The sequence below is a fragment of the Crassostrea angulata genome, chromosome 3 (genome assembly GCF_025612915.1).
Source record: "Crassostrea angulata isolate pt1a10 chromosome 3, ASM2561291v2, whole genome shotgun sequence".
Classification (NCBI taxonomy): domain Eukaryota; kingdom Metazoa; phylum Mollusca; class Bivalvia; order Ostreida; family Ostreidae; genus Magallana; species Magallana angulata.
Window position 1 is genome coordinate 38,842,850 of NC_069113.1, and position 72,089 is coordinate 38,914,938.

General features: G+C 33.5%; 3 protein-coding genes and 1 long non-coding RNA gene across 4 annotated transcripts; 1 reads left to right on the forward strand and 3 right to left on the reverse strand.

Annotated features, from left to right (window-relative positions):
* Positions 1-9,361: 9,361 nt before the first annotated feature.
* LOC128177974 (mannose-binding protein C-like) lies at positions 9,362-39,430 on the reverse strand. The gene is made up of 5 exons (XM_052844912.1): positions 39,124-39,430; positions 35,829-35,912; positions 35,331-35,407; positions 16,173-16,254; positions 9,362-9,932 (listed from the first exon to the last, which is right to left on the reverse strand). The coding sequence occupies exons 1-5, from the start codon at positions 39,428-39,430 to the stop codon at positions 9,685-9,687; spliced, it is 798 nt and encodes a 265-aa protein (XP_052700872.1). The 3' UTR covers positions 9,362-9,684.
* An 8,513-nt stretch (positions 39,431-47,943) lies between these two features.
* Positions 47,944-52,323, reverse strand: LOC128177036 (neudesin-like). Its single transcript, XM_052843548.1, has 4 exons — positions 52,127-52,323; positions 50,971-51,031; positions 50,085-50,188; positions 47,944-49,205 (listed from the first exon to the last, which is right to left on the reverse strand). The coding sequence occupies exons 1-4, from the start codon at positions 52,301-52,303 to the stop codon at positions 49,059-49,061; spliced, it is 489 nt and encodes a 162-aa protein (XP_052699508.1). The 5' UTR covers positions 52,304-52,323; the 3' UTR covers positions 47,944-49,058.
* Positions 52,324-52,372: 49 nt separating this feature from the next.
* On the forward strand, positions 52,373-58,349 carry LOC128177035 (actin-related protein 2). The gene is made up of 8 exons (XM_052843547.1): positions 52,373-52,520; positions 53,110-53,220; positions 53,404-53,619; positions 53,788-53,860; positions 54,690-54,826; positions 55,156-55,305; positions 55,623-55,901; positions 56,831-58,349. Exons 1-8 carry the CDS (start codon positions 52,473-52,475, stop codon positions 56,999-57,001), a joined length of 1,185 nt encoding a protein of 394 aa, XP_052699507.1. The 5' UTR covers positions 52,373-52,472; the 3' UTR covers positions 57,002-58,349.
* A 6,072-nt stretch (positions 58,350-64,421) lies between these two features.
* LOC128177009 (uncharacterized) lies at positions 64,422-70,252 on the reverse strand. Its single transcript, XR_008242807.1, has 2 exons — positions 70,133-70,252; positions 64,422-65,001 (listed from the first exon to the last, which is right to left on the reverse strand). It is a non-coding gene; the product is annotated as an uncharacterized LOC128177009 (long non-coding RNA).
* Positions 70,253-72,089: the final 1,837 nt, after the last annotated feature.

The window sequence follows — 72,089 nt, forward strand, 5'->3', positions numbered from 1 at the left end:
ATGGGTCGGATATTTAAGCTAAAATACCCTAATACCACATCAATAATTGACTGCATAGAAGTGTTCATTCAAAAACCCAAAAACTGTTCAGCTCAGGCAAATACTTGAAGTAATTACAAGTCACATAACCCTCTTAAGGCTCTGGTGGCTAAAGGATAAAGGCATGTGTCTCAAAATCTTTTCTTTGGATGGCTACTTGATAACAGGGTTTAAAATTTGAGCTAAAAAATTAATCCATCTAATTTCGAACAAGGTCGAGACATATATGTATCCAACGCACACATTGAATAAAACAGAAATAGTTGCATTGTCTAAACCGAGTCTTAAGTTTAGCATAAGCAATACGAACTCTTCCTTCATGGTTAGTTTTCTCTGTTTGCCAGGTTTTTGTTGATTCTTCTCTTGCCACTTCTTGGATCCTGACCTCCCAGCTCCTTTCCAAAATGAAACTTGATTGTAATATGGTGCCAAAAATTGAAGGAAGAATGTGAGAAAGCTGAGGGATGGCAGTCTAAGAAAGTGTTTGGTGTTGTTATCATCCTAGATAATTTTTCCTATAAGATCATTCTGGAAGTCATTTTTCTGCAATTTCAGGGCTTGCAATGTCTGATTTTCCTCTCTCAGTTCCCCGTTTTCTTTTTCTAGCCCCGAACACCTAGCCTATTTGTTAAAAAAGTGAGGGAAAAAATGTTTATTGAACCCTATGTTCATAATTATAATTTTGAAGAAAAAAAACCATGTATAATATTTTGTCAGTATCAACTCACCTCTTATGTTATTCTTTCCAAAAGTTCTTGTTCCCCACAATTATTATACTTCTTCTCTGAGTAACAGCAGATATAATGATGGTCATGCTGTATATTTTGACACTGAATATCACATCCAACCTCTTAAATAATTTTAAACAATCCAATAAAGAACTGGTATACATGTACAAAATAGTAACAATATTGTATTATGTATATACATGTATAATATATGCATATTTTATTAGTTAATTTTTATTGTTTAATATATATAAAATATAATCTATTTACAAGCAATTGTTTAACGAACCTGTTTTATTCCGTTGTTATTGTTGACATCTGTTTGTGGAATGTCTAATTCTCCTACTACATACGGATAACATATATGTGTTTTGTCGGTGGCTGACTCACATTTGACTAGGTGAACAGTTTTGATGGATGGCTGATCATGCTGTTTGACGTTTTTTGAGGTGACCTGCTTGAATTAGAATTATTCGTTTTCCGTGGAGTTGATTTTTTATAATTATTATATGTAAACAAAGTTGGGTAAGGATTTTGCTGTGTTGGAAAGGTGTAAACAAAGTGTTTGGAGCAAACAACATAGTGTCTGTTATCGCACAATCTGTCTATTTTTAATACCTCTCGCCTCATCAAACTAAGCCACTTTTTCAATTCGCTCTCTACCTTGGGTATTATTGGTAGAAGAGTAAATTTGAGCTGCTTCGACTATCGGCAGTACAACCGACAGCAATACAATGTCGCGCAGGCATACGTACACTGCAGTAGCGTCATTCGCAACAAGGAATGTTTGTCCCGAAAATCTCTCGAGATCTGTACGTTTTTTCACTCCGCTGATTGAAGAGCGCCATAGAGGACTTAACTCTCTGTGGAAATCAAAAGTATTAGTATGAGAAACGTCAGTCAGCGTGCGACCCAGTAGGAGATTGTATTTGTTGACAAGGTCGTTGTATCGACCATAGAACTTACGAAAAGATTACTGCAAACGAGACTGTTGATAATCCTGTTTTATCAACTTGTTTGTCAGTAGCTTGCCTCGCCTTAGAAACTGTTCATACGAAGAGCATGCCCTTGCGTATCGAATTAACTGAGAGACAAAACACCATATGCAGATGATGTAGGTATATTGGTCCATAAGTAAGGAAAGTTGAATAAAGAAAAGTTGAAGTCATCGCGTCTATCATTTTAAAGTTTTGTCGTTAGGTTACCATCGATGTCCATTTCAAGTAAAATATCCAAATATGAAACAGATGACGCAGACTCTGTGGTATCTTATATTTCAAGTTCACTGGGATATATCGAGTCGACATAAGTATGGAAATAACAATCGTTGATTGATAATACTGAATGTTGAGTTGAAGGCCACAGCGAGTGATTTATTTATTTAGCTATGACATATCCACTGTAAATCTTATTTAACCTTTGCCTGCAGTGTCCAAGGTTTTATCAGTAGCAGGTTTTGTCAGAGGTTCTTGGGGAGTTAACTGAAGATGAGTACATAAAGTCTGGAAGAAGCTTCTTTCAAGGTAAAAAAGAAACTGATGTCCATAATCGCAAAGCAGGTCCCTTCACATCCTGGTTTTATGAGTTCAATAGGTTCATAGTGCCATTTTCAAATTCTTCTGAGTTCATGTACTTATTGAATTTGATCAAAAATTCATTTCTGTGCTTCTGTGAAAACATGTTCTCTACTTCAGGAAAACATACCAGTCCGATGTCATCTATATGTGAAGACTGCTTTGTAAACCAGTCATGAAATCACTTGTAATTACTGATGATGCTTTGCTTAAAGTCAGTTTTTTGTTTTTCAAATTGGGTATCCATAAATTCCAAAGAAACATTTTCCAAAGCAGTAATAAGTGATTGCAACTGAAACACTCTGCAGCCTGAATTGTCAACAATGTTTTCCAAATATTCAAGTTTATCAATTTCAGAATCTGAAAAATCAGAATCCTCATCAAGAAATTTAACATCATGTGCAGAATTATCTGTATTTTCAATTTCAAACCCTGTGTCAGTATCTGAATTTTCTTGAATTCTGTTGTCAATTTCATTTTTATTTCTGCAGCATGATAAATTCACAATTTTTAATCCAGCAACAGAAACAGCTCGCCCAAATGCAACACCTAGTTGCCCTGGTTGAAAGCAAGACTGACAGTTAACACTGACGTTTTTCAATGTCATGCCCTGTGACTTGTGTATTGTTAAAGCATAAGCCACCTTTATTGGAATCTGTATTCGTGTAGCAAGCACAATCTTATCAACAGGGTCATAAGTGGTGAATGTTGCAGATACAATATAGACAGTATGGATCTTGTCTTTTATTTCAATTTTACATCGACATTTTTTACATTCAAGTTAGTTATAGTTCCACGGGTCCCATTAACTAAATGTTCATTTAAATTCTTAGTTATCATTACTGGAAAGCCAATCTTGAGTCCCAAATTTTTGGAGACAGGAAACCGGTTCAAATAGGATTCAGAGCCTTTATCTTTTGATTTATAAATGTTTAATTCACCTGGAATTTGTTGCAATTTTGTATAAATAATCATGTCCACATCAATTTTTTTGGCAAATAAATGCACACAGTCATCTTCATTTTCCAAAGGTCTGTCTAAAGAGTTCTAAAAAGCCACTGTTTCATCTGATGGAGTACCAATTTCTAATTCATTTACACATTTTATAAAATTTGGTTCGTCTAGGCGATGGATTATATTTAAATTAATTTTATGAGGAAAAAATTCATTGAACCATGGCAACATATAATTAGTGTTTCTACTGACTGTATGTTTTTCTTAGCTGTTTGAAATCTTTCATCATGATTGATTAAATGCAATTTTCAGCATTGGAATGTCTACCATCTTCTATGCCAGCGCAATTATGAACTGTCTGGGCTTTCAAATCCTGGTAGTGTGTAGCTGGAATGCCTGTAGAGCAGACTATTATTACTTTTTTGTGTACATCTAATATGTTTTGCGATTTCTTTCGTTATGTACGTTTTGCCTGTCCCAGCTTGCCCAGTGATGACCAAGTTACGACCATCCATTTTCGTCAATATGTATTTGTGTATTGCGCCAACACTTTTCCTGAATTTATTTCCGGGCCATTCGTGCGTTACCGTTAAGTCAATGACATTCGGAACACGGGAAGAGTTATCGTTCTTAGCATAGATGTCGCTGTGCAGCTAACTTCCGTAGCGTCTATTTGGAACGTTTTAAAATATCGTGGTCGCGAGTTATATCGATTTTTGATGTAGTAATCGTTTGAATTACCCAGCCCAGGTGGAACCTCAATGTAAACAAACGGGAGTTGCTTACCATCTCCCTTTATATATATAGGGAAAACGAGTGTGGAAATAAAATGCTATCGAGTCGTGATATTTCTTTTATTTTTCGACTGGAGACATATATAAGGGGTTGTTAACGATAAATAATAAAAGAAATTAAACAAAAATTGAAAAAAAAATAGAAAGGGGGGGGGGGGGTAGTGCACGGTCCAGTCCACAAGCACCTGTGATGTTTAGCGGAGACTTCAAATAGGCCAAAGTCAAACATTAACTATGCAACAGCAGCAAAAAACAGTATCTTTGATGCTTTTGGTGTATCCAGTCCCGCAAGGTCTGACAATGTTAAGCATATGGTTCGCGCATTTACAAAAGCACTAGGAAAAAAATTCAAAACTCATCTGGCCAGAAAATTTCAAAACGTAAACCCAAAATATATAGTTGTCTATAAGAAATTCTAAGAATTGTACATGATGCAGGAGTACTTCATGTGAGTAAATTATAGCGAAAACAACGCAGCAATACATATAAAAATCTTCTTTAATTGTAACTTTAATTAAGGTCTTCCGTTTCCAACGGAAGACCTTATTGTTTTTCTTCGGTTTCTTCTTCCCTATTATTATTAAGGTCTTCCGTTTCCAACGGAAGACCTTATTGTTTTCGTTCTGTTTCTTTTTCTTCGCTATTTTTCTTTTTTTTCCAACAAATTTTGTGCACGCGATTTCTCAAAAATGACTCAACCGATTTTCATCAAACTTTCAGATATGATAGATACGGATCTAAACTTTATACGTAATTTTTTATTTTGATGACGTCATTTCCGTTATTGATATATTGACGTTTTAGCGATTTTCAGAGGGTCGGCTTGTCCTGGGATCTTCTCCTTAACGATTGAAGATATTGAGTTCAAACTTTCAGGGATTGTAGTCGAAAGATTGTAGATGTGTCTTTAGGTATTCATTTTTGTCTGACTCAAAAGGCGCTGAAGCTCGCCTGGACCCGAAAATTGAGATTAAAAAAAGGTCGTTATTTCTTCTGGTTTTCTTTGTTTATCTCTTTTCTGAAAAATATTTTGTTAACATATGTAATGTAAAAAACGTTTGTATTTACATGACCTTTTCTTTGAAATCAAGAAAAAGGGGCTGGCTCCTCAAATAAGGGGTCAAAAGGGCTCTAAAGTCTTTAATCTGTAGCTCTTTACTGAGAGATATTTTGTTAAATGTTATAGAAGCAGATATGTTTATCTCACAGTTATGTATCCACGCAATGTAATGATTTTGTCATGTATTACATAACTAGGGGTTTTTAGGGGCCAAAAGTATAAAATTTTGATCACCCATATCTCAGAAAGGAAAAATATTTTGTAATGCAATACAGAAGAAAAGTTGTTCAAAATGATGTTCTTAACGATATGCAACCTTCAAAATTTCGTCGAACGGCCCCTATAAGGGAATAAGGGATCGGCCCCTAAAACCTTCTTTCTCATATATCTCCAGAATGCTAACAAATTTCTAAACACTTGTTGAACAAAATATGTATAGAATTAGATGACCTTTCATATGATATCAAGAAAAAGGGGCTGGCCCCTTAAATAAGGGAACCAAAGGGCTCTAAAGTCTTTTACATATATCCTTTTACTCAGGGATATTTTGTGAAATGTTATAGAAGCAAATATGTTTATCTTACATTTATGTATCCACGCAATGTAATGATTTTGTCATGAATTACATAACTAGGGGTTTTTAGGGGCCAAAAGTGTAAAATTTTGATCACCCATATCTCAGAAAGGAAAAATATTTTGTAATGCAATACAGAAGAAAAGTTGTTCAAAATGATGTTCTTAACGATATGCAACCTTCAAAATTTCGTCGAACGGCCCCTATAAGGGAATAAGGGATCGGCCCCTAAAACCTTCTTTCTCATATATCTCCAGAATGCTAACGAATTTCTAAACACTTGTTGAACAAAATATGTATAGAATTAGATGACCTTTCATATGATATCAAGAAAAAGGGGCTGGCCCCTTAAATAAGGGAACCAAAGGGCTCTAAAGTCTTTTACATATATCCTTTTACTCAGGGATATTTTGTGAAATGTTATAGAAGCAAATATGTTTATCTTACATTTATGTATCTAAGTAATGTAAGGATTTTATCATGTTTTATGTAATTAAGGGTTTTTAGGGGCCAAAAGTCCGAAAATTTGATCACCCATATCTCAGAAAGGAAAAATATTTTGAAATGCAGTATAGAAGAAAAGTTGTTCAAAATAATGTTCTTAACGAAATGCAACCTTCAAAATTTCGTCAAACGGCCCCTATAAGGGGATAAGGGATCGGCCCTTAAAACCTTCTTTCTCATATATCTCCAGAACATTAACGAATTTCTAAACACTTGTTGAATAAAATTGTTTAGAATAAAATGACCTTTCAAATGATATCAAGAAAAAGGAGCTGGCCCCTTAAATAAGGGGTCAAAAGGGCTCTAAAGTCTTTTATCTGTAGCCATTTACTGAGAGATTATTTGTGAAATGTTTTAGAAGCAAATGTGATTACCTTACAGTTATGTATCCAAGAAATGTAAGGATTTTATCATGTGTTATGAAATTAGGGGTTTTTAGGGGCCAAAGGTCCCAAAATTTGATCAACCAGACCTCAGAAAGGAATTTTTTTTTTAAATGCAGTATAGAAGAAAAGTTGTTCAAAATAATGTTCTTAACGAAATGCAACCTTCAAAATTTCGTCAAACGGCCCCTATAAGGGGATAAGGGATCGGCCCCATAAACCTTCTTTCTCATATATCTCTAGAACGATACCGAATTTCTAAACACTTGTTGAACAAAATGTGTTTAGAATTAGATGACCTTTCAAATGATATCAAGAAAAAGGGGCTGGCCTCTTAAATTAGGGAACCAAAGGGCTCTAAAGTATTTTACCTATATCCTTTTACTCAGAGCCAGTTTGTTAAAGGTTATTAAAGCTAGATTAGGTATAATACGTTAATATATCCTAACAACATAATGATTTTCTCATCTTTTCTATCTTAATTGGAAGAGTGCAAGTATTTAAAAAAGCAATGTCAGAGAACTTATAAAAAGAGATACCAAAAAAAAAAAAATTAGTACTCCATTCCTTTTTTCATATCATGTTTTCTTGTCGAAAATCAAAGTCAATGACGTCACATATCCTTATAATAATCGTACGGAAGACCTCCTCGTTGCTCGCAACGAGATCGTGTCTAGTTATTTTTGTTTTTTTTTCTTACAAATTTTGTGCACGCGAGTTCTCGGAAATGGCTCGGCCGATTTTCATGAAACTTTCAGATCTAATAGATATTGATCTGAACCTTATTGGAAATTTTTTATTTCGATGACGTCACTTCCGTTTTAGAGATATTGACGTTTTAGCGATTTTTAGAGGGTCAGCTTGTCCGTCGAACTCCTCCTAAACGATAAAAGATATCAAATTCAAATTTTCAGGAATTGTAGACGAATGATTGTAGTTTTGTCTAAAGTGAGCCATTTATGTTTGGCACTAAAGGCGCCAAAGCTCGCCTGGACCCGAAAATTGAGAAATAAAAAATGTAGTGATTTTTCTTGGTTTTCTTTAATTATCTCTTTTCTCGAAAATATTTTGTTAAATGTAGAGCAATTAAAATTTATTTTTACAAGAGCTTTAATTTGAGATCAAGAAAAAGGGGCTGGCCCTTCAAATTAGGGGCCAATAAGGCTCTAAAGTCTTTTTATGATAACTTTTTAATGTGAAATATTTTGTAATACGTTATAGAAGCAATTATGTTTATTCTAACGTTATTCACCTATACATGGCAATCATTTACTCCTATATTACGTAATTAGGAATTTTAAGGGGCCAGAAGTCCAAAACTTTGATGCTTAATATCTCTAAATGGAGAAACATTTTGATAAGCAATATTGAACAAAAGATGCTCAAAATATTGAGCTTATCAATCTGCAACAATAATTTCTTTGTTATGCGGTCCCTGAAGGGAGTTACAGGGTCGGCCCCTAAAACGACCCTCTCTAGATATCTCCAGAACGGTACATAATTTCTAAACACTTGTTGAACAAAATGTGTTTGAATTGACACGAGCTTTCATTTAAGATCAAGAAAAAGGGGCCGGCCCTTCAAATTAGGGGCCGATAACGCTCTAAAGTCTTTTGATGATAACTTTTTACTGTAAAATATTTTGTGATACGTCATAGAAGCAATTATGCTTATTCTAACGTTATTCACATATACATGGCAATCATTTACTCCTATATTACGTAATTAGGGATTTTAAGGGGCCAGAAGTCCAAAACTTTGATGCTCAATATCTCTAAATGGAGAAACATTTTGATAAGCAATATTGAACAAAAGATGCTCAAAATATTGAGCTTATCAATCTGCAACAATAATTTCTTTGTTATGCGGTCCCTGAAAGGAGTTACAGGGTCGGCCCCTAAAACGACCCTCTCTAGATATCTCCAGAACGGTACATAATTTCTAAACACTTGTTGAACAAAATGTGTTTGAATTGACACGAGCTTTTATATAAGATCAAGAAAAAGGGGCTGGCCCTTCAAATTAGGGGCCGATAAGGCTCTTAAGTCTTTTGATGATAACTTTTTACTGTAAAATATTTTGTGATACCTTATAAAAACAATTATGTTTATTCTAACGTTATTCATCTATACATGGCAATCATTTAATCCTATATCACGTAATAAGGGATTATAAGGGGCCAGAAGTCCAACACTTTGATGCTCAATATCTCTAAATGGAAAAACATTTTGATAAGCAATATTGAGCAAAAGATGCTAAAAAATTAAGCTTAACAATATGCAACCATATTTTATGTGTGATACGGTCCTTAAAAGGAGTACAGGGTCGGCCCCTAAATCGACCCTCTCCAGATATCTACAGAACGGTACAGAATTTCCAACACTTGTTGAACAAAATGTGTTTGAATTGACAAACACATTCTTATGAAATCATAAAAAAGGGGCTGGCCCTTCAAATAAGGGGCTGAGGGGGCTCTAAAGACTTTTTATGATAAATATTTACTGTGAAATATTTTTATTTACCTATACAGGGCAATGATCATTTACTCCTACGTTACGTAATTAGGGATTTTAAGGGACCAGAAGTCCAAACCTCTGATCCTCAATATCTCAAAATGGAGGACATTCCGAAAAGCAGTATTTAACAAAAGATACTCATAATAATGTACAACCATATATTGTTTGTTATCTTGACCCTAAAAGGAGTTTTGGACCAGATATCGAAACGATTTTCCACATATATCTCAAAAACGATAACCAATTTCTAAACACTTATTAGCAGTACACAAAAATACCTTTTAACTAAAATGAATGAAAAGGAGCTGATCCCTTAAAAAAGGGACACAAAAGGGGTAGATAGTCTTTCACCTATTACTCTTAGACTCCGCTTCCATTTCCAGATACGTTTCGTTGACGAAGATCAAGAGCAAGGTAATTCCGTATTCTAAAAATCGGACGGAAGACCTCCTCGTTGCTCGCAACGAGATCGTGTCTAGTTGAATAAACTAATCTGTTCTTTCTACATGTTCAACAATGGTTTGGGTTCTCCGTGATTGGTCACTTCATATATCTCTTCTAAAAATTTCTTTCACAAACAACCGGTCTTGTCATTGAGCATGGAATATCAACCCACACTCCTCCATATCCAGTAGATGATGCAATACAATTCTCAGTACCAATGCCTATAGAATCATTCGGTTCACCAGTGTACCAGTTTGTGTAAGTTGACGGAGTTTGACTGTCAATCCACGTAAACGTCCCAGAGTTATCTGTATCGTAGCCGTTCAGCCAGTATTCGTGAGGTACTCCACATCGGTTAGATGCTATGTATTAACAAAAATGATTGGATTTATGATTACACAATTAAATTGTTTACTGTATGTTCAAAGCTCACTCTCCCTACCTCTGTCTTTTTTGTTATTAAAACATTTTACCGGGAAAAATCAGCTTGAAGGAACTAAGGAATTTCAACTGTATTCAATGAATTATTCTTTTTTTCGAATATGACTCTCCGACACACCAGAATAATATGCGTTTAACAGGTCGTATAGTAATTATAATGTTTTTTATTCAGAATACACCTCGTACAACAGTGTTAAAGACAACGAGTTAATTACATGTATATGATGCAAATTAACAAATAAACAATAATTAACCAATTTCAGCAAAATTAACGACTTCGATCCTCAGTCATGTTCGACAACTCTAAATTATCCGGATTTTTTAAATTCGTACCATCTTTTACATATACACATTTGAATTCATCTTCTATTGTTCATTTTGTTTAACAAAATGTTTGGCTTAGTGGGTCCACGGAGATCTACAGTATATAGGTAGAGGTCGACTGTGAAAACGCACTTTGAAAAAATTACGCACTTTGAATTTTTTTCAACGTCAAGTTAACTAACTTTGAAAGAAAAATTTCAAAGCACGTTATGAAGGGTCATCAACATTTTTTTATCAAGACACTTGACGCACTTTGAGAAAATATGTAAAAATTATAAATTGTGGAACTGAATTTCGAATTTTTTGATAGTCAGATAATTTGTTTACACTAGTGAATTTTATTTATCGTCTTTGAGAACGGGGTTTGGGGTACGTGTGGGTTAACAATGATACAGGTCAATTACCGGTACATTATTTAATTGATTACAGGAAGAAGGACTCCTACCCCTCATCTTTCCTTCGAAAACATGATATTCAACAACTTGAAGTAAACGTATTAGAACGGAAAAATAATTTTTTTAACGTTTTGTTATAAATTTACTACCGTGATATTGAAAAAACAAACTGGCCAACAATAATTTCTCCAATGGTATGATAAAAATCTGGGAGTGTTTAAACATAAACACTCTTTTCTATACTGATAACCAGGCTAAGGTTGTCGTTGAGTTTTTTAAGTCACCTGAGTCACTCAGGTGACCTAATGCAATTGGTCTTCGTCCGTCGTCATGCGTTAACATTTTTACAATTTTAACTTCTTGAAAACTACAGGGTCAATTGTTACCATTTTTGGTTCGAAGCATCTCTATGGTAAGAAAAATCTAAATTGTGAAATTCATGGCTCTACCACCCCAGGGCGCCTAGGGCGGGGCCAAATACTGTGATGTCCATGAAGTCTTCTACCTAAATTAAGAAATGCAATACCCCTGGGACAGGGGGCCCATGGTTAGGGTCAATGTAGTTATAAGACGAAAATGTATTAAATCTTAGAAAATCTTCTTCTTTACTTCCATACATGTGGGAAAAAACTAAAATCATGGTTATGAAGTCCACGAACTCCTCTACCAAAATTGTGAAATCCATGGCCCCTTGGACAGGGGCACAGGCTGTAGCGGGTGGCAATATGGCCATGTAGTGTTAATGCATATAATGTTTAAAAATCTTCTTCTCTGCTTTCACACATCTGCTTTGTTTACAAAACAAAGAATTATGAACTCTGTATCTTGCTTATAACTTGAAATTTGACTTTCTAATTTTGAATTAGCATTTAAACTTCTATATTTATCAGTATAAACATTAAAATGGAAAAATAAAATTTGAAAATTTAAAGTTAAATCGTGTCCAAGTCCCTTTAATGGAGTTATCTTCTCTTTCTTCATAATGGAGTTATCTTCCCTTGCTTTATCATAATGAAATTATTAATCATAAAATATAATGTTTGAAGAAGTCCTATGATAAAAACAAATATGCAAATACTTTTATTTATTGTAACAAAAACAGTTTTTGAAGTTTTTAAATACTCATTAATAGTAAAGTATAAATTGTCTTACCAAAATCAATAATAAACAGGACATGTAAAATGATTTTGGTATAGATATTAGTTGGTGTTGTAATTAAACGGGTTAAAAATGCAGAAGTTTGAATAGATGTAGGAATTCTCTTTTTGTTTAAAAGTCCACAGGGAGAGTTTCTGTCTGCCCCTAGGAATGGGAGATGTTTTTCTAAAACATGTCTATTAGCCATCTTGTTTTAGACAACTTTTAGTTTAACTATAAAACCTATCTTGAAAGTTACCAAATATGAGCAAATTATTTTTCTTACAGCGCTGTCACGGCGAGCTCACCCCGTTTCTACTGCGTGTTTACCAGAACGCAGAGCCACGGCATGTCCAAAGTGCGCGCCGTCGCATGGCGTTCTATAATGTTCTTGGCGATCCCACTGGGACATATGCAGATGTCGTTGCGTTTTTACGGCGCTGTAGGAGACTCAATTGCGTGCAACTTTGAGTTTTACATTATTTAAGGACCCAGAGGGATCGCCATGAGGACACAGCCCCATGTGACAGGAGTTTTGAACATTTTTTTTTTAAGTGCACCGGTACAATTTTTTCCCCATTTGACCTCAACTTTTATATATCTATTTCATATTATATCTTTGAGATTTTAACTTTTTATGAAATTACATTTAATAAATACATATATGCTAGTATTCTATTTATCCGTGAAACATTTTCCCTGCTATGTGCCCATGGTGAATAGTCATCGAAATTACACCGTTGGAATTCTATTACCATCGTTTTTAAACTCGGAACACCTTTGGTGGAATCTGAGTTACTGCGTTAACTCTTATATCATAATTTAATAATTAATCAGTTTCATTCATTGTAATAATAAGTCTTTATATAAGTCACATCGACGCATGACATAGTTTTTGTATTTTAATAAAACTTAAAACCAGATATTTTATTGTAAAAGAAAATGGTACCAAACACTTTTGCATTGCATTTCGTATAAAAGCGAAAACGACTGCAACACACTGGAGGGGGTGGTTTACCTCATTCGGGGTTAATTACATGTACCTTGTATGATTATTATACTATAGGGTAATTTTTTTTTCTCAGAAACAAGTGCCTGTGCAGCGTACGTATACCTAATAGACTTGGCGAAGTTACACAAGATAAAATAAAGAATATTATTTTACCCACTTTGTAATTGATTTTGATATCAATTGTATAGATTGATATTTCCCTGTTCAATAAGTTGGTATAATATTTTTGACCCATCTGTCAGTCAGTCTGTCAGCCAATCCTTTTTTGGGGGGGGGGGGGCTCAACTCTTAAATTGTTGCCCTTTTTAGCTTAGAAGTTTTGCTATATATTGAACATTGTAATAAACAATTTGTCAGTGAATCTCCTCATAAACTGCTGCATAGAATATCAAAATATTTTTTAAAAGTACTCAAGACATTGTGTAAAATTGTATATACCAGGAATTACGAAAATTGATTTTTATTAGGTTAGAATTGTGACCATATAAACAACTCCTCTTAAAAAGATATCGATGCATAACATTTTATGAATCTTTGTAGGTATTATGAAAATGGGTAGTTGTACATATATAAAGAAAAAAATCTTTCTTTCTGGTTATCAGAATTTTGGCTCTTTATAAATTAATGTTGTATTGATGAAAAAAGTAAAGATGTGCAGGAGATTTTAATGTCATTAATTGGAAGTTAAGCCCCCATTTAAAATCAAATTGCTGGGTGTATTTAATGCACAATCTGCCATTTATCATGTGTAGCATTGTTTTAGTTTTCTCAAATTATATTCGACTTGTCCGAAAAATCCTTTAAATTCATAAAATTCAACCAAAAGTATTGGTCTATAATGTAAGACCTGAGATATGGCATGAAATAAACTGATTTTAAGATAAAATTGAAGTTCATTTTTTTCTTGACTTTTATGATTTATCAGTTTATTATGCCAATATAAGTCGATGGAAATATTGAAAAAGAGGCCAATATGCCTTTACGGTCACCTGAGTACCATATATAGCCCATATACAAAATGTGAAAGAGGCACATAAATGCATTAAATTGAGTTTCCTTCCTTCCTATATTCTTTTGGAAAGGACTCTTAATCCTATAGTTTAGCACAAGACCTATCGATCTTATCAGATTGTATGACCTACTACAGGAAAGGTGCACTTCTTCCATACAAAGTATTTTTCCCAGGTATGTTAACTTTCAAAATAGGTTTTATGTTTAATACATGTATATGTTTTCATTGACAAACTAAAACAAGGTGGCTAGTAAACTACTTATTACTTTACTTTTCTATTAACAAGTGTACTTGTTTATTTTAAGAAATTTAAGAGCTGTTTTTTGTTTCAAATGATAAAAATACATAACTTTTTTTATCATACACCAACAATAATTACATTATATTTAATGATGAATTACTAAATATGAACAAGCAAAGGAAGATAAGTCCATATTGAAGAAGCAAGGGAAGATAACTCCATTAACTGTTATAAACCTCTTCTCTGAACTCCTTTCAAATGCTTTCACAATATGATATCGATAAATTTGATGGACAGCTTCATTATTTTTCTTTTCTAAACATGTGAATTAACTCATTTCTTTCATTGAAATTCCTGAGCAGAATAAAACAAGACAAATAAATGCCCCCCCCCCTTCTCAGTCATAACCCTTGCCTTACATCCAGGTAACAAGAAATATAATTAAAGATGACATGATAAATTTTTTTTCTAAATATGCAGTTTTTTTTATTACGTGCTCTGTGTAGAAAAGAAGATTTTTAAACATTATGCGCATTAACACTATATGGCCATATTGCCCCCCCCCCCCCCAACCCCTACGACCTGAACCTCTGACACAGGGGCCATGAATCTCACAATTTAGGTAGAGTAGTTTGTGGACATCATAACGATGCATTCAATTTTTCCCCACATGTGTGGGAGTAAAGAAAATGATTTTCTAAGATTTAATCTATCCTTCACTATATGGCTGAATTGGCCAAGAATTTCACAATTAAGGTAAAGAAGTCCGTGGACATCATAACCATGCACTCAGTTTTATTCAAATATATATGTAGGAGTATATAAGAAAATGTCCTAAGATTTTATACATTTTCACCATATGGATGAAGGTACCCATCCATACAGCCTGAACCTCTGACCCAGGGGCCATGTATTTCACTAAAGTCTATAAGTATGTAATTTTCCCATAACTGTTTCATTCAATGATGCATAACTGGTTTTTTTTTTGGTATTTACTGTTACTAAGACTCAAGTTATAGAGTGATTTAAACTTTTTAAATAAGTGATATCACCTATTCATCTTTTTATTTAGAGATATAAAGGTATCGCTAACATGTATTCAAATCAAAATTTAATACGACCCATTTGAACAGGTGATGTCCCCTAATCAATTTTTTCAAAAGTAAATAATGATACTCTATTCAGAAAAAGAAATGGCAACCGGAGATATCATTCGGTAGATGATAGTTGTAACGAAACAGTTCCTCATGTTGTCCGATTTCTGTATTTTTTGTTTGTTTGATAATTTCAAGGAGGAAACTTATTTCTAAAACTTCTTCATGATAATGCTTCTAATTGAAATATCCATATCTTCCGTTTATTTAATGTGTGTTACATTATTTATTCAGAACAATTTGAATATTGTTATCGGTAATATAAGAGGGTTACCATTTAGTGTAATAAAAACTCGATATCCCTGGAGAGTTTTAAAAGAAAAGGTCTAATAGTTATTTTACAATGCCCGTGTAATGTATGAATGATAAAAAATGGAAATGCGTACTCATGTTGAGTTTATATTGTCTATGTATTTGCTTAAGATATTGATACAAAAATAATTTGAACTCTACTGCAGTACGTATACAATTTAATTAAACAGGGTTTTTTTCATTTTAATATGTTGTTTACATAAACGGAAAACGAATAGAAATATCATGAGTTATTACCTATATACAAATTATGATTAATGAATAATGAATATGGTCTATTTTCGATAAACGATTTTCAAATTGTGAAGTAAACTCAAAAAGTGGGGGGTTTTTTTACATCAAGGATGTCTATTATTCAAACAGTAAATAATAAGTTGAACCTTGCATTTCAATCGTCTTTTTATGTAAAGTTTATTAAAACTCTGCATTTAAAATACCTTTAAACAAATCGATGGAAAGTCTTGAAAAAAACAACAAATATAAAGAAGAGAGCATAGGTGTATTAAGTTCCTGGAGCCGGAAAATTCGTTCCGGAAAAAACTACAAAATGATCTATAGCGTGGTGAATACTTACTAAGCTCGACGATCCAATCGTTTTCCGCTTCAGATTGTACTTCAATAACATAAGATGGTGGAGACAGGCTGGCACAAAAATTCTGTAAAATATAATGCAATTTGAATAATTTAGTATTTTCAAATATTAGGGTAATTATTGTAATTAATTAATGTAATTAATTGCTTGAAAGGACTAAGAGAAAATCGAAGTTTAAAGAGGTTAATATACAATTACAGTATAACGTTTTTGCAAACATCAGACATCTTTAATATTGAACAAAATTTAGTTAAAATATAAAGAAATGCAAATTACACAATAACCTGGTTAAAAGATTCTTAATTATCTTGCATGACGTCATTAAAAAAAACTCGGAGTTTGTTAGGGATAAATAGGAAAATAGTTAGTTTGCAATAAAAAGTTGGATATTTGAGTATTTTAACCATTTTAAATCAAAGAAAATCATGTTCTACAGGTACTGTAATATACGTTTTTATTGATTTAGTTTTGGTTTAACTTGGTCTTTGGTCTGACAACTATTCAATTAGTGACTTTTGGAATACATTCATGTATATAGCCACATACATTGAAAAGACAATCTATAATTTTTTTCCCTTAAAGCATGACAAGAATAGAAAGTATTCAGAACATGTATCTAATCTGCTAGATTGTTTTTTTTCAGATTTCTTGTATAATTCAAATATGAAATCAAAACATAAAAAGATATCCTCAATTACATTACTCTGTTTATATTTACATTTATTGCGTTTTGCTTGAAATAATCACAGTTTAGAATATCAATTGAGTTTATACACATCTATATATTTATCTTTTGTGCAGGTTTTGTGACAATCCGGAAATTGTCGTTCTGCCTCTAATAATTTTTCTAGTTAGTTTTTGTCCGCCAGGTGGCGTTGATTGAAAAGGTTATATAAGGAAGTGTTTCGCGCGTTAAGTCAGTCGATGCTAAAGCTGCGCTACAGGAAGGTTGGAAAATAATTAGGTAACTGTCTTTAGAATAAAATTGTGTTTTGGTTTTTTTTTTTTATATACGAAGTCTAGACGTGACTGAACAAGTCTTTCCTGACTTTGTGTATATACTTTTTTTCTATTTAATTTATAAACAATAATTACCGTGCTGTAAGAGCCGGAGCTACGAAGAGCAGGAGCCACGAAGAGCAGGAGCCGCGCTGAAAGAGCCGGACCCATAAGAGCCGTGCTATAAGAGCCGGAGCCATAGGAGCCTACCTGTATATTAGAGCCAGCGCATATATACCTGTACATTCTTGATTCTACGACAGGCAGTCGATTTGTTTTTATAATCAGTATATGTATATATTGAATATTTAACTACTAGTCCTCAGAAAGATAACTGAGGGTACCTATCCGCTTCCATATTTCATATTCAATAGGGTTGCACGCTACAAAGTTTTGGTGGCAGCGGTGGGATCATCACTAGTAGTTTAAATTGTGTTGATTGATTGAGCATGGATTTGGAGGACATAAACGCAACAATCAGAGAGCTGGAACAGCAAATCGCTGCGTATGAAATTGAAGAGCGCGCTCATTCTACCCCTGCTGGTACTAGGAGACCTCACAGACAAATTACTCCTGATTCAGGTATTGCTACTGCCCAGTTCTTGGAAGATGATGGAGCTGGTATAAATGGTGGGAATAAAAAAAAATCAGTCAGATTAGGGTCCAAAACAGTCAACGCTTTTGCAAGGGATGACTATGATCTGAGCCCCTATCTACACAGAGATGATAGGCAGATTCCAATAGTTACACCCCGGGCACCAGTGGAAAATATAACATTTAGAAGAAAAACACGTTCTCCGACCAGAAGAGAGCCACGTCTTCCTGATATACAGGGCACGAGCTGTGTTGATCCATCGGCGAGCCGGAAAAATGCTCCAAATATCAAACCTGCGACATACGACGGAACAACATCATGGCTTGATTACAAGTCACATTTCGAAGCATGTGCAAAATTGGGTAAATGGGATGAAACAGAAAAAGGTTTGTACCTTTCTGTATCTTTGAGAGGCAGTGCTCAAGGAGTTCTCGGAAATCTGTCTGACGGGAGAGAAATGAATTATAAAGAGCTGGTATCTGCTCTAAGTGACAGATTTGCTCCGCCAGATCAGATGGATTTGTATCGTACTCAGCTAAGAGAACGAAGGCAGAAAGCATCAGAGTCATTGCCAGAGCTAGGACAACATATACGGCGACTCGTTAACTTGGCCTACCCCACAGTACCGGGAGATGTCAAAGAAACATTGGCTAAAGATCACTTCATAGATGCTCTTGCCCTATCAGACATGCGTTTAAGGATTAAGCAGGCAAGACCGAAAAACCTTAACGAAGCAGTTAGACATGCCATTGAGCTAGAAGCATTCCTTAAGGCTGAGCAGAGACTAGGAGCAGTAACTCCTTCAGTAAGAGCAATGGGACAAGACAATTCTCCAGACGTAAAAGTTACATCAGAGCTGAATGATGTAAATGCATCAATATTAGATCTTCAGAAATCAATGGAGATTATTATGAAGGAGTTGAAGGAGCTAAAGGGAAAATCGGAGAAGAGATTTTCAAATGTGGATTGGAAAAAATCTGCCATATGCCATAACTGTGGAAATAAAGGTCACATTAAGAAAGAGTGCCGCTCGAAGAAAAATGAAAACTCGTCTCGAAGAGCGTTTTCTAACGAAAAGCAAGACCGAACACAGAAGGTTAATCCATCAAACTCTTCCAACAAAGTAGGAGTTGTAGGAGATGCTGGGATGTTTATCGAGGCATCTATCTGTGGTCTGGGTATATGTATGCTAGTTGATACGGGAGCCACTCTATCGGTGCTGAGAAAAGAAATATTTGATAAAATATCTAGTAAAACTGCTACTTTGAATTCCTTGGAAAAAGTAGGACACCCTGTGCTATCAGCCAACAGCGAGCCGCTTAAGGTCTATGGAAAGCTGGATTTGCCAATAACCATTGATAAGCTGATATACGATTCAACTGTTGCTGTTGCAGACATATCTGTGGATGCTATCTTGGGTTTGGACTTTTTGCTCAAGTTTAATGGTGTTGTAGATGTGACGAAACATATCCTGAAGATTAGGGATAACTCTATTTCTATGATACGGAAGGGCCACATAGGATGTTTTCGAGTTAGCATGGCAGACACCATTCACATACCACCAAGGTCAGAAATTGTCACAAACTGCAATGTTTGCATACCAGACAAAGAAAGATTGCCAGAAGGTGCAAGCATAATTGAAGGTGATGATGAGTTCTTAAAGTCAGAAAAGGGACTAGTAGCGAAAATTCTTGTTTCTAATAATGACGTTGTACCTGTGAGGCTCATGAATTTAAGTTCGCAGGTACAAGTTATACACAGTGGCACTGTTGTTGCAAATCTTTCTCCGGTAGATGACGTGATAGAAGGACATACAGACATCAGTAAGGAGAAAGCAAAACAACTTAATCCAGCTCTGCAAGATTTGTTTAATAGGTCTAGCAGTACACTAAATGCGAAACAAAAAGAAGCGTTAAAATCTCTACTGTTGCGCAATTCTGGGTTATTCTCAAAAGACGACAAGGATTTTGGTAGGACAAATATTGTGAAACATTCTATTAACACAGGTTCTCGGATACCTATACGCCAGTCATTAAGAAGAACCCCAGTGCACTGGAAAGATCACATAGATCAACAAATAGACGATATGCTAAAGGAAGATGTGATAGAAAAGTCATCAAGCCCTTGGGCCTCCGGTGTGATTCTTGTTCGTAAGAAAGACGGAAGCTTTCGTTTCTGCGTTGATTACAGGAGACTCAACGATGCCACGATCAAGGATGCATATCCATTACCAAGAATCGACGAGACCTTGGATCATCTTTCAGGTGCTCGTTGGTTCTCAACATTAGATCTTTCCTCTGGATACTGGCAGGTTGAAGTTGATCCCAAAGATAGACCTAAAACGGCATTTATCACAAAGAAAGGACTCTATCAGTTCAAGGTCATGCCATTCGGGCTTTGTAACGCTCCTGCGACCTTCGAACGTTTGATGGAGACAGTTTTGTGTGGTCTCCAATGGGAAACATGCCTGATATATTTAGATGATATAATTGTGTTCAGTAAAACTTTCGATGAAATGACCGAAAATCTGCAGAAAGTTTTTAATCGGTTGTTTTCAGCTGGTCTTAAGTTAAAGCCAACGAAATGTACTTTGTATGGACATAAAGTGGATTATTTAGGTCATGTCATTTCACAGTCAGGAGTTGCAACTGATCCTAAGAAAATAGACACAATTAAGGAATGGATTGAGCCAACTACAGTCAAAGAGGTTAGAGCTTTCCTAGGGTTATGTAGTTATTACCGGAGATTTGTAAAGGATTTTGGTTTAATAGCAAAACCTCTACATAAATTGACAAACAAAGACGTCAAGTTCAAATGGACGGATGAATGCCAAATGGCATTTGACAAGTTAAAATTGGCATTGACAAGTGCTCCAATACTTACATTTCCAGATTTTAATGAACCTTTTATTCTGGATACAGATGCGAGTGATTCAGCCATAGGAGCTGTGCTTTCGCAAAATCAAGGAGGAGCTGAGAAAGTTATTGCATATGCGAGCCGAACATTATCCAAATCGGAGCGGAAGTACTGTGTGACAAAGAAGGAATTATTAGCAGTTATTTCCTTTGTCAAATATTTTAGACATTATCTGTATGGAAGAAAGTTTCTCATTCGTACAGATCATGGTTCGCTTAGATGGCTCCTAAACTTTAAGCAACCAGAAGGTCAGTTGGCACGTTGGCTGGAAATTTTAAGCATGTATGATATGACTATAGAACATCGTTCTGGCTCTCAGCATCGAAATGCGGATGCACTCAGTCGCCGTCCATGTAATAAATGCAAGTACAATCCAAACTGGGAGATGGAGAAGTTAAAAGAATCATTCTCAGTAACAACACATCATGTATGTGGTATTGAGACTAGAAGTAAGGAAACAGATAACGTCCACAACGAAACAGGAGTTGATGACATTTCCCTTGCAGATCTTCAAAAGGAAGACAAGGAGATATGTCTTGTAAAGAAATGGCTCCTTGAAAATATAAAACCCAGTCAAACAGAGCTAAGTTATGGAGGGGTAATGACAAAAGCTCTTTGGGCACAAAGAGATATTCTACAGGTTCAAGATGAATTACTGTATAGAAAATGGAAAGATGAGAAGGGAACAAGTTTCCAAGCAGTCGTTCCATTTAAAGCGCGACGTCAGATTCTGGAATACTCTCATGACCATAAAACAGCAGGTCATTTGGGAGTCAGGAAAACCTTAAGTAAGATAAGACAGCAATACTACTGGCCCGGATTACAGAAAGATGTAAGACACTACATAAGAGGTTGTGAGATATGCACTAAATCAAAAAGTTCAACAAAAACCAAAAGAGCTCCTATGAAAACTTTAGGTGCAGGTATTCCAATGGAGAGAATTGCTTTGGACATAGTGGGAGAATTACCAAGAACCGAGAATGGTAACCGGTACATACTGGTAATTTGTGACTATTTTACAAAGTGGGTAGAAGCCTTTGCTATGCCAAATATGGAGACTGTTACCATTGCTAGACTGTTAGTTCGAGAAGTTCTGACAAGATTTGGAATTCCGAGCTCTTTGCATTCTGATCAGGGAAAACAATTTGAGGGAAACATATTCACAGAGATGTGCAAAGTGTTGAATATCAAGAAGACAAGAACAAGTCCATATCACCCTCAAAGTGACGGACTTGTTGAAAGGTTTAACAAAACCTTGATAACCATGCTGAGGTCATTGGTGGATGAACATCAGTCAGACTGGGATGAGTTACTACCATATGTCTTAATGGCATATAGATCGGTGGAACAGGAATCCACTGGATTTAGCCCCAATTATCTAATGTTTGGAAGAGAGGTTCGGACACCTCTGGATATTGCATTTGAAATGCCGTCCCAGATCAAAGATATTCCATTACAACAATGGGTTTGGGATCTCAAAGAGAAGATGGAAATGGCACATACCTTTGTGAGAGAAAATTCATTTGGCTCCATGTTGAGACAGAAAAGTTTCCATGATACAAAGTTAAGTTGGAATACGTTTTCACCAGGAGATGAAGTGTATGTATACTTCCCTAGATATGCAGTCGGAAAATCTCCAAAATTGACTCAATTTTGGAAAGGGCCATATCGCGTGAAAGATAAGTTATCAGATGTAAGCTATAGGGTAAACTGTGGTCCATACGGAAAACCGCAAGTCATTCACGTTGACCGAATGAGGCCAAAAAGAGCCCAGTCCTTTCAGGATGAGGAGACGAGCTCTTCCAATCCTATAGCAGCTGATGATCAAAATGATACTGCAGAGCTCGATGAGCTCAAGAGTGAAGACTGTGAGAGATTGTCAGATAGGTTTAGGGAGCGTCGAAGACCCAAGTATCTGTCTGATTATGTAGTTGAATTGTAGAAAAAATGTCTAACTTCCAAAATGATATGTTTAGTTAGTATGATTTTATTTTGCACGTTTAAATACATCTTTGAGAAAACTGATATTTGACGATTTTTTTTATGTCTTTCCAGAAAGACAATGCCACAAATGAAGACAACTCCCAGAAAGGAGCGGAAATGTCCAATGTGCAAGTTTAAGAGTTTTGATATGGATGAAATCACAAAGCACATTACAGAATGTGGGTTAAAGCAGCTCAATAAGAGATATAGTTGTGATCGACAAGATTGTGAATTTGCCACGAACAAGATGGGGAACCTTACGAGACATAAGAAAAGGCATGCTGAGCTGGACCAGCAAGTTTCCCCGAAAGCAATATCCACTACCACTACAGATAAGCAGGATCAGACGATGAAAAGCGTCGTGGTTGTAGATGAAGAGAAAAGAAAAGAAACAGATGTGGATGAAGAAGATTCGGACAGTGAATGGAAAGAAGCAGACCCTGGCAATCTTCACAACATTATTGGTGATGTCTCCGAGACAGAAAGTGAGAAAGAAGTTCAGCACAAAGAGAAAGATCAGGAAGAAGTACATATTGGAAGGATCTATAGAAAACCTACTGTGCCATTACCAATTTTCGCTCCAAAGCGTAAAGAACCATTTGTATCTTCTTCTGGGGTTCCCGCACGCCCGAAGATTTGCAGACCTTCAAGTTTATTCAGTACTTCGGCAACGCAGACAGAGAAGAAAGTACGAAGAGTTGAGTGGACAATCACCAAGTGGAAGGAAGGAGACAAGGAGATTGAGCACATTGTCATGATCGAAGAAGAGTAATTCAAAGAGAAAACTTCTGCCCAGAGTGAACAAACAATTGTTAAAACATTGTTGTACAGGAAGCAAGAAGCTCTCCTGAATCAATAGTTAAAGTTATCGTTATTGAAACTATTAAAGATATTGGAGAAATGTTTGGGTATTTTTTTTATTATTACTTACATGCGGGGTCGCATGGTTTTGAGGCGTGGGTAATGTGACAATCCGGAAATTGTCGTTCTGCCTCTAATAATTTTTCTAGTTAGTTTTTGTCCGCCAGGTGGCGTTGTTTGAAAAGGTTATATAAGGAAGTGTTTCGCGCGTTAAGTCAGTCGATGCTAAAGCTGCGCTACAGGAAGGTTGGAAAATAATTAGGTAACTGTCTTTAGAATAAAATTGTGTTTTGGTTTTTTTTTTTTATATACGAAGTCTAGACGTGACTGAACAAGTCTTTCCTGACTTTGTGTATATACTTTTTTTCTATTTAATTTATAAACAATAATTACCGTGCTGTAAGAGCCGGAGCTACGAAGAGCAGGAGCCACGAAGAGCAGGAGCCGCGCTGAAAGAGCCGGACCCATAAGAGCCGTGCTATAAGAGCCGGAGCCATAGGAGCCTAACCTGTATATTAGAGCCAGCGCATATATACCTGTACATTCTTGATTCTACGACAGGCAGTCGATTTGTTTTTATAATCAGTATATGTATATATTGAATATTTAACTACTAGTCCTCAGAAAGATAACTGAGGGTACCTATCCGCTTCCATATTTCATATTCAATAGGGTTGCACGCTACAAAGTTTCTTGAATAAATGACAAATCAGCAGATATGGACACCATTATAAAATCAGTAACTAGGTGTCAAAGGTTACAACTTGTAAAAATTTATCTATTGTTAAAGCAATTAATATGGTAATTTTGGCAGTTATCGATCCACCAGCATAATGTTCCAAAATCATCGTTTCTTCCAACATTATAAACAGTACGTGCTTTATAAGAAAATCATAGAAATACAGGAAGTGATATTATACACATTTTGAATATACTTGAAATAGTCGCATACTGTAAACAAAAATTGCATTAATTGAAAATACAATTGTGATTTATATAAGTACAACACGAGGAAAATTTATTCCTCAAGAAAGTCATCGATTGATGCGGACTCGTCTACAGTGTCTGGAAAATACGGTGGCATCATCCACAAAGTGCTACCAGTTGCGGGCAGAGAAATACCGACTACTCTCGCTCAAAGACGAGTCGACTTTGTGACCATTTTATCGCTGCCGCCGTTAAAGTTTTCCTCCAAATAAATAATGGCAAAGTTTATTTGATATAAACGACAGGTCTAATTGCTGTTCTTGTTTTTTTCATCCTGACGTGAAAAAACGTATTCAATTGGTCAGGTTTCCTTCACACTGCTTGTCTGAAATCAAGTTTATTTGACTCAACCTCTTTTGACTTTTCTTTCAAATGACTGATCTGTGTTGCAAGATACCTTAGTTTGGCAGCTACAGCATCATCCAAATCACCTTTTTAACAGGATTAGCTGTTAATTCAATTTTTTTAAATTAAAAGTTTGTCTACAATATCGATTTATAATTTTAAAAAAAATACCTAAGGAGAGTGGTGAAAAGCAAGTGTATGATATCATATGACACAGACAATTCTGACGAAATCTCCAATATGAGGTACTTTACTTGTAGGGAGGATTCGATTGAGTAACTTCCATCTCTTAATTCTATCGTTTACAAATTGAACAACTCAACGTATCTTAAAAGTAAAAACAAATCTATATGTTCTTTTTTTACCTTGATTAACAGTAAATTATTTTATATAAGTTATTTTTTACTTTGGTCACGAAACGACTTGCATTTGCATCTTGCGTTGACATTTGTATTTCTCCCTTGCTCATAAATGCTAACACAACGGCTTTGATTTCAAGCTCCTCTAAGCTAGACATATAGAGTCAAGGACGTCTCTATCTGCAATGAAAACATCACTCTCTTCCACCCAGAAATTAAAATAAACAAGAATGCGAAATTTAAGAAAAAAAGCAGTTTGTCTTTGAACCGATCCTGATTTTAAAAAGGTGATCCTGGTCGAATTTCTTTTTAAAATTGAAAGTTTGCAAGAATACTAAAAGTTCATAAAAAGATATAGATTTTAAAATATTGTTTAAAGAAATATACTGGCCAAAATTTCTAACGCCCCACTTTTAATTTTTTATTATTTACAAAACTTTAACATCAATTTTTAAGTCGTTGCCACAATCGACTGCTGTTAAAAATGCTCAACTGTTCATGCCAAAATATAAGTGTAATCGATTACGTACTTACTCGACCATGTCCGTTTTTGTTGAAAAGCGTGGATTCCCTATCTTTAACTGATTGTAAAAAAACATAAAAAAAAAAAGATAAGAGAAATGCGGCGCATGTCAGCCCAAGAATTTTCAAGATCAGTTGGCGAGGTATAAGTGGATCCTGGTTTACAATTGGTTTGTTTCTTTTCACAATATTTGCTGTATTTACCTTTAACCTTTAAAAGTCCTAAACAATAAAACAGCTTTCCCCAAATCATTATTAACATCACAGATCGCTAGATTTTTTTTAAGACACCACTAAGGCTTGACCGGAAGCTCAATGCAACTGGAAGTGTTGAAGATTCACCATCAAGGCCAAAACGTCATGTAACGACATGTCAACATGACCGCTACATTCGGGTAACTCACATTTCCTCTAGACACCGTACAGCACGCGCAACTGCACAGCACATTTCAGACCACACCAATGGCCTTCATGGGCGGGACGATATAAATCCAAGAGTGAGAAAGTTCCTCTGTATCCGAATTTGGCAGAACTAGACCACATAAACAAATGAAACAACCTTCCACAAAGTTTTTATATTCAATCATGGAATCTCTATGAGATGATGTTATTAGTGCAAATGGGGAACGTATGAAGTATTTATGTTGTGATTTTAAAATCTTAGGATACCTGTACCATCTTGATTTTTTTATAAAGTCCTAAAATAAATTTTAAATGAGTTTTTAATAAAATGCTTTTTGTTCTTTTTCGTTCCACTCAACCGAACATAAATTATTCACAATAATAACAAAACACATGATTAGTGAAGGAAGCGCTTATTTACTGAATTTATTTACACGTACAAATACATTTAAAGATTCTTCAATCTTCTTTCTGAAATAAAGCAATTTACATTTTATTGTGCACATTCCTTCGATTTTTAGATGTCACTAAATAAGCGGGCGGATGGGTGGGGTTTGTGTAAATGCGGCAAAGAAAAGCCTTCGAATGAGTGAAAATCGTGCTTAACTTGATTACCTGTTCTACAGGTTATACGCTATAAATACAACGTAGTAGCCAATGGCTACAGGTTTAAATAAATAAAAGCAAAACATATTACATGTGTTCTAGTACCTATGATAAATTAATTTGTTATTCCTTATTTTTCATAATGATCATTGTCATAGCCAAAATAATTAGAATTACGAACAGTATAATACAAAAACTTGACTGGAGCGTTAGAAATTTTGACTAGTATACAATGCTACCCTTAGTTATTTTATTATGATCTTTATACCCCCATATGAGGGTCACAATGACCTTCTATCACTTTTTATAATTTTTCATAGTTCATTTTAGAATTTTGTTATCTGAATGCGTTGATGTCTATGACATTAAGACTGATCAGTTGAGGCAACTTAGATCTTACATGTATAATATGATGTCCAAAAAAGGTAGGCTTCTTTTTATGTATTGTTTAATGTTTGGTAAAGTCTTGAAATATATGACTGTTTTACCCTATTTTTTTTAATTCAATTCATAAGAAACCCCTTAGAAATAGAATGATTCAAGAACAGGTGAGCGATGTGTGGCCCATGGGCCTCTCGTTTACTTTTCCGTCGACACTGGTTAACAAGTCTTCTAAAGAAGCTTTAGTGAGTCCGGTAAGGATGATATAGTGCTGTCATGGAAATTAATTTTGTTGTCAAAATCAATCCCTGTTTCCCGTTTTCCAAAGCTATTTTTCATAAATACAAAATAATTTCAGTAATTAAGGTCTTCCGTTTTCCAACGGAAGACCTTATTGTTTTCGTTCGGTTTCTTTTTCCCTATTATTATTTTTTTTTTTTCTTACAAAATTTGTGCAGGCGATTTCTCGGAAATGGCTGAACCGATTATTGTGAAACTTTCAGATCTAATAGATATTAATCCGAACTTTATATACATTTTTTTATTTTGATGACGTCATTTCCGTTCTTGAGAAAATGACGTTTTAGCGATTTTCAGAGGGTCGGCTTGTCCAGGGATCTCCTCCTAAACGGTAAAAGATATTGAGTTCAAACTTTCAGGGATTGTAGACAAGAGATTGTAGATGTGCAATTTGGCATTCATATTTGTCATGCTCAAAAGGCGTTTAAGCTCGCCCGGTCCCGAAAATTGAGATTAAATAAACGTCGTAATTTTTCATGGTTTTCTTAGTTTATCTCTTTTCTGAAAAATATTTTGTTAACACATGTAATGCAAAAAAAGTTTATATTTACAAGACCTTTCATTTTATATCAAGAAAAAGGGGCTGGCCCCTCAAATTAGGGAACCACGGGTCTCTAAAGTCTTTAATCTGTAGCTCTTTACTGAGAGATATTTTGTGAAATGTTATAGAAGCAAATATGTTTATCTCACAGTTATGTATCCAAGCAGTGTAACGATTTTGTCATGTATTACGTAATTAAGGGTTTTTAGGGGCCAAAAGTCCAAAATTTCGAACACCCATATCTCAGAAAGGAAAAATATTTTGGTATGCAACACAGAAGAAAAGTTGTTCAAATTAATGTTCTTAACAATATGAAACCTTCAAAATTTTGTTAAACGGCCCCTATAAGGAGATAAGGGATCGGCCCTTAAAACCTTCTTTCTCATATATCTCCAGAATGGTAACAAATTTCTAAACACTTGTTGAATACAATTTGTTTAAAATCAAATGACCTTTCATTTGATATCAAGAAAAAGGGGCTGGCCCCTCAAATAAGGGGACCAAAGGGCTCTAAAGTCTTTAATATGTAGCTCTTTACTGGGAGATATTTTGTGAAAGGTTATAGAAGCAAATATGTTTATCTCACAGTTATGTATCCAAGCATTGTAATGATTTTGCCATGTATTACGTAATTAAAGGTTGTTAGGGACCAAAAGTCCAAAATTTTGATCACCAATATCTCGGAAAGAAAAAATATTTTGAAATGCAATACAGAAGAAAAGTTGTTCAAAAAGATGTTCTTAACCATATGCAATCTTCAAAATTTCGCCAAACGGCCCCTATAAGGAGATAAGGGATCGGCCCCTTAAACCTTCTTTCTCATATACCTCTAGAACGGTTATGAATTTTTAAACACTTGTTGACAAAATGTTTTCAGAATTAACTGTCCTTTCTAATTCTAAAATGTTTTTATCTATAGCCCTTTAATGAGAGCCATTTTTTGTAAAAGGTTATTAATTATAGATTAGGTATAATACGTTTCTATATCCTAACAATATAATGATTTTCTCTTGCGTTACCCAATTAGGGTTTTTACGGACCAGATGTAAACAAAATTAATATTTTCAATCTTGATTGGAGGAAATGCAAGCATTTAAAAAAGCAATGTAATAGAATTTATAAAAAGCGATGTAATGAAGCATAAATACTTCACTCCTTTTTCAATATCATGTTTTGTTGTCGAGAATCAAAGTCGATGATGTCATATTTTCTTCTAGAAATCGGACGGAAGACCTCCTCGTTGCTCGCAACGAGATCGTGTCTAGTTGAACTTCTGTTTATGTTAGTAATATCAGAATAAACAGGGAGTCTTTCAAGGGCCTCAGTAGTGAATTTACTCTCTGGCAAAAGCTTTACACATGCCGTAGGATAAAAGGACTTCTTTCCTCAAGAAAACCGAATTTCTCTCTGCTGTTGACACTACAGTCAGTTTCAGCCCCGGTCTCCTGCAAATAAAGCAACTGGAGTTACTTGTGGAGGTAGGCGGTAACAACAGAGCGACAAACGGAGGATTCCTTGCATAACGGAAGGAGGAAGTGTGCATTTAATTTCTGTATGCTTCGCCTTTTTTCTTCTTTGAGGTACCGTGGCATTTAATTCTGCATGTAGTACATAGTGCATAGTTCTCTATAACGATCAATACTAATTTTCTAGTACCGTATATTAGGGTTTTTTCCGCGTCATGTTTTTTTCCCAGCGAATTAGCACCTTAAACAGTTTTCTAAAAATTACGCGAATCAATTTTCACTACTTCAAAGTCAAAGTAAAAAAATAACTCATGTACGATTGTTAAACCCGTGAAAAAAATGAGGGAAAATTATCCGAATCTAAACTTAATTTTTAATGAACATTTCAGACAATGAAACATTTTACACGATTTCCGTAACGTAGAATAAGTGTCAATAATTTTTTCAGAGATACAACAACCATAGATCAGAAGTTCATTTACCGTTACATTAGCTAATAGCTCGGGTATAATTAGACATCGGTTTACCAAGAAACGTGACCAATTTAACCAGCTTGTCAATGCATTATTAATTGGCGAATGTCCCCCGATGCTGCTATTTGTACGATCAATGCTACTAGCTGAACCAGTTCATTGTACATATACTTACCTGTTCGTTTAATAAGCAGAGATAGCTCTATTTAAAAGAAGCTGGGGGAATAAGATAGCGCAAATGCCCATTTGGTTTAGTCGTAAAATATATTTTCGAATTTTATTTCTTCCAACTAAATATACTTAATAATGTTATAATACAAGTTCACAAAAGGACAAATTCTAACAATATTTTAGTTTTGAATATTTTGACAAACGAGAAGAAAAAAATTAAGTTCTAAAGTCTTAGTGGTATCGAACTCACAATCTAAAATCCCTAGCACTATTATGAGCACTACTTAATGTCTGGTTCTCTAACCACTGAGCCATTTCAGTCACATCAAACACCATCATTATGCTATATGTGACTTCGACTATCAATTTACGGACTTTTATTAATTTTCTAAAAAATTCAATTGTTGGGATCCAAAGTGACATTTTTAAAGTATTGTGATTTATCTCTACACGTTTTTACTGGGTTTTCCAACGGAAAAATCCGGTTATTAAAATAGTAAAAATGGCGGGGGTGGGTGGGCGGGCGGCTGCCAAAAGGGTATCCTTATTGTACGGATAACTCCTCCTACAGTTTTCAAGATAAGAAATAATTGTTCTTTTGCAGATCAATTGTACATATATCAGAGGTGTGCATGTTGCTAGGATTTTGATTTCCGATTATTTATGAAAAAACATTCCAGCTTTTGAACTGAGTCATTTTTGGCAAAATATTGCATGTAGGGTACCCACATTGTACGGATAACTCCTCCTAAAGTTTTCAAGTGAGGAAATTGTTCTTTTGCAGATCAATTGTACATATATCAGATGTGTGCATATTCTAGGATTTTGAATTCTGATAATTTATGGAAGAAAAAAATACCCACTTTTGAACTTACAATGTACTCATTTTTGGCAAAATATTGCATATAGGGTACCCTTATTGTACGGATAACTCCTCCTACAGTTTTCAAGATAGGAATAGGAAACTGTTCTTTTGCAGATCAATTGTACATATATCAGAGGTGTGCATAATGTTAGGATTTTGATTTCTGATAGTTTACGAAAAAAATACCAGCTTTTGAACTTGCTCATTATTTGGCAACATATTGCACATAGGGTACTCCATTTCACATGATACGGTGGGTAGAGTTTGTCAATTCAGCGTTGACATGGATTATGGATACAGTTTACGTATAAGAAAATCTGGTTTGCTGTCACATTGATAGCTTTTCACTTGTTGTTGATTGAAATCGTTCTGATTACTTTAAACCTTATATAGACTTAACAAAATAGTGAGCTCAGACCCACTCTATTAAAAACAAGAGGCCAATAGGCCTTAACGGTCACCTGAGTACAATAGCCCATACACAAAAGTGTGGACGAGTCTCATAAATGCATTTAATTGAGTTTTCTCCCGGTCTAAATTCTTTTGGAAAGGACTCTAGGTCCTATAGTTTAGCAAAGACCTATCACTCGTATCAGAGTGTATGACCTACTACTGAAAAGGTGCACAGCTTTCATACAAAGTATTTTCCCAGACATGTTAACTTTCAAAATTGGTTTTATATTAATATGTTTTCATAGATAAACTAAAACAAGGTGGCTTGTATACTACTTATTACTTTACTATGAACAAGTCTACTTGTCTATTATTAGAAATTATAAAACTGTTTTTGTTTCAAATGATTAAAAAAAAAACTTCCATAACTGTTTTGATCATACAACTTCTTAATTACATTATATTCAATAATTAATTACTAAATATGAACAAGCAAAGGTAGATAACTCCATTTTGAAGCAGCAAGGGGAGATAACTCTATTAACTGTTATAATCCTCTTCCCTGAACTCCTTTCAAATGCTTTCACAATATCATATCGATAACTTTGATGGACAGCTTCATTATTTTTGTTTTCTTAACATGTGAATTAACTCATTTCTATCATTGAAATTCTTGAGCAGAATAAAATAAGACAAATACATGCCCCCTCTCTTTCCCAGCCATAACCCTTGCCTTACATGTAGGTGATAAAAAATATTATTAAAGATGACAGGATAAAAAAAAATATCTAAATATGCAGTTAGTTTTTATTCCGTGTGCTGTGTCTGTAGAGAAGAAGATTTTTAAACATTACATGTATTAACACTCTATGGCTATATCCCCCCCCCCCAATAAATTTCACACTTTAGGTAGAGCAGGGTTGGGTTTGTGGACATCATAACCATGCCCCACCAAGTGGTCCTACCCTATAGCCTGATTTTGGTAGAGGGCTTTATGGACATTATAACCATGCATTCAGGTTTTTCTCACATGTGTGGGAGTAGAGAAGAAGATTTATTTTGATTTGGCTTTTTTGCATATTTGACCCGCCTGTGCCCCCCCCCCCCCCGGGGGGGGGAGGTAGAGCATGAATTTCGCAATTTAGATTTCTTTTACCATTGAGATGCATCACACCAAAAATGGTAACAATTGGCCTAGTAGTTTTCAAGAAGAAGTTAGAAATAAAAAATTGTTAACGCACAGACGCACGACGAGAGACGAAGACCAATTGCAATAGGTCATCTGAGTGACTCGGGTGACCTTAAATGACAATATTTAAAGGTTTTTACATGCATTCGCAAGTTTAAGTCAACATATTCCAATTATTTAACATATTTTAGGATTATAAATCTATGTTATGGTAACAATACATTGTTTTCAACAATTTGGGGGAAAATATAAGATTTGTTGATATTTTAATCTCATCTATCCACATATAGGCAGTTTGTTTGCATTATTCACCCATCTTCTTTGTATTAAATTTACGCTGATTTATTTTCCGCGAGTCGGAAATCGCCATTACAGAAATGGTTTGAGAAATTACACTTGCATGCTGCCTGTTGAAAATGCTTTACTGAGGCATTATAAACATTACAATCGGAATATTAATTTTTGACCAAACTCATGACCCCCTTTAAATAAACAATTCAAAAGCATTAATCTTAAACTAAAATTCAAAGTTCTTTCATACCAATGTATAAGTTTCATGTTATTATAGTAATTCAATGTTTTTCTCTCGCTCCACTTACCTTGATTTAAGAAACTCACAGCAAACAGTTCATTATTGTTCACATACTTCTTGATGTAGAACCCTATTTGTCGATTTTTTTCCCGGTACTACTTGTATAGTATCCTCGATATTTTCAGTCGGTATAATGTCTATAGTCGCTAGCCTACAAAACCGCCGCGGACGTAGATCGAACATGTAGTAAGACAAGATTTCCGGACATATATTTAGTCTTCCTTTTATATTTAATTTTGTTTCAAACACATTTTCTTTTTTAAATTTACATGTTATTTGCATTTAGAGTATGATTTATTAAAACTTATCCGATTTATTTATCTAACTTTATTATGAATACACGATATATTGATGTTATCACAGTACGGCTTTTTTTTTAAATAAAAATAGTCCGACAATATCACCTTCACGAATTTTGCATACACTCAAGATAAGTAAGTTATTAAATATGACAAAATTTTGCAGTGGTGATTTCTGCGGACCTTTTCACAGTATTTTGTGTATTTTCCCGGAAATATCCATTCCCACAACATTTCATTGTAATTGATTAAGCATATTCACTTGGGGAATTACAAGTACTTATACATTTTTGATAACAAGTAAAACCTGAAAGTGTTTATGCATGCACAAATATTGGTTCTGGTATGTTTGAAATTTTACTCTATCTGACGGCCAAAATAAGTTCTTTGCATATTTCATAGAGCAAAAATAAGTCACAATGAATCAAGTTCTTTACATATTTCTTAAGTGAAACGAAAGAAGCGAGAGTTCATCGTATTAGGCCGCTTTATAGAGGTTTTGTTAACTTTATTGTCATTTAAAATGTATAAAATCAAATTATAATGACCTAGAGCAAGCTTACAAATGATATCCCGCTCAGAAATATAACTTAAGTACTTCTCTATAAGAAAGTAATGGATGTACCTGTATCTTATATTGGTCTTACACTTGCACAAATGACCAAAGCTCAAGGTCCGGGCATATTTATCAGTCACAAGCAATCGTTGGGTCAAATTTAGCTTCTAATCATTTTCATTACCAGATATGCCCTAGGCAGTAAACAATGTCCTTGAACTTGCACAACAGACCATGGGCCAAGTTTATGACACACCCGCAGGTCATAAGCAATCTTTATATGAAGCAATCTTTGTGTGAAGTAAGAACTTCCAATTTTTCTTCAAAAATAAGATATATACCGGACATGAATAATGCATTTTTTCATTCAAGTGACCTTGAACATACCTAAATGACATTCGGTTAAAATTATGACACACCCTCAGGTCATAAGCAATCTTTGTGTGCAGTAAAAACTGCCAATTTTCTTCATATGAAATATATAGACCGGACATGATTGCACAAAAAGACGGGCAGACAGACGGACAATATGATTTCTATATACCCCCAAACTTTGCGGGGATATAATTAAAATACCCATTAAAAAATTTGCGAGATCTGATGTCGGTGAGTACGCGATCAGATCTTATCAGAAACCCTTCTTCGATAGGATCACCTGAACAACCAACTTCTTCGGTAATCTGGTCCTGTTCGTTAGCCATTGACTGCTTTTGATAGCTCTTTAGTAATTATTCTTTCATAATAATTTTTTTTCTTTTTAAAAATTAATTTTCTGTTGAGGATTGAATGATACATTTATCAGTTTTAGAAATGTGATGTTTTAGAAATTGTAACAACTAAGTTTTCTAGTTACAAATTAAAAAACTTTGCTCTTATTTTACGCTGATGCATGATTGGAAAGTTGTTTTATTATCAAATATTGTAAACTTTCTTTCCTCGTACATTTCTATCTGAATACAATTTGCCACAGAATTTCTTGAGATTTTATATACCAAATCATTTGCATGAATAAAATCGTTTTGTTAGTGTACTTGTTGAAAGACAGTATTGATAACCCCATTTGGAAATGTAAATATACGAGTCGGTTTCCGTCAAGTTGGTTTTTTGGACTTAATTACTATATACATATAACATAGATTTTTATAATATCAAATCCAAATTAACTAGTAATAATATAAACCTTAGATAGTTTTGAAACACTGCACGATACATCAACGATAAAGTTACAAGTTACATTTCAAAAGGAAACATATAGTTTTGAAATATTATAAACGATATATCTATAATAAAGCTAAATTTTAAAAGGAGACATTTTCTAAGTGCTCAAATATCATCTTACCCTTGAGTCATTGAATGTTCTGTATTGAGAATCCAGCAAGTACCAATGACCCGAATGCTGGTGCCATATTGCGCAATCTGTAAAAAATGTTTTACTTCGATATGTGAATATACGCTCCCCATTTCTAAAAAAAAAAGTTTTTTTTTACATTTACAAGGCTTAAATCCAACAAAATATCAAGTTGTTGATTTGAAATGTTTACTTTTGCAAACAGGAAATGTCTATTGTCAAATCGTGCGTAAAATTTCCAATTTAAGTGTTGTAATTTATGATAGTTTAATAAATATTTAACAGAATTTATTGAAAATAAACAGGGTTTGTCCTTTAAACCTGATTATAAAGTATACAAGATAAACATGCGTGCGGAGTTGTTTTTTTTTAATGTTCTTAAAAGACTGAAATGGACACAAATATATACACACATACGCACAGCAGCGATGCTATATCACCTTCACAACAAATTGCGCGAGGGGATAGCTATACAAAAATGGTATTTACCAAATCCGGTGGTAGTTTCAAAGTTAACTACTGTTGTCACATCAGTCATGACACTAGCTGCTGCAGTTGTTGACAACGGATCATCTTCAATATAATACATGGTAAGTCAATTAGACAATGCTGTGGTCTCAACTGTATACGTTGGAAACTAATTAATTTTCGTGGAATTTAATGTTGGATTGTTAAACATAATTATAAAGCAGAATTTATTCAAAAACTTGTACGTGAAAAAAAAAATCACTCGCTGTGGCCTTCAACTCAACATTCAGATATATTGACGACGTATTATCAATTAACAATTGTTATTTCCCAGTGGACTTGAAATAAAACATACCACAGACTCTGTGTCATCTGTTTCATATTTGGATATTTTACTGGAAATGGACATTGATGGTAACCTAACAACAAAACTTAATGATGAGCGCGATTACTTCAATTTTTCTATAGTCAACTCTCCTTACTTATGTAGCAATATACCTTCATCACCTGCATATGGTGTTTATGTCTATCAGTTAATTCGATACGCAAGGACATGCTCTTTGTATGAACAGTTTCTAAGGCAAGACAAGCTACTGACAAACAAGTTGATAAAACAGGACTATCAACAGTCTCGTTTGAAGTCATCTTTTCGTAAATATTGTGGTCAATACAACGACCTTGTCAGCAAATACAATTTTCCACTGTTTAAACTGTATTGCTCAGAGAATTAAAAATGTGCTTGATATTATTATTAGTCCCGATTACACATGTTTTATACCAGGAAGATATATTGGCGGAAATACTAGACTGATATACCGGTATAATCTTATGAAATATACAGAGGAAAATGACATCCCTGGTGTATTATTAATGATTGATTTTGTAAAAGCATTTGATGAAATTATGGCTCAGAAAAATCCCTCAGAACATCTATTGATGAATTGAGTAATTCTAATACAATCTCTGGACTGAAGATTAATTTATCAAAAACCCAATTACTTTGGATAGGCAGCAAAAGGTATTCTACTGAAAAATTACGTCATGAAATGAACTTTCATTGGACAACGCAATTTAAATAATTAGGCATCCAATTTGACGTGGTGGATCTAGCAAATATTCCGAAACTATATAATGATAAAAAGTTAGTTAGAATTTAAAAATATCATCAATCAGTAGAACAAAAGACATACAATTCCTTTTGGTAGGATTGCTTTGGTCAAATCTTTTATCATATCACAAATTACTCATTTGTTCATTTCACTACCAACACCATGTAAATTTATTAAAGACTTAAATGAAATATTGTTTAATTTTCTTTGGAATTCTAACGTGGGCAAAATAAAAAGAAAACAAATTACACAAGAGTACTCAAATGGTAGTCTAAAAATAATCGAAATAAATACTTAACATCTAAAGTCATCCTGGATTAAAAGATTGATAAATAGCCCAAGTTCAAAATGAAATATTTTATTAAATAAATCAATTAATACAGACACAATGCTTAAGACCGGGTTAGACTTCATATCCTGTATAACTAAATAAATTTAGAAAGAGACTCCTTTTGGAAGGATACATTTATTGCTCTTAAAAAATACCAGATAAAATGAAATTACTTACATGGCAAGAATTTATTACCCAACCCATACAGTACAATAAGAACATTATAATGGGGGGGGGGATCAATTTTCTTTAATGAATGGTATATGTACATGTATAATAAGAACATTGTTTATATCAATGATCTGCTGGATGAAATGGGGGCCTTTTTAAGTTTACAAGACCTTCAGAGTAAGTTTGATGTCAAATCAAACTTCCTTACATATCATGGTCAGAAATCTATTTTAACAAGTTTACATTATCATGGAATCCCCAAAAAGATGATAACCCAAAACATTTATACCTCTCCACATTTAACTATTTTGCTCACCCGAAAAGGATATAAGATTATGTATAACAATCTAAACATGGACAATTTTACATATTTCATTAAATCAAAATGGGGATTATTTTTTATGATGTCAGATTTACAGTGGAAAACCATATATCAGTTACCTTTTTGTCTTGGCTAAAAGTACCAAATTACAATGGCTGCAATTTAGAATTAACCTCTTCATTTTAACAACTAATAAATATCTATTTAAAATAGGAAAGGAATGTAGTAAGTTATGTAATTTGTAAACTACACGATGAGACAATTTTTCATGTATTATGGGAGTGTCCTAATGTTCAAGAACTCATTCAACAATTTTTAGAATTTTGTCAACAAAGAGACTTACAAAACAAAGAGATCCTTTAATTTTTATATTCGGGATGTACCCTGACCCTATTTCTACAGACATTTATTTTTAATATCTTCTTGGTTATGAAATCCTTTATCTACAGGAAAAGATGTCTAAATGATACACTAACAATTCACAAATTACTTATAGATATCAAAACACATATATCAACTCTAAAATATATAGCTACCCGAAATTGCAGATTAAATTATTCTACAATAGATGGGAAACTTGGCTTTTTCTTCATGATAGATTTGACTGAACAATTTTAGCAGACTCTGACTGTATAGAGATTATACAAAACTTTAAATCAATTTGTAACTCATGTTCAACAACTATTGTTTTCTCTTTGCAGTAAATGTACTTTAAGCTGTTGTAATCACTTTATTGAAAACAAATATATTTGATTGTTCAACTTCAAATTAAAAAAATGAAAATTGATGTATAAAAATATTATAATATTGAAACCACTGTGTTTAACACATTTAATTTTTTATAAATTTAGATAAAACACTGATGATTAAATTTTTAGTACTATATAATTTCATTTATTTGCACATAATGAGCGACAATTGGGAGTTTAGATTAAAACCAGTTTTGTGCAAAACGTTGAAGAAATCAAATGTTCTATACATGTAGTTAGAAAGGAAAGCTAACATTGGCGGATTCAAGAGTATCAACTGATGATAAATACTTCCAATACTTCTACACTGGCATAATTCCGGTTAATTATGAAAATTCCAACACTATACATCAGTTTGTGAAAGAAGTTTAGTTTTTTCACTCATCTGTTATTCAAAGTTATATACCATTTAATGTATCTCACCAATATTTCTATCTTTGTTTAAAAAAAAACCCCACAAAATTCTCTCGTTGATAAACACATACATTTGTATATCACCAGAATTTTTTTTTCGTACTAATTACGGAAAATACTGTTTTATTGTTATAGCCCGATTCCCTCTCAAAAAAAAACTAACGGAAAAAAAAACCCAAACCTTTTCTATCATGGGGACAAATGTCGAAAAAATACATACCAGACTTCTTCTCATAGTACAACCATCCTACGGAATTATGTGGTCCTGCGTCTGATTGGTCACCCATGTGGACAGACAGAAGTTGACATTGACGTGTGTCCATGTTGAACATCACAGATTTACACTCACCCCAAGCTGTACATTGAGATACACACTCTAAACGACTACGGGAGTTTGGCGTCAATAAAACATGGATTGCAATAGTTGCTTTGTTATCATAGGACGGATTTCGTAACATGAAATTCGACCTGAATTCTGCATGTACCAATAAATTAATCAGAAAAACAAAATATGCCTTGAGTTTCATTTTAAAATTTACGAATGAATTTGGTACTATCTGTATTATGTTTTCGTGTTTTACTTTATTTATACCATAATTTTCCAATGATTGCACTGTGATTGGTCGAGTAGTATAAAAAAAACGTTGTTTTATTAGTCATTCCACAACATTTAATATTGATTTTCTGTAAAACACAAAACATATGAATATGTGTCCGCATGCATTAATAATTTTCCATATATTGCATGTTTGTAAGACACTGGAGTTAATGAGGATATCAATAATTTTATATGAAAAGCTATTTGTTGCCTTGTTCAACAAAACTTAGGGAGAACGATTTGAAATCGATTCATCTCAACTGTTTCAAAATAGAAGTTTATGGAATCCGGTTTATGCTTTGAAAGTTCAGTTACTTTCCTTTCATTAGCAATTCTCTTGTATTGAAAAAAAAATTGTTTGTGTGTAAAGCGTTGTGTAAAACGAAACTATAGTATTCGCAGACTGCAGAACATTTTTTTTAAAATGCAATTTTTTTAGGTAATCTGAGTCATTTATCAAAACTGTGAGATTTATGGCCCCTGAGTCAGGGGTTCAGGCCCGGGGAGGCCAATCTGGCCATATAGTAAAATATATTAAATCTTAGAAAATCTTTTACCCTACGTATTTATTTGAGAAAAACTAACTGCATGATCACGAATTCAATAGTTTAGATTGTAAAAATCTATTAAATCTTCGAAAATCTACGGACATTTATATTTGATACATTGTCAATGTGCCAGCAAACCGGATTTTCTTTAAGTGAACAGTATCCATATAATGGATAATTCCATGATCCATTTGTCAACCCTTAATTGATAAACACTTCTAATCCAGAGAAATGGAGTACCCTATATGCAATTCTGCAAAAAAAATTAACTACCGGTAAGTTCAAAAGGTAGCATTTTTTTCACAATTAACAACAATAGGCCCATGGACCAAATCGCCCAATTGAACAATCAGCTATTTAGACATAATAAAATCAACTTTATTGAGTCATATACAAAATATCTGGACAATGTTGTATAAAAAATCCTGTATTAAAAAAAGTTCCCCTGCATATTCTTATGTTTATCATTGAGCCCCTTTGTTACTGAACGGTTTTACAGTCCTGTCACATATTGAGCATTGCAGTTCTCGAGAAGATCTTAAACAACAGTTTATATGAATTGTAGACCTATATCAAACACTGAATCCCTTGTGAGGCCAAAGAATTGTCCAGAAGCCAAAGGCTTAACAATTTTAAATATTCAACAATATGTCAAAATGCTTCCTTAAAAGTAAAACCATACATAATAGCATTTGAGTTTTGTAAATAATTTTAATGTTTTCCTTTAATTTGTGAAAATGGAATCCCTCAAACATGTGGCCTAACCCTTGTCCTGAAGATTATGATTTTGACAAATTTTAATCAACACTATCTGAACTCACTTAAACAGCTTTTTAGGCAAATTTTAGAAGATGATTTTGAAAGATTTCTCCCTATATATTCCTATGAAAAATTTAAACCCCTTCCATTGTGGTCCCATTCTAACTCTGAGAATCATGATTTGAACTTGAGTCTCTCCTATATATTATATGCATTAACACAGTACATCCATTATTGGCCCTGCCCTAAAGTAAAAACACATACTCCAAGGGACATGAAATTCACAATTATAGTAGAGGTCTTTCTGGTTAACATAATTATGAAATCAGTTTTTCTGACAGATCTGTGAGAGTAGAGGAGAATATTTTAAAACATTATATGCATAAACACTATTTGGCCATATTGCCTGACCCTTATTTATTATAAGGCCTGGACCCATAACCCAGGGGCTATGAATTTCACTTTTCTGATACATCTCTGATATATGTACAGTTGATCTGCAACCCAACAGCTACCTATCTTGTAAACTATAGGAGGAGTTATCCATACAATAGAGGTACCCTTTAGGCAGCCGCATGCCATTTTCACCGTGTCAATAACCGATGTTTTCCTTAAGAAAACCCGGTTAAAAACCTGAATTCGTGGATGTAATGTAAATTAAGTCATCCGCCTAAATTGTGAAATACATGGTCCCTACAGTTCGGGTCCTAGGGCGGTGTCAATATGACCGTACAGTAAAATTATATATAAAAAAAAAACTAGACGCTCGTTGCGAGCAACGAAAGGTCTTCCGTTTGAGTGCACCAGGGATAGTTGTTCTATCATTTTAACACGTCATCAAATTCTTTTTAACCCTCTATTAGAATTTCAATAGAATATACTTATGCTTAAATTATACTTTAAAAAGTCGCTATTATTGTAAATATTGATAAATTTAAAATGGAAATACATTGTAATACTTAGTCTAGTAACAATATTGAACAAATTGATTCTTATGTACTTGCATAGTGCTGTGATAATGTCTGCTTTTTATGTGATGTATTTTATATGTTTAAACATGGCATTCTGTGATATATTTACCTGAATAAAATGAAATGAAATGAAAAAACATAGGTAATCACAGATTACAAAGCTCACCGAGACGAGACATCATCACCCATATGAGACTCCACCTTTATGAGACCACCTTTATCATATTAAATGAAAATCATACTTTATGATCTTGGATATTCATGGATTCTGTTTTGACACAATATCGTATATCATCTGTTAAAAAATTGTATGATAATCATATGTTAATCAATACAATAATATAAAATTATATATTGCGTCCTTTCATATTTACAACATATATCATATAATACAATAAAATACTATAATAAACAATGATGAGATATGATACTGTAACATATGATATGACATTGTATTGTGTTAAACGTTATTGTAATGATCAAATAATACAATGTCATAATATATAGACAATATAGTATTATATTACAATATCATATTACATAATACATCATAACATTGAAACATATGATATTATATTGTATAATATAGTATGATACTGTATCATTTTTGATACATAATATGATATTGTTTCATATGATACAATATTATTTGATACAACATTGTTTCATATCAAATGATACAATATTATGTGATAAAGTAAAATATTATATAATACAATATTATATTATACATATTGTATCGTATGATACAATAATATAGTTTACAATAACATACAATACAATTTCATGTGATGTGATAATATATCATATAATAAACCAATATCATATTATACAATATCGTATGATACGATATAATATAATATATTGTTATATTCAGTAGTATATTCTCACTATATAACTCTATATAGACAAATAGTCAATAACTGTAATATTAGCTCGTCCGAAAAATATTGACCGGTCAATATTTTTTTGATATTGACTGGCTAGGAATAATATCTAGAGAACATTCCCTCTATTTCAAATAATCGCCTCTGATTTGTTGATTCGTAAACGATGACGTAAATAACTCTTCGCGACTCCAAAACAAGGTGACGTCATAATAGACAGTCAGTCAAGGCAAGTAAACAACGGACGCGCAATGCGACGGTTTGCTATCATAACGGATATAAGGATTTGTAAACGACCACTAATAACTAAGATATCATCATCAGAGGGCACCTGTTTCAAAAACTTTAACCAGCTCTAAAAACCTTAACCTCCTTCAGCATCCGAAACGTATGGCTCAGATTCAGCATTCAAGCCTGTCTGGTGCATCAGTATCATAAGACACAACATCCATGGAAGTCTGGTGAAGTTAGGACCAGCAGTAACTAAGATATAACCATCAGAGGGCACCTGCAACAAAAACTTTAACCAGCTCTAAAAACCTTAACCTCCTCCATCATCTGAAACCTATAGCTCAGATTCAGCACCCAAGTCTGCCTGGTGCATCAGTATCATAAGACACACCATCCATGCAACCTCCTCCAGCATCTGAAATTTAGGACTCAGATTCAGCATCCAAGTCTTTCAAGTCCATAAGTAGGTCCAGATGCATCACCCATGCAAGTTTGGTGAAGATAGGACAAGTAATAGCTTAAATACAGGATCTGCAACAAAAACTTTAACCAGGTCCGGACGCCGACGCCGACGCCGAGGGTATAGCATAAGCTCCCCCTGACTTCGTCTCGGTGAGCTAATGAATGAAAAAAATCTTGCACTTTCCTTTCGGAGGAAAAGATGTTTCTTTAAAATTGTAAATATTATCCCCGGTGAAATACCTTATTAATTTGCTAATTGTTTAATGGTTTACCGACCATCATTAGTAATGATGTCGGTTATTTTTGCCATTACCGGTATTGCATCCGTTGAAGCCCTACGAGGTGCTCCAGGACGTTGCTTTTCTTTAAATCTGTTTGGGCATATTTGTATTTGCTGACCCCCCTGTAAACTTGTCTCAATGACAAACAATAATTATTGTTCCCATAAACATCACACAGTTCTTTGAAAATTTCTTCCGAGTCTTTACCTAGTCTTACATTTTTATGTAGCCTCTAATTTCAGTCTTATTGGATATTTTCATACAATGTCTCGAGAAGGGGTTAAATATCAGCTCCTGAAAGGAGCATTCGATGATGAAATGTGGTCAGATAAACGGTCATAAATAGAATATAAACCAAATTATGCGTGAAAGATATTCAAAGGTCAATTGCATTTTATGGAATATGATTAGTGTTATTTAAACAATAAAATGCTCTTTTTGGTGATTCATTCGGCAGACTGAATTTTCATTTAATTTCCATTTATCTCTTTGTTTCTAGACATGCATTTTTGAAAATTTTGACAATATTTATTTTAATTTTACACAATGTATGATTTATAAGTGCTCTTATATCATGGAACTCTCTGTTTGTGAAGAAAGGTGAGTTTTTTAAAGTAACTTATTAGTTACGTCTTATGACCACATTTATTTACAGATACAAAATACTTCATTTGCAACTGAATGATTAACATTTATTTTTGAATTGAATGAGTTGACATTGTATAATTTATACTGTGCTGTTATCCATCGCCGTTGTCTTCTTTAATGAAGTCGCAAGAACAGGTGACACAGGGAAGCTCGTGTGTTGGGTTTCCTCATAATTAGTACCTCAGATCACCCCGTCCTTGTGCATGGGGATTACACTGTCTAATAGCACCTGGTACCCCCTCCGTGTATACTAGGAATACACCACTGCCATCTTATTAATTAAACAATTGAACAAGGTACACACTGAATAACACATGATTGGTTAAGTACATTTGATGTTGAGTGCACGTAATCATTAAAATGTTTATTATGAATACAATGCAGATAATATAAGAAATAAATTAATGTGTTTAATAGTCTACCTTATTTCTTCCTTAATTTTATAGTTAGCTATGTAGCGTTTTTCTGTTTTATAAATAACTACTGTTTTAGTCAATTTGTTTTAAATATGTGAGCACTATCGATAGGAGCCCTATTCTTGGTGCCCTAATTGTAGTGCCCTGATGTCCTTATGATGTAGCAGGCCTTGATACCGGTGCCTGTTTCCCTAACAGTGTTAGGTCTTTGGGCAAAGTATATAAGGGGGAGAGAAAATGTGAGGGGCCCAGAAGGAGAGAGCCAGAGGGAAAGAGCAGAGTGGATTCATTTACAACTTGTTCTTTTAATACACTTGATTCCAAAGAAACTTGTGTTCGTCTTCGATAGACTTATTAAGATCTACTGGTTCATAAAATACAACACAGAACTCACACTATTTTGTGACACTGGAGCAAGGATATCCTTGAGCATTGACTCTGGGAGCCCCTCAGAGAAAAACGTCGCATTTATTATATTAAACATAAATACTTTTTGTAGCCAAATGCTTTTAAATATTTTCTATTCACGCATAGACAATAGTATTTAGCTCACCTGAGATAAAAGCTCAAGTGGGCTTTTCTGATCACTTTTTGTCCGGCGTCCGTCTGTCCGTCCGTCTGTCTGTAAACTTTTTACATTTTTGACTTCTTCTCTAAAACCACTGGGCCAATTTCAACTAAACTTGGCACAAAGCATAATTGGGTAAAGGGGATTCAAGTTTGGTGGAGCCACAATGGAGGGTCAAGGTTTTAAATAAAATTTATAGAGTAAATCTTTAAAAATCTTCTCAGAAACCAATCAGCAAGGAAAGCTGAAACTTGTGTGGAAGCTTCCTCATGTAGTGTAGATTTAAAGTTGTGAAAATCATGACTCCTAGGGGTAGGGTGGGGCCACAATAGGGGTCGTAGTTTTACATAGGAATATATAGTGTAAATCTATTAAAATTTCTTCTCAAAAACCATTTGGCAAGAAAAGCTGAAACTTGTGTGGAAGCATCCTCAGAGGGTGTAGATTCAAATTTTTACAAATCATTGTTCTCAAGGATTAGGTGGGGCCACAGTGGGGGTCAAAGTTTTACAGTGGAATATATAGAGTAAAAATTTAAAAATCTTTTTCTCAGAAACTAATCAGCCAGGAAAGCTGAAACTTGGGTGGAAGCATCCTTATGTAGTGTAGATACACATTTGTGAAAATCATGAATCCGGGGGAGGGTGGAGCCACAATGAGGGGGGTCCAACTTTAACATAGGAAGAGTGTAGATACAAATTTGTGAAAAATCTTGACTCCGGGGGGAAGGTGGAGCCACAATGTTGGGGGACTTTTACATAGGAATATATAGTGTAAATCAGCCAAGAAAGCTGAAACTTGGGTGGAAGCATCCTTATGTATTGTAGATACAAATTTGTGAAAATCATGAATCCGGGGGAGGGTAGAGCCACAATGAGGGGGGTCGAACTTTTACATAGGAATATAATGTAAATCTTTTGAAATCTTTTCCCCAGAAACTAATCAGTCAGGAAAGCTGAAACTTGTGTGGAAACATCCTTATGTAGTGTAGATACACATTTGTGAAAATCATGACTCTGGGGGAAGGGTGGAGTCACAATGGGGGTGGTTGAACATTTACATTGGAATATATAGTGTAAATCTTTTAAAATCGACTTCTCAGAAACTAATCAGCCAGGAAAGCTGACACTTTTGGGGGAGGGTGCAAAAATTTACATAGGAATATAAATAGAAAAAAATTAATAAATATCTGTTCTAAAAACCATTTGCCCAAAAGAGCTGTAAATTTACTGAAAGCAACATCAGATAATGTAGATTTAAATTCTTTCAAACCAAAATCATGAGGAGTGGGATGGATCACAATGGGATTCAAATTTTACAAAGGAAAATATTTTAATTATTCACAAAAAATGAAATGTTGTGATATCTGGTTTTACTTATATGCAAGCATTCTGCCCCTGGGCGATTCTTGGACCTCACAAGGGGTTCAGAGTTTGATGTAGGTTTATATCCTTTATATAAACAATTGTTAAGGATCTTTTTGAGAACTGCAATGCTCAACAGGTGATTTGACTATAAAATCATCCTTTTAGAAAATGGACTTGATTATAAACATAAAAATATCCAGGGTAAAAAAAATGGACTCTTACTTTTACAGGATCCACATGTATTATACTACATTGCCAAGATAGTTTGAATTATGATTGTTAAGCTGATTTTATTATACATGTACCTATAGTTAATCAGGTGAGCAATGTGGCCCATGGGCCTCTTGTTATTTTTATTTGTCATAAGCAAAATCTAATTAAAATTAGATGTTCTGCTCGCTTACTCGCTACACAAACGAGTAAGCGAGCGGATCTAACATCTAATTTTAATTAGATTGTCATAAGCAAATAATGGTTTTGTGTTGCTTTCTATATTTTCTTTTCTTCAGTTAAGATTAAAAGTAACAAGGTGCCGAATTAACCAGATTCATGATGCTGAATTCACCAGATGCCGAGTACACTTGTTAACCGCCAATTTTTTTTACGTCGATGAAAGAAAACTTAAAACAAAGTTGTATTTACTCGTTAAAAGTACCTGGAACAAACGGGCGATGCGAACGATATGTGTAAATGATATCATGGCTGTGGTGTTTTTCCTTTGAAAATAAAATGTACAATAACTGAAGATGCACCGATGGGCGGAGCCAACAAAAATTGTGCGTGTAAATAAGTTATTGAACACCAAGGCAATTTCAGAGATTTGCGATTATCATCACACTTTAATTCGCTAAGAGCGTGCTCGGAAAGCCGCGCTATCGCATGGTCCGAATTTTTTTCTATTCGAACACTGCCACACAGATAAATTTATTCATTATAAAATAATGTGATTTTGACGTCTTTATTCACAGTTAAATTTTTTTTTATATCTTTTCGGTGTATCTTATTTTTTAAAGACCAGAGACTTAAACAACAAATGTTATTTATGTGTCTGTTAAAGACTAAATTAATTTCACAATATAATCAACAATGTTAGGCCCTATAACTAAACTCCAAATTCTTTACGTTTGACCATCATCAAAGAACAGTATGGAGAAGAAACTGTTTGTGAAAGGATTTGCTTATTGGTATATGATACTATAAATACTGTAATTCTTTCAGTTTAAATGATCATTTAATTAAACCCTTCACTGGACACTCTTTTAGAATTTATTATTAAAGTTCCTGACAACAACAAACCTTTGAAATTCATGTAAAGAATCAAATTTAATAAGTAGAATCATCCGATTATTTGTAAAGTTGAATTTAGCGTAAAATATATACTAAAGAATACATCAAGCAATATAAGAAAATATCCAATCTTATCACAACCATCAGTGCATATTTTACATAACTGCATAATGTAATGTAAATTGTGTATACATGTATATATTTTTCGAATTAGAATCCTCAAAACAGATAACATGAAGTTATCTTTGTACTCTAGTTCTGTTTAATGTGAGAGTAAACAGTGATTGAGTATTTGATACACAAACAGACATATTTACAATATATTACTGCATTTGGGTAGCTATATAATACACCAAACAACATATATCCTGCCAAACCATTCTGCTTACATAAAAATACAATTCAGTTGTAAAAAATCTATGAAAAATGAAACTGGAAGACAAGTCATCCGTTGATGACAAAAGTTACATAATATCATTACTAGTATATGTTCCAGGTGAATATAAAAAAATAACTTTGATTGTATAAAACAAATCTATACAAATCATATTTGAAAAAGATTACGTAAAGATGTGAAGATTAACATTTCATATCAAATTAAGTTTGGTTAATTTCAATATACATGTAGTTTTGATAATATAAATATATTGCATCAATAATGCTTTGTAACAAAACTTGAAAAATATAATGTGCATATGTACTTGGTCAGTTAAATGTCATGATTAGAGTAAATACCGGTATATGTGAAAGAAAAATCAAGACAATTAATTGCACTTAATTGAATGTATATGATTCTGATATGAACAATAAATTGAATACATGTATGGCAGCCATAGATTTACAGAGCATTGGTACTGTATAACTAAGTAAATATTAAAATTGTATCTCTATATAATTATTTAATTTTCTTTAAAAATTATGCCTGAAAAACTAATTTTTATATGAGATTTCTTACACCACCAGATATGATTTCACAATACAGCCTTAAAAAAGCACCTAAAACCATTTCAAACAAAAATCTCTTTAAATCATTTTTTTTCAGAGTATATGTAAGTATAAACATTATGACTAGAAAATGGCATAAAGGCCTTTTCAGAGCATTAGTCGATCCTGGGAGTTCTAATTGCTGAAATCATAGCTCTCCTTGAAATCTTTCCTCTACTTTTTTGCCATGTTCCTCAATCAGGTAGTCCATGTAACCAACTATCGGGTACTTCTTCATGTAGGTTTCTAGGAAAACTTTATCAAGGCCTTCTAGTTCATGGTCTGAGAGGGAACTCTGTTAAAACATAAGATAACTTCAAGTTTCATGATTTATAACGGTGTATTATTTTGCTAATCACATTTCCACAATTGATATTACATTTCCATAAACAAATGTCGGATTCTGCAAATATAGTACATGTATTATTGAAGTTCTTTGGACTTGGACACGATTTGACTTAAAATTTTCAAATTTTATTTTTCCATTTTCAATGTTTATAATGATAAATATAGAAGTTTATAATGCTATGTCAAAATTTGAAACTCAAATATCATATTTGAGATACAGATACAAAATACAAAGTTAATAATCCTTTGTTTTGTAAACAAAGCTCAAATATTGTCATTTTTACATGTGTGTTGTACTGGTGTAAGTTTTAATGAAATGTTTTCTTCTTTTGTTGATAATAGTATTAATGAAGATATTGAATTAGCTAAAAAAAATTCAAATGTCATTTTGTCTAAGAAATGGCAATTCTCTATAATACATTTTTTGTAAACAACTATAAGACTTGAGCTTTGTTTATATATAACAATCAATTATTACCTCTGTATCTCGATTGTAACTTGACTTTAACATTCAATATTTTGGTCAATCATTTAAAATGCACCAGTAAACCATTTTATACATAAAAAATGAAAATAAAATGTTTAGTCTCAAATCGTGTCCAAGTCCCTTTAATCTTAGGCAATAGCACTGCAGACCTGTAAGTATAACTTATAGGATAAAAATTAAGTCATTATGTTATATATTAGTTACTAAGAAATGAAATATTTTGTACAATGAAATTAAAAATTTAAAGTGATATGCTATGTAGTTATATATAATGCCAGATTGTGTCAGACTAAATCTGCAGATATTCTATTTTTAATTAATGTATGATTTTTCAGTTACCAAGTCATGATGCATGTCCTTCTTCTCTAACGACCATTTTGCTAATGCATAAGTGGCATCTTTAGCAGCAAGAATGGAATATCCAGCACCTTTCCCATAAAAATCTAAAAAGCAAACTTGATACAGTTCCTCTCTTAAACAAACATGTACATAAACAAAAGAAAATAACTAAATGTATATGTAACAGTGCAATTGTTACAATGAATTAAACTCAATCACCAGAAGATTTTTCTTTTAATTCAAAATAAAAGGTACCAGTATATATGAGTCAGAGATAACTTTGATAAAAAAAAAAAGTACCTGTATGGAGATTGAATTAAGATTATAACATTCTTTTTTGTGATATGTACTTATACATGTTATGTTTTACCTGTAGCTGATATTTCTAATATATGTATTAATTGGAAAATCATATAAATTTTAAAAAGCATTATTAACTGGACAAATGCTAACAAATATTTTACTATTTTAATTCAGCGAAATGTTTATATCAGCTGTAATTTTTTCACTAAATAACTGTGGAATCATTTAATTTTGTAGGGCCAAATTTCATGGATGTGGGTTAAAAATTGCTTATTTGTGGGGATGTAATTTCATGGATGCATCAGTTTTCAGTTTCAGTAGGTAAACTAAATCTTTTACAATTAGTTTTTGTTGAGGATTTAAATGTGTGGATGCGGGCTACCCACAAATACCAAGAAAATTGAGTAACCACTAGTTCTAATGATTCCATAGCATCATTCACTGATGAAAAACTTTCAGCATCATCAGATCGTTTAAACCTATAAGTTTTCTATCTTGTAAGTGAAACGGACAGAAAACCTTAGGGTTCTGATGATTAACTTATAGGTACAATTATTACAGGTTGATGATATTTTTGTCTTACCTTTCCCTTCAGAAACATCAAATACTACCCCTCTAACAGCCATAAGTAGTGGTTTAGAATTCTGAAAATAAAAATGTCATGCCATCTTTAAAAATAGTTTGTTTTTTCTTGGAATTTTTACACTGACAAAAAGACACATTGGAAACTTTGCTACACAATTTCTTTTTTTTTTCCATGTAAATAAAGTAATTTGCAGATCCATTGGCATATTTCTTAAATAATCGATTTTTCTCACGCATATTTGAAAAGGGGGGTCATGGACAGCACACTGGCCCAATTTAATTGTTTTGTATTTGGGTGACCCTATGTTTAAATTATGTTAATTATATAAGTGCCAATATTACTACTTGAAATACTCTCATAACTATGATTATATTTCTATGAGACCCTATCCCATCTTGTAAACTACATGTAGTATGTTTGCCATATTCTTATATATGCATGGATTGCTTGCTTCATCATCAATTTTACAAACTGTAGCCTCAGATCCACATATATTCTTTAATTTTTTTAAGGCATATTTGTTAAAAGAAACATTTATAAATGTAAATTACCTGTTATCCTATTGAGAAGGGGTATTTACAATAATAACTTTCCATCAATGCTATTTTGAAATTGCCTTCCCATTAATAGGGACGGCTCTCTATTTCTGATACATTTGAAAGTGTAAGGGTACGAATCTTTGAGTTTGGTAAAGTGGTTCTGGTCAAATGACCCAGGAAACTTGTAAAACAGGATACTCAATGCATCCTGACGTGGGCAGGAAGAATATATATTGTTTGTGGGCAGGGCCGGGTCTTAACTGTTTTGATGATTTTGACCAATTCAAATTAAGGTGGAAGAGGATAATCCCAGGCACTTGAAGACTATTTTTGGCTTAGAAATATGGGATCTCTATGTCAAAAGACCATTTATAACAAAAAGGTTTGGAGATGGCCATGGGATACTTGACAGGTATATGTATTGCAGTTTTTCAGGCGAGATACACAGATTATTGATAGTTGATATTGAGAACGTAGATATATTTTCAGTAACAGATATAAAATTAAGGTAGATCAATGAGTGACACCAGCTGGTGTCACCCTGCACTCTTATGCTACATGGATATCCCCACTGTCACGAACAGCTGTTAGGTGTGAAGTTTAACTGTACTTACATCCGAACCATCATATTTGCTAATTTCTTCGTCTGTAAAAATTTTCGCCGGTTCTCCGCTTGGATCAGGACGAATTTCTATCGTACTCAACTGATATTTTGTAGAAATTATCGAAAATAGAGACAAAAACACAAAAATCAGTTCCGCCCACTTCATAACTTTGCCGGTGGAATCCATGTTGTAACGTATGACGAACTCCTTTAAAATAACAATTTTCATTGGACAATGTATGATAAAGAGCCAATGAAAAGCTGTGTTCTATGAGAAATTTGGGGAGGAAACTTCCGGTATTAAATATACAGAGAAGAGGTGTAGACGATAAAGTAAAATCGTCTTTTTTTCTGATATGGACAGCCAAGGAAGAAAGGTTGTCGTATGTGACAATGGTACAGGGGTAAGTTGCTATCTCATGGTGTCTTTAAATATTACCATTTTTGCAATAGCAGCCAACATAACATTAAAAATAGTATGAAATACCCGGAAGTGTGGTGTGACTCAACCTAGAATAAAGCATACTTTCTTGACGTTTAATTGATAAACTGACAAGTTATGCCAAATTATACATATTGGGTGTTAGAAAATGTCTTATTTCTTGACTACTTTTGCAAGTCTTTTTGTTACATACCTTGCACAGTGACATGCATGTCTTAAAAGTTCTTTTTTATTGAAGTCTTCCCTCTTCCTGCTTTTAGTGTTAAAGCAATATCATGTTGAAGAGGTTGAAACTTTGTAGTTTTGCATAGTTAACTTCTAATTATAAATAGTTTATTATCTTTTATTTGTTCAAAATACTGTCTATGGTTATTTTTTTTTTTACATTTAAAACATAACGTTCCTGAAAGATTTTATATAAATTTAAACTATCTTGGTTTAATTTCCTTTTACATGTTTTTGAAGGAAGGAAGTTTAAAAATAAATTTTGGATGACCTTAAATGCAAATATGTGTAGCAATTGCTAAAATGAAATTGATTTTGTTTTCCAGTTTGTGAAATGTGGGTATGCAGGATCCAACTTCCCAGCACACATTTTTCCATCTCTGGTTGGCCGACCTATCATTAGGTCTACTGCCAAAATTGGAAATATTGAAATTAAGGTAAGTGATTCTGTTTGGAGACATCATATAATCCATCAGTTTTCTTGACCATATTTTTCTGACCAGAATCTTGAGTTCAGCGCCATCAAATATGATTTCCTTGCATAATAATTCAGTAGTACAGCAAAGAAAAACCAAATATTCAGATAGAATAAGTATTAATGACCAGCTTACTATTTGTAGGATATTATGCTGGGAGATGAGGCTAGTGAGTTGCGTTCTATGCTGGAAGTGAACTATCCGATGGAAAATGGAATTGTCCGGAATTGGGATGATATGCTTCTGTTATATGATTACACATTTGGTCCAGAAAAGCTTAATCTCAACTGTCGAGATTCCAAAATTCTTCTGACAGAACCTCCAATGAACCCAAACAAAAACCGAGAAAAGATGATAGAGGTAAACACATCTTTACCTGAAATAAGATGTAAATTTAATTTTGTTTGCATTGTGGTTTTACAGAAGGAAATAAAGAAAATGCTTGTTTTCATTGCATGGAAGTGCAAAATTGAATGTAAAAAATAACATGGTGACCTCATATCAATGTTGTTGTTTATTTTTTCACAGGTGATGTTTGAGAAATATGGCTTTCAAGGTGTATATATAGCAATTCAGGCAGTATTGACACTATATGCTCAAGGTATAACAATGTTTAATTTTTAATATACCAGATACATGTAAAAGTATAATCTTGTTATGTTTAACTGGATACTCGTAGATGAAATGATAACAAGAATAGATATGGGTTACCCCATATCCAAGATATTAGACTTTTAAATTACTTGAATTTTTACTGTGCTTCGCCGATCACTGTTAAAATCAAAGTTAAAATCACTGAATTTAACTTGTTAAGAAAACGGGCATCAGAAATATGGTGCAGGTGTTGCATAACCATTCCGTCATTAGAAAAAAGAAAAGAAAAACACTCATATACAATAAATAATTAAAGAGATTACGTGATAACTAACAAACAATAATCATGAAAGTAATATAATTATTGTAATAATATAAGCAATATTCATTAGTGTAAAATTGTAAACTGAAGAATGACCTATATTTTCGTGAAAAAGACGGAGGAGGCAGATAGCGTAGGAATATGAATGCTTCACATTAATATTTCTTTGAAAAAGGTGATTTTTTTTTTTTTAAAGTTTATGTTAGTTTTGTTTTCTTTCACGTGTAAAATATACATTGATATCCTAAACCTTTGTTATAATGTTGTATCTGCTGATGATGAATGGAACTATATTTTTTCAGCGCAATTGTGTAAAGAGTACCTGACTTTTGTAATATATCTTGAATAGATAGTAAGCACTGATCGAATATATTAAAATAGAATATAGAAGACCAAAAGTACATGTCTCACTAAATTGAAATTTTGGTGACAGTTGATAGATATAGAATGTACAGAATTGTGAATGGCTTCTTTACCAAGTGTGACATAAACATGAGGCATTGTTCTTTTTTAGGTTTACTGACTGGAGTAGTTGTGGACTCGGGGGATGGAGTCACACACATCTGTCCTGTGTACGAAGGGTTCGCCCTGCCTCATCTCACCAGACGTTTAGATATTGCTGGTCGAGACATCACTAGATACCTTATTAAGGTTTGTATTTTGTTGTGTTTTCAGTTGTTTCTTATCTTTAAGTATTTAGAATAAGGGTGTCGAGTTCCAAACCCCTAAGATTTGAATCATGACTGGCATTGAAAAAAGTTATATAGAAATAGACTCTATTACAAAAAACAATTCCTGACATTGAATTACAAGTTACATTTTTGAATAGAAGATGTGTTTGGTTTAGGATAATATTTTAAAAATTTCAGTATTTAAAAGCAGAAGGAATAGGATTGATTTAATTAAATTTAAACAATATTTGTTTGTCATAGAAATATATGGTTATTAAATAACAATAGTGTGTTGTCTTTTTTTTCCAGTTGCTTTTATTACGTGGCTATGCATTCAATCATTCTGCTGATTTTGAAACAGTTCGAATGATGAAAGAGAAGTTGTGTTATGTAGGATATGATATTGAACAAGAGGAAAAGTTAGCTCTGGAAACAACTGTGCTTGTAGAGTCTTATACAGTGAGTATTAATTATAAAAGGATTAACGGTATTTACATTCCTTTTTTATATTTTCTGTATTGTATGTTATTGTTTGTAAATTATCCTTATTTATTTTGATGTCTTTTAATCAATAAAAAAATATTATATTCATGTTCACATCAAAAGCATTTTTTTGGGAATGAATATTTTTTTAAGCATCAATACTTATAGTAACTTAAGTAAGTGATAAAATAACTAATGATGTGAGTCTAGATGAAAGATTCTGTATTGCAAAATGTCTTAAAGAAATTTATCATAGCTGCTGTTTTCTCAGTGTTGTGTATTTTTATCTGCAGTTACCAGACGGACGAGTAATACGTGTGGGGGGAGAGAGATTTGGTGCTCCTGAGGCGTTGTTTCAGCCTCATCTCATCAACGTAGACGGGGTGGGGGTGGCAGAACTCCTGTTCAACACCATTCAGGCCGCAGACATTGACACCCGACCAGAGTTCTATAAACACATCGTCTTGTCCGGGGGCTCCACTATGTATCCGGGTCTGCCCAGTCGACTAGAGAGAGAAATCAAACAGCTCTACCTAGAGAGGGTGCTGAAAGGGGATACTACCAAGCTCTCAGTAAGTTTCATTTTGGATTCAGTGCTTCTTATAGATCTGCACTACTGTAAGTTGCTAATTAAACACGAGGAATTAATATCCACATAATATAACAAGAAGCATCCTTAGCAGATTCCAAAATCCTGATTCTATTTTTTTTGACAGCTTTGAACTATATGATATTACAACAAAAGTTAGGCACTACCGCTCGCATTTTATTCTCACAATTTGATGCAAAACAGCTGAATCATAGAGTTATGTTCATGAGTATAAGGAAAGGAATCTACAGCTCAGTAATTGTGTTGTTTTTCTATCTTGAGGAAGTAGATCTGGTGTGATGATTGCATAAAAATCTTTTTCCTTGTTGCTTGATTTATGAGACCTTTTGAACATGTTGAAATTTTTTGTTTTCATACCATAAAAGATTTTTAACACTCAAGATCTGTATTGTTTGATTTGAAGAGATTTTAAGATTGAACAAATGGTTGATTGGCATGTTGACTATATAAAATGCCTAAAAGCAGGTTTGATAAAAACCTTAAGGAAACAAGTTGTTGGTTTATACTAAAGGAATTTTTACCTTGCTTATTCTTTTATCTAAATTTTAAGACTTTCAAAATCACTTTGAACTGTTCTGCTGTTAGACAAGAGTGCTCAATTCAACCTATTCAGTAATTTATTTTCAAATTGATTCTTTGTTTTTGTTGTGAACCCACCAAAATACATTTAGTTTCTTCTTTTATGAGGTCTTGGTTTTATTTTCTTTGCGATTGAAAATCTAAATTATTTCTCATCTTTCCTAACTTCCTTTTTCTCTTAATTTACATGTAGTTTTCGACCCTGCCTGATCCTCACAACGTCATGCAGGGACCCCCTCCCCCAAGGGAACCCTAATACCGTAAATACTGCAATCCTACTGAAAAATAAAATCCCTTTCTTTTGTATTTCAGAAATTCAAGATCAGGATAGAGGACCCTCCAAGGAGGAAGCACATGGTGTTCCTCGGGGGTGCAGTGCTGGCCGACATCATGAAAGACAAGGATAGCTTCTGGATGACCAGACAGGAGTATGAGGAGAAGGGGCTCCGAGTGCTGGACAAACTCTTATCGGGACCTCAGTGATTAACTGTAATCTAGGACCTTACCAAATTCCATTCCACAAGTCACAACACCAATCTCGTTCAATAGTCTAGATCCAGGGGGTTCTTGCGAAATAATGCTAAAAACATTTACCTTTGTTGGGCTTCTTTTTACTAATGAAATTCATGTATTCTTGATATCTTGAAAAGACCTAAAAGATAAATAGCTCATGAAAAAGTTAAGGATTTTCAGCTGTATCTAGTGCTTTGTCAAGTATTTTCTTTAAAAAGTCTCTGTAGTCTGTATTAGAAATACATGTAATAGCAAATAAAACTATCTAGGAAATCAAAGTAGATATGTATATTGGTGGATTTTAGGTGGACATCTAAATCTATAAATGCAGCAATCAGGAATTTGAGATGTTTATATTGTACTTGTGAACGAAATTTTCATGGTGCCTTTATGGTTTGAGCAGGAGGATGTGTGCATCATAAATGTGATATGAACAAGTGGTGAAACTACTGTGAATTCTGGACAGCAATCATTGATGATCAAATCCACGATAGGGTGCTTCACGTTATCCTTTATACACTTATATTTTTCTTGTGACACTGAGTTATATGCATGTATATTATTACTGGAAAGTTTAAAGATATACAGGTACCATTTTCTTTATCCAGTCATATTTGTCTCTCGGGTCATTTTTAAAAAATATATAGATGTATATAAATGTATAAAAGTTTCATTGATATTATGTGAAATATTGAAAGCATATTCATTGCAAACTGTTAAAAGGAACTAGTATTTATTTATTATGTTTTTGATCAATTAAATAGAAAACAGAAGCCAGTACTAAGGAAATATTACTGTGGGTTTTTTTTTACGTCACTTGTATCAATTGTTTAAACCAATCTGTGTGTGTGAGGATTTGTATGAAATTGCTGTAAAAGTCACAGAAAGAGGCAAACAGGCATTTCCATTGAATTTAATGCCTAATCATTAGTTTTATAATGCAGAATATGTTTAAACTTAGAATGTTAATGGGTTCATTGCTTGAAAACCGACAAAGCACAATCAATACATCACCTGCACATGGTAAAAAAAAATGTTACAGTATATCCCAGTTACAGGAAAGTTTGAAGTTATGGTTTATAATACATGCTTCCTTCAACAGACTTCATTCCTTGTAATATGGTTTGACTGTTTAGAAAAAAAAGTTTGTTTGCAATGACAGAAAGTGTTATGTATTTTAGAAACATTTATGAAAATGGTGAGGCAAAGGATGATTTTGTATACTGAACATAGCAATATTATTGAAAGAGTTACTTGTGTCTATTTGTAAATGACCAATATTAATCACCAAATTTTTAATAAACATTGAAATATTTAATTTTCTCTTTGGTTAGACTTTAAGGCTATGATTTAATAAACTATATGAATCAAACACACTGTGCGTTAAGGTTCCACTGACATTATAACGACTGTGACTCCTGAAGTATTTGTACCCAATTTAATAACTCTGAAATTTTATTGAAAGCTTTTTTATGGAAAAACAGTGAGTTGACTTTGCGTTACAAGCGTTTCTTAGCCTTTACACTACTCTTGTGAGTTGGGATCACTACTCTTGTGAGTTGGGATCCAAAGCCATTGACTTGCAAACAAAGGAGCTAAGAGAACAGTATTAATAATTTAGAGCCTAAAATTTGCTATGATTTTATAACTGAGAGTGTTTGGCCTAGATATTTTGCCCTCACTCCCAACGTTTATAATTCGGGTCACATTCATTATGCATGATATCGAGTTGTCTGGGGGGAGTGGCGGACGTGTTATGTACGAGCTACTTGCACCGGCCAATTTTGTAGGACCCGGCCCTTTAGCCTCCATTATAACACAGTAATTATAGTATAACCCGATACTGTGTTGTCTGGTAATCAATGGTTTTGCATGTAACAAAACTATAGCTGTATTTGTTTAACGGGACTGAATCTGGATATGGAGCATGCTTTCGGAGGAAATTGGCAGCATTTATTATAGTAACAAGAGTCATAATATGGTTATGATGACGTGTTCCTGTATTATTGAAATGTTCACAACGGATTGCGAATCAAATAAATATAAAACAAAGTCCAGACTCGATATCAGAGTCCTGAGTTTGGTCACTCGCCGCTGATGTAGACTAAGTGATCCAAACCGCCGCACTGAGACTATTAGCACAAAAAACTAATCTAAAGAAGTGAATTATTTTTGGACAGTTTTTGTTTATAAATAAATGCTACATATATATAAGGTGTTTCAGTATTAATGGATCAGTGCTGTATTAAAGAAAAGCAGTTTCTCACGTAGGAACAAGACAGGTTAAATATAATACTAAAACAAGGATCTACGCTCACGCTATATAAGCAGATAAGCAAGGGTCTATTATATGGCTTAATATCGCGTAATCTGCAGTTTAGACGGGCCTTGCAAAAAGCAACCTTGGCATTGACATAATTATCCAACACAGTGGTTTTTAGATTGTATTTGCTCTCCTTTTTCTTAAGATTGTGTTCATACATGTACATTTAAAGAGGTTCGCTCCATAGGTTTTGGGTAGCCATTTTGGGCCACCTCTAGTCTGAAAATTCTGCATCACATATTAATTCTAGTAAATGTTTATATTTAATACAATGCCAAATGATTTTTAGCTCACCGAGACGAAGTCAGGGGGAGCTTATGCTATACCCTCGGCGTCGGCGTCGGTGTCGGCGTCGGCGTCCGAACCTGGTTAAAGTTTTTGTTGCAGGTCCTGTATCTAAGCTATTACTTGTCCTATCTTCACCAAACCTGCATGGATGATGCATCTGGACCTATTATGGACTTGAAAGACTTGGATGCTGAATCTGAGTCCTAAATTTCAGATGCTGGAGGAGGTTAAGGTTGTTGGACCAGGTTAAAGTTTTTGTTGCAGGTGCCCTTTGATAGCAATATCTAAGTTACTGCAGGTCCGTACTTCACCAAACTTGCATGGATGGTGTGTCTTATGATACTGATGCACCCGACAGGCTTGAGTGCTGAATCTGAGCTATAGGTTTCGGATGCTGGAGGAGGTTAAGGTTTTTGGAGCAGGTTAAAGTTTTTGTTGCAGGTGCTCTTTGATAGCAATATCTAGGTTACTGCTGGTCCGTACTTCACCAAACTTGCATGGATAATGTGTCTTTTAATACTGATGCACCAGGCAGGCTTGGGTGCTGAATCAGTGCTATAGGTTACAGATGCTGAAGGAGGTTAAGGTTTTTAGAGCTGGTTAACGTTTTTGTTGCAGGTGCCCTCTGATGATTATATCTTAGTTACTACTTGTCCTAACTTCACCAGACTTCCATGGATGGTGCGTCTTATGATACTGATGCACCTGACAGGCTTGAATGCTGAATCTGAGCCATAGTTTTCGGATGCTGGAGGAGGTTAAGGTTTTTGGAGCTAGTAAAAGTTATTGAAACAGGTGCCCTCTGATGATAATATCTTAGTTATTACTTGTCCTAACTTCACCAGACTTCCATGGATGGTGCATCTTATGATACTGATGCACCTTACAGGCTTGAATGCTGAGTCTGAGCCATAGGTTTCAGATGCTGGATATGTTTAAGTTTTTTGGAACAGGTCACATGTTTAATAGATAATAGTACTATTTCAAACTTGCATAGTTGATTAAACTGTAAATATGAATGAATCACAGAGGAAGCTTCAGTTGCAGAGCTTGATCTCCATTATCAAGGATGCTAAAAAATATATCTTAGTTATTACAGGTCCTAACTTCACCAAACTTGAATGGATGGTGTGTCTTATGATACAGATGCACCTGACAGGCATGGATGTTGAATCTGAGCCATAGGTTGCGGATGCTGGAGCAGGTTAAGGTTTTAATTGCTAGTGCCCTCTGATGATGATATCTTAGTTATTACTGGTCTGAACTTCACCAAACTTGCATGGAGATGCGTCTTATGTATACTGATGCACCTGACAGGCTTGAATGCTGAATCTGAGCCATAGGTTTCGGATGCTGGATGAGGTTTAGTTTTTTTTGGAACAGGTCACATGTTTTATAGATGATAGCTTGCATTGTTGATTTAACTTTATCATAAATGAAACGCAGAGGTTGCTTCAGATGCAGAGCCTGATCTCCATTATCAAGGATGCTAAAGAAATCTGGACCTACCTAACTCAAACCTGCTCGATAGATAGATGTGTTTGTTGATAAATGATATAACATGATTCCTATGATATAGTATTGTATGGTATGAAACAATATTGTTTAATATGATAAAATATAATATCATATGTAATATTATAAAAAGTTATATGATACGATATGATATAATATCATTTTTTTATATTTTATGTTATGATATTGTATCATGATATCGTTATGTATAGTATTGTATATTATGATACAATATTGTATAATATTAAATTGTATTTTTAATTTATTATTTTATCACATGATACTATTACATAAGATATTGCAAAATGTAATATTGTATCCTATGATACAATATTGTATATTCTATAATATTGTATCATAGGATATTGTATAATATGATATTAGTTTCTGTAATATAGAATTACATCACATGAAATTGTATTATATGATACTGTAATATTTTATAATATCGTATTATACGATATTGTATAATATGATATTGGTTTATAATATGATATATTATCACATCACATGAAATTGTATTGTATGATATTGTAAAATATATTATTATATCATATGATACAATATGTATAATATGATTATATTGTATTATATAATATTTTACTTTATCACATAATATTGTATCATTTGATATGATACAATGTTGTATCAAATTATATTGTATCATATGATACAATATCATATTATGTATCAAAAATGATACAGTATCATACAATATCATACTATATAATACAATATAATATCATATGTTTCAATGTTCTGATGTATTATGTAATATGATATTGTAATATAATACTATATTGTTTTATATATTATGATATTGTATTTTGTGATCAAATACAATAACGTATAACACAATACAATGTCATATCATACGTTACAATATCATATCTCATCATTGTTTATTATGGTATTTTATTGTATTATATGCTATATGTTGTAAATATGATAGGATGCAACATTTAATTTCATATTATTGTATTGATTAACATATAAACATATAATTATCATACAATTTTTTAACAGATGATATACGATATTGTGTCAAAACAGAATCCATGAATATCCAAGATCATAAAGTATGATTTTCATTTAATATGATAAAGGTGGTCTCATAAAGGTGAAGTCTCATAAGGGTGATGTCTCGTCTCGGTGAGCTTTGTAATCTGTGATTACCTATGTTTATTAGATAAAATTGTTTTTAAAAAATTACATTTTTACAGAGTTTAGTAAGAGACTATATTTTATGGCGAAAGGTTTTCAAGAAGGAAATGAACAATAACTAACTAGTTTTAGAGTACTGTTACTTTAGCTTCCTAAAAAGTAATTTTCAGCTCAGACCAAACTTCTAGATAATTTGTGTATTACGATACATTCATGATGTTCTAAAAACATATTAAAACAACATTTTGATATTCTATCGATATATTTTGGCATTTTTTGGCTTATGTTTCATAGAAGTTAAGAAAAAATTAACTCCAATTTTGGTCTATAATTAGCTTATTTCATGTTATATCTCAATTTTTTGAGACGTGACCCCTACTTGTTATACTTTTAAGTGAGACTTTAAATGAATGTCTATTTGTATGCAAAGTTTTGGAAAGATGACGTTACAATAATTTTTTTATTTGCATTATAATTTGATTACTCCAACATTTTGTAACATCTGTTGTTGTGTTCATTATGTACTGGCCTTTGAAACCTCCGGCCAGTAAAGCAAGAATTTTTAAACTTTGACTACATGTGTTCAACTTCATACTATATTAAAATTATAACTAAATAATAGTTCAAACTATACATATTTGTTTGATTTCTTGAAATTACCGGTATCAATTTTCATTGTCAAATTTTAGAAAACTTCAGTAAAATTATCATATTTGTTTGATGCCTTATATTTCAAAAAATGGCATGTGACATGGGTTACAAATAAAATAAATGAACATTATAGGTCCCCATCTTTAAATCCAAGCGGTTTTCGGATGATTGACATTACAATTATTTCAGGTGCCAACATCCTTACAAACGAATCACTATCTAACCAGTTTAAACCAGTTTGATTGCGTATGAATCAAAACTCTCTAACATGCTTCATTTGGCACTTTCAGTGCAGTGACACTGTTTATTCGAATAAATAATAAATATCTTATCCCATATTGTTGAGGTTGATAATGCATGAATTATTTTGTGACCAATCGAATCTTTGGCTACAATGAGACCAGAGACTGACTTTTTATAAACCGTCCATATATGGAAGATATGTGTAACTGCTTTTTGACTTGAAATATTTTGGTTTCTTTGAACCAGTTGCCTTGGGATACTTAAATAACGCTTTCAAGTAATTGCTTGTAAATGAAATACAAAAACTGAACTCATGTTTACCAATATCTTGATATTCTTTACTACATAATAGAATTTCTGTTGTTGATTTTTGTTTCTACAACTCAATCTCTCAAATGAAAGAAATCTTAATATAATTTTCATTCACGAATACATTGCTGTTTTAAAATAAAATCTTTATTTATTTATTTTCTTTATTTATGAAATTATAATATGATATACCAATTATTTCTTTTCCAAATAAGTATATCTATTCATTTGAGCAAGTTCAGATTAGTGCTTATAAGGTATAAGTCTTCTTGTTTTCACCCCTTTCACCAATTCCACGGCCAGTATTCCATGCAGTTAAGATCCATGCTCGTTCCACCGGACTCCTCACACATAGAAACACATTTCTCGCCATTGTATTGAGGATAGGTCAACTTGCAATGTCTACAATACTGTATACACGCCCATATTTTTGCAATTGGTCCCCTCTTTATTTTGTTCGTTAGGAATTTGCTACAATGGGGATCGGGACTCCCCCTGAAACAATAGCTTTGGCACGATTCGATATCGTAGTCCCCGTCCGCTAGGTTTTTACAGTGGTCACATCTCTCTAGGCACTGTGGTAACCGCGCATTGCAGAAGTATATAATGCAACTGACCGCTAGAATCACGTGACACGCTTTGTAATGTGCCTGCAAGAAAGGAGAAGAAGAAAAAAATCCGTGAACCTTTTGAATTTAAGTCAGCATGGTGCTGAAAGAAGCAGTATCAAATTTGGTTTTTAACAAAAATCAGTTCTTTTGACGCAAGGAGATGATCACATTTTTTTGACTCAGATTTTTGTGGGGTTTTTTTTTTAGATTAACTAGTTTGTCAAACAACACATTCTGATACTGCATGCTCTGATAAAACTAATAAAAGAAAACCAACTACTCAATAACTTTTAGATGATTTATTAATCGAAATTTTCACGACGAATTTTTTCGTTTTTCTTTTCAGTTTGAATCAAGCAACTTTTAAACATAATACTGATATTTAGCAAAGCCATCCGATCATCTTTCAACCGTTTCATCCATAGTGTACAGGTCCTTATGAAATTTTCGCCTCGGAAATTAAGCAAGCGAAAAGACCAAAAGCATGCAAAAGTGACGAGAATAGTCTGAAAAGTTCTTGACTTTCACCAATAATTGATACAGTTTACATCTAACTTGAAGCCTTTCGACATTTCACATTCCTCCAAACACTTATTCCCGTTGTATTGCGGATACGTAAGTTTACATTGAAAACAGAATTTTTTGCACTCAAGTGAACGCTTTCCATAGCCTCTCTTAGCCGCAGACACCGAGAACAGATTGCATTGGTCGTCAGTCTTTCCATCTAAGCAATAGCTGAGACAGGACCTTGTGTCATAATTGTTCACAGTTTCCATGCATTCGCCGCATTTCTGTAAACATTTAGGCAATAGCGCCGACGCCAACACACCGAAACAAAGAGTTAGGAAATACGTTTTCAAAAGAGCCTGAAAGAGACGAAATATAGTCATTGACAAAATCAAACACATACTGTATACAGGGAAATATTCGCTCCCGCTTTATTTTCGCCCCTTTCGCCCTTGTTGACAGTGGGGAATTTGTAAGTGAGCAAATTACAATATCTCATACATCTATATATAAACACAACTGTGCGAATTCAAGACGGAGCTAAACTGTTTGCAAGTGTAGAAGGGCGAAAATTACACGGGGCGAAAATAACCCTGTATATAGTAATAAATCAGAGGAATTATATGAAATTCTTTTTTTAGGGGGGAGGTTGGAGGGGGACATTTAAAAAGGAAGGAAGAATAATAAAAAAAAATAAGAACGAAATTAGAAAACCAATTTTTGCAATGGCTTTGTTTCGCGTTTTGGTTTAACCATAAATTCTTTTCATTCTCAAAATAAAGCCACTCCGTCATTATACTATATTGTTAATTTTTCAAACCAAGAGAGGACCGATATCATTGTTTGTTTTCCTGTTCTAGTAAAACAATAAAACTGCCATTATGGTGTATGTTTGATGTTGTTTACCAGGAATAAATTGAATAGTTAATGACATCTGCTGTTTCCAATGTCAACATCCACTAATAGCATCATTTATCCGTGTCTAATTTTATAAAAGACAATCACTCCCATTGGCTGTCTTTACAAATCAGTGACCTCAACGGATTCCAAATTCTATTATTTGATATAACATATATCGACATTGATGTACAACTAAAAATTTCAAAATATGCCTTTAAAAAGATAGTAATTCCTTAATTATAATAAATTCCTATGAAACTGGATCAATGTAACTTGGTCGTTGACGGGAAATAACGATAAGGAATTTATGAATGATTACTGGCTTAGCTTTGTGAACATATATCTTTCCTAATTGAATTCAGGTGACCGTATCCAATTACAGCTGTACATGCCTATAGCACAATCTTGAGTAATCTACTAATGGTGTTATCGCACAATAGGTATATTGGAAGTTTTATTTTATTGAAATCTGAGACGGAAACTAAATTCACTTTTCGGTCTGAAGAAATACAATGTATATGCACTCAATGTCGACATTCAGGTGAATATATAAATTATATTTTCACGGTGAGTTTTTTATTCTTATCTTTAAAAAGAGCATAAATTTAAAAGCAAAATCACCCCCAGAAACCACCACTTATAAGACAAGTGAATGTTCGTGGACATTTTTAGACTTTATTAATCTCCTCTGACTAAGAGTTCTATATAAAGAGATATAGGAATGTGTTAAAATTTAAAACCTAAAATATTTGGATGTTTTCATTAATTATTTAATAATATAGTTTATGAATAAAATTAATATTTGAACTTTTTAAATAGATTTGACGGGTAATTTGATGAATATCCAGTCCCCTAAAATAAAATTTTACAAATACGTTTAATTTGATAAACTATATAAATATCATATTGCCAAAATAGTTTTTTAAATATTAATTTTTATTGCAACTTTGATACAATAAAAACTAAATGGGGAGCAATATGAGAAGAATTAGATTCTGGTTGAATATAGATATAATGTGAAGCATGAAAATCTCTTAAAAATAACTGTGAAAACATGCGTTCGATCAACAGAAATTTTACATTATTAAAACAATATATCGCGCAAATCTAGACCCAGCCTGAATCTAGAATTACTTGGAATTGTGAAAATGGCAACGAATATAGAAGTGATAAAAAATTTAAAATTCATTTTGAAACTGTTTAATAACTAGGCGTTAATGGCTTAGTTTGTAGGCTGTGATATATAATTATTTATATTACATCCCATGGGGCTTTTGAAAGAGATTTCAATTCCCCATGCAAATCCCGTTTTGCATTAGAGTTAAAACCACATATCACAGAGCACACTCGAGCCACCATTCTCCGGATCACATTCAACCTACTACACAAACACTTGTGATTTTCATTTAGTCCTGGTTGTAAAATCCATTAAACCATCACACCCCACCCACCCCAAACTCCATAAAAAGTAAGAAATTACCATGTTTCAACCTTCAGATCTGCAGTTCTCGGAACGTGTGTACTTTTGAGTTGAAATTTCTCGGGTGACAACAGGCAGAAATTCTAATAACCTCGAGTACCATTGCCTGTTATGTTTCATCGAACACGTTGTTTCTATTTTTAGTGTGTAGGAGGTAGCGCGTAGTAATACCCGTTAGACCAGTTATGTAGAGCGTGACTAGCAAGCTACATGTATGTTATATCCAGCTTAAGACTTGGAGCTGTTTACACGCTTTACGCACGCCCATCCACCTTCTTTTTGCATATTTACAGTTAAGCAATCATGTGTTCATTGTTAGATTCAACTGAATATATGTATCAAAGATGTGTTTATGTTGTAGATATCCGTAAAATTAGATTCCTCCAGAGAGAGAGAGAGAGAGAGAGAGCGAGAGAGAGAGAGAGAGAGAGAGAGAGAGAGAGAGAGAGAGAGAGAGAGAGAGAGAGAGAGAGAGAGAGAGAGAGAGCGTTATTTCATAATCCAATCAATCACTTCTGGATTTATCGGCGAGTTTGAAAGAGTTATCACTGAATGAGTTTCACTCCGTATTCCCTTGTGTGCGTTTCATCAATGTAAATTAATTTTCCAAAATAATTATATTCCTGATACTTCGCAATAATCTAAAATAAGCGCTGATAGACAATTGGTATTCGGCTTCGCTACACTTCTTTTCCATTACACGCGTACAATAAATATCATTAAATTCAATCTAGTATTGTTCTTTATATACTAAACCACATTCAACAGTCCCGTAGCAATCGGGGATCAAAAGGCCTGCCCACCTTTACTTTTTTACTTTCAGACATTTTTCTTAATTTTACATATTTTGCTTGTCATGTTGTTTTGGGGTAGGTCTGTCTCCTTTCAAAAATACAATGCTAAGTGAGTTTTTAAACGCTGCTTTCATTTATTAAAGATTTAATTTCATTCTACTTGGTTAAAATTGAAATATGTTCCGTGATTTATTACATCCAATCTTTAAAGTATTGTACTTTTCCTTTCTTAACCCCCACCTCGTGCCTCCATTCTAATTAGTTTTTGCACAACATAACACATCTGAAAATACAACTTATTTCATCAAAGTTTGTTTCAATTATTTATCAGTTCTGTCAGAGGAATCTAATATCATTCAAAGAAAACAATTTAATTTCTTTTTAAAGATCATCATTTTATAGGATAAATGTATTGCCAAGGGAAATGTTTGAAATGTAAACCAATATCTCAAAAGAACATAATTTACAAACACTGTCAATATTTTAAAGACATTGTACGACATTATAATGGTAGGCAAAGAAAAGCCCCGCCCCCCCCCCTTCAAAAAAACAAACAAAACCGTTATATGTATTTCACTTTCAACTTGACTTGATCATTTGAATCCACTGGCTTACATTTAATACTGACCTGTGTATTGGTATATACGGACTACTTTCTCAAGCATATTAATTTAAAGTTATTTCACGTGTAAGTGATCATATATTTACGTATAAGGAGAAGAACTTGAAAGTTGTTCGAACTTGTTTCTAATCCTTGATTCAATTTTGAATGAACCGCAGAAACGGTGCAAGCAAAATTGTCTTTCTTTTTGTTGAAATTTGTAGATTTTTGTTGTTTATGAAATGCAAAAACTCAAAGAGTTTTGGTCTTATTGTATGGCTTTTCACTTGTAACATAATTTTATCTTTCACAATTTTATCACTGCTCCGTATATTCTATCATAATGACAAAACTTTTGTATTCTAAATACTGCTGCCACTTGTCATGAACTCAAGAAATACGTCTATACTAGTATTCAATGGCAATCAACTGCATGTAATAGCAGCGTCCAGTTCATAACAACAATTTTACAGAGCGTCCAACTTTTCCTCAGCTCTTAATGTGGTCCGCGCATGGTTTGACTTGCTCCAGGGAGTTGTGTTTCATATTTCATTTAGTAAAGGAATTACATGTATTTGATCTGGGAATTGCTTTCTGTGAACAATTTATCAAGCGTTTGTACTCGCATTATATAGATTCTAATAATCCATTCACAGAGCTTCAACGGATGCTAATGAGCAACGTATTTATGAAGTGAGGTAATTCTGGATCATTCGGATGTCAAGTTATGACTATCGAATAATTTAGCTTTGATGCTCTCTTTCCATATCCAAGGAAAAATATGTGAAAAAAAACCCACTTATATACAATAAAGTTCATCTTTTATAGTTCGGTTCAATTGAGTTTAATAACAGTTTGTTCTTTCATACAACATAATCATTGTCAGAATCCATCGAAAAGCAGTGAATGGAAAACCACTGAGTTCTGACGATTCAGAAGAAAAAGTACAATTAAGAATTAAAGCATAACATTTATTTATTAAACCCATTCGCCAGAGGTACCATCATTACTTAAATACAAACTGACATATTTATGAATTATTATACTTGTAATAATGAAAAGTTCATTATGCTATTTAGAGCACATGAAATAAAACGTTCTGACAAAGTACCGGTTAATCGTCTTCCAGTAAACCGATACATTGATGTGTATAAAACGTGATTTTTAAAAATGCCAATTTTTGACAAAGGTTTATGTAATATTTAAGTACACATGTATGTTTTTTTTCCAAAATCATCTCAAATAATTTAATGTAAAATGAATACATATGGAAAATAAATTAGTTGGTTGAAAATGTGACTACTTGGAACATAAGGCATCGATTGTAAATAAGTGTTGTATACAAAAAGGAGAATAAATGAATTATTAGAAATAATTAGACATAACTTTTCTGATGAAAGAGGAGGAGTTCCGAATGTATCTATCGGATTATTGCTAGTACTCGTCGCATATATCGAAAATAATAACCGAGAATAGAGCAGTTTAAACGTTTGTTAAATTAAAGTTTATTTTAAAATAATAAGAAAAAAGGGGTTGATTGTACAAAGAAAAGTAATTATTCTAGCATGCAGTGAAAATATTAACTGAAAAAAATAATGTCCCAAACATACGCCGACAATTGGTGCTTGAATGAAAAGTCGTCTTCAAGAGAAACTTTTTATATATATATTTCAAATATTTTTTCTTAATAATCAGAATAAACGAATTACTCTTACCGTCATTATATACCCCTCTGTCGTCTGCTGTTTGCAAAGTCTGTTCCCGCGCAGGTGTAATACGCTGTAGTGATGTCATATTCAGATTGTGTCCTTTTATAGATAAGCCGTCATTCTCAGAAGCTATGTTGAGCAGTCCGCGTAGAAAAGAGGTGGGCTTGCTCAGGCCAGAAATTCGATTTTTATGGATTTGACAATTTGAATCATCAAGAGAGATTTGTAATGGATGAAAATCATTAAACGTTTCATAACTCGTTATATCTCTGATATTAGAGCTTTATAAAACAGTCTCTTGGGTGATGAGCGAAATTCACGCTCTTTTATCACCCTAAATCATTTTAAGAGAATCTAGGTTATCAGCGAAAGTGTTAAAATGAGTTGCTATCGCATAATACATCTTTTTCATTTCAAGTGAGGAACACCTATTAAAAGTCAACATAAATATATCATTGAAAAGAACAAACAGATGTACGACATGTATTTGTATAAATAAAATCTACGATGAGCAGATTTTGATCTTAACTTGGACTAACGACAACTGCTGACTCAAAAACGCCGAAATGGACAGAACGAGTAAATAACCATGCTAATAAGCCCATAAATCAAATCGTAATTGGGCTATTATTCTGGTAAAATTAATACATGTATCAGTCGAAAGCGAGGACGAAAGAGAGCCATACACGAACCAGAAACAATGTCACCAAACAGCGGTGCTGGTCAAAACAGCCGCTGCGTGAGTTGACTCCAAAGGACAAAGTGTGAACGCCATTCAAATGATTCCAAGCGGCCTTATGTGTTATACGGTTAATATTATACGTTTACAGCATTTTCAAAGAAATACTTGATTAAATAAATTGATTGAACAAGGCATGTAAAGTGTTTACAGTGAAAAGGATGAGGAGTGAAAAATAACGATACAGTTGTACTCGTTTACAAACGCATCAATCTATGACTAATTCTTAAAAAAATAACCGTTCTTTTCGTATTTAAAACATATTGCTGTAAATACATTATGCAAAAGAGCGTCTTGTTTTTTTTTTAAAGCGTCTTTAAAAAGCGTCATATTTTATAGTTTCTATATGTGTCTTTTATCCTTCTGTTTCTTTTTTTTTGAGGGGGGAGGGGGGCAAGGTATATTCAAGCTTGGTTTTTTTTTTAATCAACAAAGGTTCAAAGTTAAAGTAATGACCCACAATATATCAGGAATACTATCTTGTTTCACATTTGAGATTTACATCTACTGAGTATTTTCTCAAGATGTTTTTGTCTGCAATGCACACTCCATACATATCCACATGTACCATCAAAGAAACCACAACAATTCCTGGGCGCCCGTTATTGTATAAGTTGACTTGAAAGGTTCGATTAGTGGTGAGAGCGTTGGGAACAACCATTTTTTGACCATTTTTGTTTTCTGTGTCATTTTAACTATGGTAAGAAATCTTGCTTTGGTATTGTCCTTTACTACAAAAATTTAGATAATTGAGAATCAAAATTTGTACATGACAACTAATTTTGATTCTCAATAATCTAAATTTTTGTAAAGGACAGTATCCTTTCATGGCGTTGTAAAGCAGGTTCTAGTAAGTGAAAGCAATATGGCACTGCGTTATAATGCACCTTCTATACTGTACATATTCTAAATAGTAATACTAATAGTCCGTGGTCCTGAATTACATGTCTCAATAACATTTGATGAACCTTTTATGAATTACCCTTGGGAAATAAATCTACATAAGCGTGTGTTGTTGCTCACAATTATAGTATTACTTACAGTTATTTTGTTTACACGATCTACTTTAAGCTTATGACATAAACAGATGATTATAGATGGACATGAGTTCGTTTCAATCTTCACGTAATCAGCTCTATTTAAACAATAAAATCTGTTCTTTGATGATTCATGCGGGGTATCAAGGTGGCGACATTGCAGAAAAAATACATAACCCGCATAGCG

Excerpts from the sequence above, each read along its gene's own strand:
- LOC128177974 (XM_052844912.1), bottom strand. The coding sequence starts at position 39,430 with ATGAAACTCAAGGCATATTTTGTTTTTCTGATTAATTTATTGGTACAT. Across the intron at positions 35,913-39,123 it reads GTACTATGAGAAGAAGTCTG|ATGATCCGTTGTCAACAACT; the intron begins GTATGTATTTTT and ends ATTATATTGAAG. Across the intron at positions 35,408-35,828 it reads TGAAACTACCACCGGATTTG|ATTGCGCAATATGGCACCAG; the intron begins GTAAATACCATT and ends CATTTTTTACAG.
- LOC128177036 (XM_052843548.1), bottom strand. The coding sequence starts at position 52,303 with ATGGATTCCACCGGCAAAGTTATGAAGTGGGCGGAACTGATTTTTGTG. Across the intron at positions 50,189-50,970 it reads TGATGTTTCTGAAGGGAAAG|ATTTTTATGGGAAAGGTGCT; the intron begins GTAAGACAAAAA and ends TTTGCTTTTTAG. Across the intron at positions 49,206-50,084 it reads AGGACATGCATCATGACTTG|AGTTCCCTCTCAGACCATGA; the intron begins GTAACTGAAAAA and ends ATGTTTTAACAG.
- LOC128177035 (XM_052843547.1), top strand. The coding sequence starts at position 52,473 with ATGGACAGCCAAGGAAGAAAGGTTGTCGTATGTGACAATGGTACAGGG. Across the intron at positions 53,620-53,787 it reads ACCGAGAAAAGATGATAGAG|GTGATGTTTGAGAAATATGG; the intron begins GTAAACACATCT and ends ATTTTTTCACAG. Across the intron at positions 54,827-55,155 it reads TCACTAGATACCTTATTAAG|TTGCTTTTATTACGTGGCTA; the intron begins GTTTGTATTTTG and ends TTTTTTTTCCAG.